The 61,971-nt window shown below is 40.6% G+C and overlaps 3 protein-coding genes across 4 annotated transcripts; 1 reads left to right on the top strand and 2 right to left on the bottom strand.

Moving 5' to 3' along the window:
* Nucleotides 1-1,810: 1,810 nt before the first annotated feature.
* Nucleotides 1,811-8,697, bottom strand: FUZ (fuzzy planar cell polarity protein). The gene is made up of 11 exons (XM_081970060.1): nt 8,398-8,697; nt 7,421-7,542; nt 5,893-5,977; nt 5,458-5,526; nt 4,951-5,055; nt 4,310-4,507; nt 4,131-4,226; nt 3,570-3,676; nt 3,331-3,401; nt 3,086-3,187; nt 1,811-2,140 (listed from the first exon to the last, which is right to left on the bottom strand). Exons 1-11 carry the CDS (start codon nt 8,497-8,499, stop codon nt 1,935-1,937), a joined length of 1,263 nt encoding a protein of 420 aa, XP_081826186.1. The 5' UTR covers nt 8,500-8,697; the 3' UTR covers nt 1,811-1,934.
* Nucleotides 8,698-8,813: 116 nt separating this feature from the next.
* MED25 (mediator complex subunit 25) lies at nt 8,814-37,622 on the top strand. 2 transcript variants are annotated; one of them, XM_081932303.1, is made up of 20 exons: nt 8,814-8,929; nt 10,106-10,251; nt 15,439-15,484; nt 17,081-17,205; nt 18,420-18,518; nt 19,938-20,058; nt 21,634-21,790; nt 26,457-26,584; nt 26,661-26,754; nt 26,923-27,119; nt 27,242-27,364; nt 27,459-27,544; nt 29,742-29,799; nt 32,293-32,400; nt 34,329-34,502; nt 35,134-35,235; nt 35,395-35,463; nt 36,257-36,430; nt 36,638-36,845; nt 37,364-37,622. In XM_081932303.1, exons 2-20 carry the CDS (start codon nt 10,115-10,117, stop codon nt 37,471-37,473), a joined length of 2,316 nt encoding a protein of 771 aa, XP_081788429.1. In that variant the 5' UTR covers nt 8,814-8,929; nt 10,106-10,114; the 3' UTR covers nt 37,474-37,622. The 2 variants fall into 2 exon arrangements, with proteins under 2 accessions (XP_081788429.1, XP_081788428.1); XM_081932302.1 differs by lacking the exon at nt 8,814-8,929 and adding an exon at nt 8,936-8,976 and having other exon boundaries at nt 34,332-34,502.
* Nucleotides 37,623-39,848: 2,226 nt separating this feature from the next.
* Nucleotides 39,849-42,883, bottom strand: LOC309381375 (lutropin subunit beta-like). The gene is made up of 3 exons (XM_081932304.1): nt 42,698-42,883; nt 41,230-41,418; nt 39,849-40,120 (listed from the first exon to the last, which is right to left on the bottom strand). Exons 1-3 carry the CDS (start codon nt 42,710-42,712, stop codon nt 39,890-39,892), a joined length of 435 nt encoding a protein of 144 aa, XP_081788430.1. The 5' UTR covers nt 42,713-42,883; the 3' UTR covers nt 39,849-39,889.
* Between the last annotated feature and the right edge of the window lie 19,088 nt (nt 42,884-61,971).

The raw sequence follows: 61,971 nt of genomic DNA, 5'->3' as shown, positions 1-61,971 counted from the left end.
AGGTATATAGATCAAAATTGCCTTGTTCAATATACTTTTTATTATACAGTAAAAAAAAACTTGTATATGAGCGAGGCTCTTTGCATGTTCTAAAAAAAAATAACAAGCAAATGCATAGTGTATGAACAGCTGGCTATAAATAAGAAGGGTAGTAAATTTCTGTAAACATACCATATTTTTCCGCGTGTAAGACAAGGTTTTGAAGAGGCAAATTAAAAAAAAAGTAGGTAGGTAGATAGGATAGAGAGGGAGAGAAAGAGAGAAATACAGTAGGTAGATAGGGAGGGAGAGAGAGTAGTTAGATAGGTAGGTAAAAGGATAGAGAGAGAGAGAGAGAAATAGAGAAATACAATAGGTAGGTAGGGAGAGAGAGAGTGTAGGTAGGTAGGTAGAGGGATAGAGAGAGAGAAATACAGTAGACCGGTAGGGAGGGAGAGAGTAGGTAGGTAGGTAGATGTTTCCAGGTGTATTTATCCATGTGCTGGAGAAGGAAATCGCTGACAATCTGCAGCACCTGACTTTGTTTCTGCTGGCACAGCACTTGATCAATCTAATTCTCATCAATCAGTTAAAGAGCTTTCCAAAAGGGGGAGGGAAGTTTTTGTGCTCTGCAAATCTCCCCAAAACAGCCCATTTTTCACAAAAACAGGCCCGTTTTTTTAAAAAGGCATGAATGGGGGGGGAGGGGGCCTTGCAGAGTGCTCCTGGGGGGTGGGGGTGGGCAAAAACAAGCAAAAAACGTTTCTTTTACACATTCTTTGTAAAAAAAAAATTGCATGCATAGCCTTATGGAGGCTTATAGAGTCCTGCTGGGGAGGCAAAAAGCAGGCTGTTTTTTGCTCTTTTCTGCCTCTACCAGGAGCTTTCTGAAAGCTTCCAAAAGAGTATGCATGCCATTTTGGTGAAGGGGTGGGGCTTCAGGAGGCAAAAATGCTGGATTTGATGTATAAGACACACCCAGATTTTCAGCCTCCTTTTTGAGGAAAAAAGGTGCGTCTTACACTCCAAAAAATATGGTAACTCTTTTCCCTCTCCTGCACTGATTCATACAGAGTTGCCTTCTATTTACAGGTGAATGCATGAGAGGTAGTTCATGTAAAATGAGAATCCAAATTGTTGGGGGCAATATGCTAACTCTGTAAACCCTTAGAGAGGGCTGTAAAGCACTATGAAGCGGTATATAAATCTAAGTGCTATTGCTACTATGCTGAAATGTATTTAAAAGGAAAAGTTAGTTCAGTGCAGCTTCCATATCTATTTATTTATATCCCACCTTTATTATTTTTATAAATAATGCAAGATGGTGAACTTATATAATATTTTCTCTTTCTCTTTTCCTCATAATAACCCTGTGAGGTGGGTTAGGCTGAGAGAGGGTAGCTGACCCAAGATCACCCAGCTGGCTTTCATGCCTAAGGCAAGACTAGAATTTGCAGTCTCCTGGTTTCTAGCCTGGTGCCTTAACCACTGGATCAAACTGGCTCTCAAGATTAATTGCTGTATTCTACATAATTACATCATGGTTAGGGCTAAGACTGGCCCAAGCACCTTTCTTAGTGTATAATATATAATAAGTTATAGGAGATAACATTATGTTAGTGCATAATGTTCATTAAATTATGGGAGACAAAATTCTTACCAATGTTAAACACCTGGAGAATAGAGACCAAAGACTAGTCATCACCTACAGCTGTATTAGCTGTAATGCCTCCTACTTACATAAGAGGGTAGAAGAATTGAATTGCATTGAATTATTCACTTTCTCCTGTTTCTGAAAGTATTTCCATAAATTCAAAATCCTTCTCTGCAGCCTAAATCATCATTTGCACAGAGAAAATTTCATTACAACATTTGAATGAAAATATGTCATTCTAACATACTGAGAGGCTCTAGCTCGCCAGTCCAAATTTCATCATCGAGTTCAACAAGATAAGTCAAAAGGCCGAATCTTCAGCTGTGAGAGCCTGTAGCGTGCAGGTTGCTAAGGATCGTAAAGCAAAGGTAGGTACATCTGACTTCAAGATTAAGAAGAGCTGGTGCTGCCTCCCATGGATAACATAGGCTTTGTGTGTAGTATAGACCATATAACAGTGCTGAGGACAATGGGTAAAACCAGCATGAAAGTCCTCCTGCAGAGGGACTGGGAGAAAAGAAATATTAATGTATTCATTTATTTATATCCACCCTATATAACTTTTACAAATAATTCAAGACAGTAAACCTATCCAACATATTTTCCTCCTATTTTCCCCACAGTACCCTGAGATCTTTTGATTATGTTCTACAGGAACCTCACAGGTTTGGTATAAATGCTCCAAAGAAATGCAACAAAAAGTTAAACTCTGGGATTTATTACTAGATACTAAAAAATGCTGCTATTTACTCTAAAAATATTTAAACTTTCAACTATTTTAGGTTTTTCCCCCAATATTTTTATTTTTTATATTCTTTATACATATCACTGGTGAGTGGTGTGGTATCTGAGTATCATACATTTCAGTACAGATAAACATAATCTTATTACTCCTAAATATTACATTTCATTTCCATTATTTCATATTATTTATACATGCCTTTTGTTATCATACTTCATTTCTAAACCTTCTTTCTGTCCTTTTGTATATCTTAACATATTAATATATTACTATCATTCCCCTCTATTTTCTATCCCTATTTTAACTTTTTTCCTCCTTCATATCGTTATAATATTCAAAGATGTGTTTTTCAACTATTTTGTTATTCATGTTTCCTTAATTAAATCAGAATTTCATCCTTCATTCTTCCATTATTCAATATCTCCGTATATAGTTTTAGTACCAATCACAATCATGTATACATTTAAAGTACTTCTATTCAGGCTCTTTCCAATTCTTCAAGCCATATAATTTTACTATTAATAAACATATTTATATTAATAAACTATTTTAGTTTTATTAAATAATATATATATAGCACAAATTGGGAAATATCTTAGTGCCTATTGATTCTTTTAGCCACTCAGGACTTCTTCCAATTTTTATGAATAGTCAGACGTTTAAAAGCTCAGTGTGCAAATATTTTTCTCAACAGAAAGATGGGAACATACCTGTGTTTTCTTCTTGCTTCTCACAAGGAAAGTATAAGGAAGTAACTAAAGCATAGAAAGAACGGAGGGCACAAAGCCGATTCTTCATGGACATTTCAGATGCTATATGAAGGAAATCAGAATGAGATTTTAATAGGCTATCCTTTTATATACCATAAATTGTCAGCTTTATGACTTTCATAATTACTAAAATAGAGGAAGTTCCTAATTTGTTCTCTCCTAGTACAAGAATGTATGAGTTATACCTTCAGTTGAAGCCCCCTCAGGTTGCACCGTAAAGAGGCTTTTCCTTTGGTCTTGATTAATTAGCAGTAACCTGTAAAAGATGAGACCATGGCTTATATCTTGGGAAATAATGGTAAAAGTACTGCCCCTGAATGCCTCAGGAGACTTTAAAAAGTGGACAGAAGGTGGTTTAACAAACACTGAGTCCATATCCTAAATGAAATTAGTTTCTTGGACAACCCAGAAATTTGAAGCTCACCCCAGGATACCAGGAGAAAGGACAATGCCAGGTGGTAGGCATCTGGCAGGGCCTCTGGCAGTTGTCTTCAGCAGATCCAGCAGTGGTTGCCAAAATTGATTAACTAGCTGTGGAAAGAAAGAAAAGTTCCAACAGACATTTGGCCCCAACTTCAAAGATCAACAGGTGTTTTACTATTTATATGCCCCTTAGGCAACCCCAGCACGCTGAAATCATACCACTGAAACAAATGACCACTATTGTTGATTTTAAAGGGTATGAGTGAGAGCAAAAGTTACCAAGAAATAAAATGCTCCCATTCCCATCCTTAAAATCCCCAAAGTCAATTGAAAAATATTATCACACCTTTCACCCAGAAATTTGGGGGCTGCATTATGGCCATTAATCTGAAGTAGCTGCACACTACTGACTTCAAGCATGCCTCCTCCATTAAACCCAGCATGCAAATCAGCAATGGCCAACAAATAAAATAGTAAATTTAATCAACAGATGGACCAACTGTACTTTAAACTGCTCTTCTAGATAAATAGTTCAGACACATTTGAAAGACAGCACACAGACCTCATCAGTCAGGCACTGTAAGGAGGGATTAGGCCCACAGAGCAATACTATTTCCATATCAGGCACAAGCTGAAAGGTCAGGAAACGGTGCGGAACCTACTGGAGCAAAGGCACAGGAAAAAATTAGAAATATGGACTTACATATCCTCATTTCCTCTTCAAATTTTTAACCTGCTCACCGTGGGACTGCCTTGGGGAAGGTAAACAGGCAGATCGCGGGAAGTATGTGGAGGAAGGGAACGTACAAGCCACACCAGCAGCATGGCTTCTGGGGCTGCAAGTTGCCACCACTGTTCAGTTGCACATAAGATAAGACTGCCCACAAGTAAGCAACCAAACCGGGATTCTGCTGCAGAGGCAAAGGCTTCTAGGCATTCCTGGAGCAGGAAAGAACAAGACAGCACTAAGATTTGTTTCTAATTCTCCAAATTACCCTTATCTTTCAATTTGTAACATTCATTGTTATGAGATGTAAAACACGATAAGATGCAACAAATAATTTTAGAGTGGGCACTATCAACACTTCCTTTACTTCCACTTAAATCTTTTTGGGATTGAATAGCTAATCCCAAATCCAGAAAAGTTGTTGCTTTGGCAAGGAAGCAACAACAGATGTAAAATGTATGTTCATGCCTGAACTAAAGCATCAGGTTTGAAATACTTGACATGTCTAAGTTAATTTAAAGTAAGTCTTTTGATGGAGAAATTGTTCATAAATCTATTTTTCCAGGTATTTTCCATCAGCTTTCAAAATCCCAGTCTGAAAACTGAATGTGTTGAGACATACTGAAGGAGGGAAGAGAAAATTAGATGGTCTCACCTGCAGAATTGTTCTGGAGGGCATCACAGCACATTCCACACACTGGGTCAGATCAGCAGAGCTATTACCTGGCTCCAGGAAGCTGTCAATCAGTTTATAACATGACTAGAGAATTGTGCAAGAAATAATAAAATGGCAAAGGATTAAAATATTCCCAAACGTTCAGTTTATTAGGCAATGAAATGAGCAGTAAGAATTACTACTAATTCACTTCTTCTATTGCTAGTATTTCTTGATAATACAGGCCTGCAGAAGACATAATTGCCTCAAGCTAAAGGCAGGTGGTTTCAAGGGCAAAGAGTAGGCTAAAATGTTCCTCTATATAAGATTAGATATAAAAGCCTCTCAACTGACCAAAGAGTCTGATATAGAAAAAAAGGAAACATTTCCTAAAAATGAATCCCAAGTAAAAATTCCTCTGCAGTCCACTTTCTTGCCTTCCATTTTCATATGATATACATCTACTCCTCTCTCCACAATTCTAGTGACAGTTGGGTCAGACATTACCTTTAGATCCTTTTTGAGACGTTCAATGTTGCGAACATTTGTTAGTTCCTCCAAGCCCAGTACTAGTACCTGTATTAAAATACATCATGCCATTCAAATGTAGAAACAAGCCCTTGGGGAATTGGGTGAGTTTAGAAGGGAGAACAAGAGCATAGAAAGAAACTTTCATACTTATCCTAAATACTACAAACTTTTCTTGTAAAAATAGACTAGCTGATCTTCTATATTACTAGAAAAAGAACCTCCAGGTACATCACCATTTAATTCCCCATGATGAGAAAAATCTGGCTTGTATAGGCTCATGATTTGTAACCATGTGCACACACAGTATATATGAACATATAAAATAATTGTTTTATTTGAAATTATTTTTTTGCCCAATGGACTAGGTTTATCTTCCAATTTCCTTTACAGAGATCATTTTTGATCACTCACCATGGCATTGAAAACATTCTCAAGAAGCCTTCCAAGACTGAAGTCACTGGCATCTTCTTCTGAGGACAAGACAATGAGGGTGATACTGGGAACAACAAACAAAAGAAAAATTGAAGATAGTGTCTGAGTGCAAACTATTTACAGCAGATAGACCGAAAAATATATTTCCCATATTTTGCAAGTTTTCAAATTATGTAGAAGAAATCCAATATTTCATCAAAGCTTACTAGAACTTGAAAATCATTAAGAATATATAAGATAGCTGCAAGAGATTGATAATTTCTATGAATACCCTCAACTCAGCTGGAATGTTCAGAGTCAGTAAAAACTGCTTTGTGAAGTACAAAAGAGAATTTTGTTAGAAATTGTCTTGTATTTCCCTCTACTCCCCGAAGTGTGTTTATAACTCTGTAAATAGGAATTTGTACCTCAAGTTGTTTTTTCTTCCTTCATTCCAACTTTTCCCATTTTTATACTGTGTATTTAAGAGCTCTGGAAATCTAGAAACATATTTAGTTGAAAAGATGAATAAAAACTATTGATGTGTCCCAATCTGCTATGTTAATCTGAAATAGTTGGAGGAATTTTTCTTCATATAAAATACATTTTGAAGATTAATAGAACTGGAGAATGAAATAAGGTTCCCAGTTTACTCTTGTTTTCAGTTCTTTTCATTTTAACCATTCTAGTTTAGAACAGAAATCTAAAAGAAAGACAGCATAAATGTATCTTGAAATGGCAAGAATAAAGAACAAATTTCTTAAACCTAGCCCTTTCTAACTCCTCCTCCTAAACTGAAATAATTGCACTTTGGTGAAACATATTGCAAAACGAACCTTCCTGAACCTAAACAATCATGAGAAATGAAAGAAAAAGCTTTCTCTAGCTTGTCTTACCATGCATTAAAAGTTATAACATCAATATATGTCAGAATGCCTGCTTCAATAAGGCTGCCCAATGTTGTATCATGAACGAATGGGATATCCAATAAAGAAAATAAAACTGAACTGTGGGTATTTGTATATCAGTGTTTTGATTTTACATTATTCAAGACAGAAGTAGTTATGTAACAGTCAATATTCCAGAAAATGAATATTGAGTACCGTTAGGATCATGTATTGTTATTCCACATAATTCAATAGGCATTAACAGCCTACTGCGCATATTTAATTCCATATCACAATTTTCTGCTTCAAGAACTTGAACTGGCATGGAGAGGTCTAGAACACTTTATACTAAGAGAAACTCAGGAATCCAGAGACAATGAAAAATAATTGATTTGTATTGGATAAGGATATCTACCATCTTGATTATCAGCAGAAGGTTTTAGATATCTGTTGCAATTACAGAAGCACTGAAGTTTTCAATATTCTAAAATTATTGATGCTAAGGACATAATTTATAAAACCTGACAGATCTTTTAATTCTTGTAAAAATTAGCCTATATGCATTAATGCCTATTGAAGAAACTGACCACCTGCTAGCAACACGGCATCTTGTGGGCATACATATTCCTGATTCTGCATACCTATTATGAAACACTTTCCACATCACGTGAGTATTCTCTGTACGGGCTGCTATCAGCTGGACATCTAAATTGGAACCAAACATATGAACCCCGTTCAGGGAGCCAATTACAGAAAAGGGTAACTGGAGGAGAGGACGAGATAAACATTAGTGTACTATTCATATAAGAACATATGAAAATACATTAGACAGCCAGACAATTGAATTATCTATTTAAACTGAAAACAGTTTTCCAAAATATTTAGCACCATTTTTCCTCACTTTTCTTAACAGATAACTTTTAGCAAAATGGATTAAGGCAGAGCACTTGCTAAACCAGACATATCATTTTTCCCACCCTCATAACCTAGATAACTAGCTTTTTAAATTTTATCATGCTAAACTTTAAAAACTTTAATTTTAAAGAATCAAAGGAAGTGTTTTAGCACTGTACTATACTGTTCCCAACTAAACTACGCAACATGTTAGATTGTTGGATTAAGGTCAATCATTATCTTCTCCCGACATGCAGCATTTTGGCAAGCATATATTTTCAATAAAAGAAAATATATGTAGCTCAGAGTTGGAACGACGGAAGTACTTGTTGCTCTTTGAGTTTAGTAGTTTGGTTGCAAATTCCATTATCCAACTAGATAAGGTCATCAGTGCTGGTGAGTGTGGGGTTTGCTACCCGTTTATATACAATAGCGTGCCCTGCCAATGTTGGTGGGGGTATATATTTTTTCTTCGATAGTTCTTTGATTAGGATATTGTTTTCTGCTTGATTGTTTGCCTGATGTTAATGCGTGCCTATCTGAGTGTTGGCTTCTGGAGAACATGGCGCAAACACCAAATTCATCACTACTGATGATACTTAGTTGGGTAACTGAAAGCAAACAATCCTGCTCAAAAGGCACCGACACTACATAGTACAAGTATTTCTTAAAACAAAGTGATTCGCTATCAATTGGAATGAAAAGCAGGATGGACGCCTCTCACCTGCTGCTTTGTAGACCCTCCTCTGCTTCTACAGTATAAGGGCACGCCACTACTGGCGGTAAGGCACAACAAGGTCACGGAATTCTCCGCCTCCTCCCACATTTTGAGCCTGGCAGCCTTTTTCCACAACTGGACTGACAGCGGGAGCAACTCTACCGAGACTCTAGCAAGACTCCGCTGTTTCTATTCCTTTTGCCTATCATTCCGCACATTTCCACTCTCGGGACTCATTGGCGCCATATTGAGTAATCCACGATATGACGGGATGTAAGCAGAGGCGATGCTATGGTAACAAGTGCGATCATGCATGATTGGTTCTTTTCTTCTTTGCCCCCTCCCACCTGTGTCTGTGATTCGTTCACTCTTTACGGGGAGGAAGGGGGTGAGTAAAAGAATTCTTAATTATCAAAATAGAATGAAAACTAAATTGATGACTGTTTCCTGTGCGCATGCGTGCCTAAGCGGACCTGAAGGGAAGCGTTTCCTGCGGCTGTAAAAGAAGAGAACCCTAGAAGCCGGATGTCTGTTTCGGGTACGGAGATGGGGAAGTGCAGATGGGAGGAGGGAGAGAATTCAAAGTGGTAGAGGCATTTATTGAAGTGTGGAGGGGAGGGTGAAAGAAATTCCGAGTGCGAGGCACAAATAACCTTCCTCCTTCTCCATCGTCTCATTTGAGCAAAGCCAAAACAACACCCTTCTCATTTCTCCTTCGTGGCTTTGGTTTTAATAAATTAAGCTTTGAGAGTAAAATCAGAGCAAGCAAAGTCTAAGCTGTAGCGGAAGCAATATTTGTTTTTAATTTTCTTAATTTACGGGACTCATAACAACTAAAGGGCGTGGCAACTAGCTAGTGGCTTTCAGAATGGCTCTTGATCGGAGTAGTAAAGGTGAAGAATAAGAAAGGGTTGCCTTCATCCTTTCTTGGAGGCTTCCTATAAGTATCTGTTAACTGCTCTGGGAATTGAATGTTGGTCTAAATCAGTGGTAGTCACCTGGTCCGTACCGCCCACTATTGGGTGTTCCAGCTTTCATGGTGGGCGGTAGGGGTTTGCTGTAACTCTGCTTTATAAATTTTATAAAGTAAAGTTACTTCCCTACTTTATAAATCACCATTACTGTGGAACCGGTGGGCGGTAGAAAAGTTTACTACTAACAGAGATACAAAAGTGGGTGGTAGGTATAAAAAGGTTGACTACCCCTAGTCTAAATCAACTTTTCCCAGAACCTCTACAGAGTGAGGGATACTGGAACTGATTTGTTGCAGTTCTGGCTGGAAATTAGATAACATTAAGTATGGAGAATGATGTTTTACAGATCTTTCTGAAGTATAATTCTCATTCATGCCTCATAATTTTCGGTTCAGAAGGCTAGTTCTTCTGGGAGTTATAGTAAAGCAACGTATAGAGATAAAGCTTTGGGTTGCAGGAATCTTTTATTTTGAACTAATGGGGGATGTACTGCCCATTGTAGTCCATTTTGTCTCTTCTGTATGCTTTCATTCCACTTTTCATTTATTAGTCTTCTACTTTTCTTGTTCTTTCACTTATCTAATGTAAATAATTTTCTTATCCAGAAATAATTCACTTACGTTGCACAGCATTTAGTCCTCTTTTAATACTGAATAAATACTAAGAAGTCATTTATTTCAACTGGCTTTTGTCTTTAATATTTTGTTTTACTACTCTTCTATGTTTTCACCTCATGTTAGCTGAAGGAGATGGTGGTACCAATGCTGGACATGCCTGCTCAACCTATCGGGATGGTTGCTGATGTTGTATTCGTTATTGAAGGCACTGCCAATCTTGGGCCTTACTTTGAATCTTTGCGCAAACATTATCTTCTTCCTGCAATTGAGTGAGTATTCGTAGTCTCCGGATACCTTTTGTTTCCCTTGATTTGTTAGTGGAGGCTGTAGGTAGAAAACAATGCTAGTAATATGTGATTGGCTGTTATTGTGTTTTGTATATACAACTTGTGTTCTGACTTTAGTAAGCCTATGTATCATGATTTGTAGAAACTCTTCTGATGTTGGAATATATTGGAATAAAGTTGGTAGTAAAACAGAGGACCTATTTTTTTTCCTAGATGAAAAAAAGAACTTCAGTCATATAAAAAGAATAAACTTCTAGATTCCAAATGCTGGAGTCTCAGGGAAGAAGAAGATACATTGAAAATAAAATGAACATTCCTGATTAAGCTAATAATCCCAAACTGATGTTAGATTCACAACATTTAAATTAAATAAAACAATATGTGCAGTGTCAAAATAACCAGTACCATAGCCAAGTGAGGAAGTCTTCTCATGTAGCAGATACTGAGCTTTCCTGCTATATGCCGTGCAAACAGTTCTAAGCCTGTAACCTAATCTGAGCCAACTATCTTGTTAACAGTGTTGAAGTTTCTCCAATCAACTCCTTCCGTAAAAATTGGGACAGTGTAATATTACCTTATATCCCTCAGATAAGAAAATATTTTCAGGTAGCACTAAAGAGTTTTTGCAATTTATTCTCAACTCTATCAAACTGGCAGATGTATTAAATAACTCAGCCAGAATACCATTTATGCACTTCAATTACTTCAATGTAACCTGAGCAAGATAATAGCAAAAAATCAGGTATTAGGTTTTATCTATAAAGCCCTGCATGATATAGAGCCGTGATGGCAAACCTAAGTGGCATGCAGAGCCATTTGTCAGGGCACGTGAGGCGTTGCCCTGTCAGCTGGGCAGCGCGCATGTATGCGCTGGGCAGCTGACTTCGGCCTTCTTTTGAGGCCATTTTTTGCCCTCCGGAGGCTTCCCTGAAGCCCCCAAAGCTCAGAAAACCGGCCCTACAGGCAAACCGGAACTTCAGGAACGGGCTTCCAGGTTCCCTGTAGTTCCATTTTTCACTCTCCGGAGGCTTCAGGGAAGCTTCTGGAGGGCATCGGGGGGGGGGGGGGGGGCGGTGGCAAGGTAGGCTGTTTTTGCCCTCTCCAGGTTCCTAAAAAGCCTTTGGAGCCTGGGGAAGGCGAAAATAACGCTGCAAAAGTGGGGTAGTGGTGTTGCTGATTGCGCACATGCACTGGGGAGGGATCATGCACCTAGCATGGGTGTGGCACGCCGGCACACGACCCCCCTGGGCTCCCCCTGCTTTTGCCACGGCAGCCAAAAAAGGTTTGCCATCACTGATATAGAGCCAGATTATTGAGGGATTGCCTAGCTCCCCAAAGATCTGCTTAGGGCGCTCTGGGTTGCTTCAATTAAGCAATGACCTCTCAAGAATCCATGAGAGTGCCTTTTATGTAGCAGTGCCTGCCCCCTGAAACAGAAATTTGGACCATCCCCTTGAGATCCAAATGGTCCCCATAACTGTTTAGAAGAGATGTGAAGACCTGGAGTTTCATTCACCCAGACCTTTGGTGAGGGAAAGTAAGACCATATACTTGTGATGTCTCCCTTGGAGGCTGGCTCCAGAGAGGATGAGCTTATTCCTGGCACATCAGGAACTGGGTTAATTAATGATTCTGACTCTGTTGGCTGAAAGATTTACGAAGCGCTTCGACTGGGGATAGTACACAGGTTAGTGAAGAGGAGGAGGAGAGCTGTCTTCTGTGTTAGATCCCCAATAGCATGCAAGACAGAGAAAAGAGCAAAGGAGATCTGCCAGATTACTCAGGAGAAGGCCTCACCCATCTTGATGGGCTGCACCAGACAGCTATTTATTACGGCAGCCAAAGGGAGACCTTGCTAGGAACAATGTGTTTTGTTTATAGCTCTGTGTGTGTTTGTGCTTCCTGCTTGACTTTATGCCTTGGAGAGACTAAACTCTTGTCAAATGAGCTCTCATGGATGTACTTTCAGGTTTTTTTGGTGGCTCTAAGTTTGTTTGGTGGACTTACTTGTCGGAGCAACTTTCTATTATTTTATGGACTATTGGCCATCGCCTTGCGGACTAATCTTGATCTGCTTGTGGCTGGAGTTATTTGGGACACTTCTGAGGCAGGGTGAAGGGGACTGCTGGGTAACATTAATAAACTCTCTAACACACGCAAGTGTGTGTGAGTATGTGGGGCAGCACAATGCCTCATTATACTTGCTTTTATCTTTATGTTTTATTGATTTTTTATTATTGTGATCTGCCCAGAGTCATTGAGAGTTGACCAGTGTACAATTAGTATAGGTCAGTGGTGGGCAACCTTTTTTTTCAACTGAGCCAAATCTCGCCAAAACCATGATTGAAATTTATTTTGAGAGCCACATTTTTAAAACCGAAAATACATAGGATGGTACACTGTTTTTAGTTTCAATAAACTCTGGCATTTGAAGCACGCGAGTCTTAAAGCTGTCAAGTTACAAGATCCTTGCATCCCTAACCCTTTAGGAAAAAAAAACCCAGGGATCTTCAAACCTGACAGCTTGAAGACTTGTGGACTTCAACTCCCAGAATTCTGAGAATTGAAGTCCACCAAGGGCATCAATCATATTAGCCCAGGGATCTGCAAAATTGGCTCTTAAGACTGGTGGACTTCAACTCCCAGAATTCTGAGAATTGAAGTCCACCAGTCTTAAAACAGCCAACTTTGCAGACCCCTGTGTTAGCCCAAAGCCTGGTGCTTGGCCTTGCTCCCCCATTGGTGGAGCCCCAAGAAGCGAGGAGGGAGAAAAAGAGACGGAGGCCAAGGAGCTTCCCCCCCCAGCAAAAATCTAACCGGGGAGCCGGGCAGTAGCAAATTAGCCAATCATGCGAGGAAAGCGAGGTCTGACCGGGTGGGCAGCGAAACTCCAGGGCTCTCTGTTCTAATTCCCCGTGAAAACTGTTGCCTCTGAAGCGTTTGCTCTACTGTTTGAACCTTTAAGCGCCCCTTTCCCTTTTTTCTTTTCGACCCACAATGATTAGGGAGGATCCTGAAGTCGGGCGGGGATGAGAAGCGAGGAGGCAGAAAAAGAAATGGAGGCTAAGGAGCTTCCCCCCCCCCGCCCCCTCCCAGCAAAAATCTAACCGGGGAGCCGGGCGGGCAGTAGCAAATTAGCTGATCATGCCGTGTGGGCAGTAGATCACACGGCGTGATCGGCTAATTTGCTACTGCCCGCCCGGCTCCCCGGTTAGATTTTTGCTGGGAGGGGGCAGGGGGGAAGCTCCTTAGCCTCTGTTTCTTTTTCTGCCTCCTCGCTTCTCGTCCCCGCCCGACTTCAGGATCCTCCCTAATCATTGTGGGTCGAAAAGAAAAAAGGGAAAGGGGCGCTTGTTTTGAAGTGCCTGAGAGGAGGGAGGGGAGTGGGCGCCCGGCACACAGAAGAGCCGCATTAAAATGTGTAAAGAGCCGCATGTGGCTCGCGAGCTGCGGCTTGCCGACCACTGGTATAGGTCAGTGATGGCAAATGTTTTGGGCTAGTCATGTCAAAAATTCAGAAAATGTCTACTTTGACTCTGCTGCAGGTTAACTCTTATATACCACCCTATAGCAGAAAGGCTTTTCTGCACCTTCTGTCCAAATTTTCTGCTCTCCTCCAGATCCTACGCTCCAGAACCTCTGAAAATTGCACAAGAGAGCTCCTGCAGGGCATGTGGAGCCATAGAAAAATCACCTGAGAATGCTTGCATGGTTTTCAATTGCCTAAGAGCCTGCCCAAAAATAAACCCCTCTTGTGTGACGCCCAGAGGCCTTGCATGTCGCCAAAAATTGCATGGTGTCTCACCAGGGACAGTCATTTTATCAGTTTGTCATTACTGCTACAGTTACATAAAAATGTGAAATCACAGCTGCCAGTTCTTTAGCTGGTATTGGCCTTCATAGACATCAGGTTCTCAAGAATCTAGATTGTAACGTATTGGCATATATATGTGCATATCCAAACAAGCTTTTTTAATTGACAGATGGAAAATCTGTCAATATGCAGATTTTCTGTGTGCTGCCCAAAATTTTTGGTAAGGCACATATTATGCCAATAACCACTGAGACAACCGCAGTCATTCTTATGCCATAATCTTTCAATTGCGATTTTCAGAACTTAGTATTTTTCATCTTCAGTTGTTTTTCTTCTACTGTTGCCTGGTGTTGCCACATTGATTACGGCAATACTTTCTTCTTTCTAATTACAGTTAAATTTTGTGTCATGAGCCAAAGTTTATCAGTATTTAGAAATAACAATTTAATCTGTTCATTTTCTACTACTTTCTTAACTCTCTGTTCCCACCAATTTCTCATTAATGGCAGATGGTAATTTTTACAAATGGTCCAGTGAATCATTTTCGCTACAGTGCCATGTTGTTTATATTCAGTTTGTGCAATCTTCTTGCATAGGTTGAGTATGATTTACCGTTTCTTCTACCTCTTCACACAATGTGCAGTTTGAATCATTTGACAAATTTTCAATTCTGGCTTTGATTGCATTAATTCATATAACTTGCTCTTAAGCAGCTAGAATCAAGCCTTCCATTTCTTTTTTTTTAATCTTCCAGTTGTAAGCCATTGCCAAGTTTATCTGTCTTCCCCTCGATCTTTTGTAGAAAGTGATCATGTAACGTTTTCCCTTGCCAACATTCTGTACTTTTTCATTACATAATTTTGATATTCATATTTTGTTTCCTGCACATTCAGTGAGTTAAATTTTAATATGTATCAATGCCTGTTCTTGGTTGTCTTTTCTAATCAGCTAATGCATGCTTTTTTTCTTCAATACTTTGTTTGACTCAAAGGAAGCCTGTGCCTCCATTTCCATAAATTTATTCCAACAATGTATTGTATCACAGGTTTAGTCCAGGTATTAATCGCTTTGATCATGTTTCCACAATTCAATTTTGTCTTTAGCAGTTTTATCACCCTGGGTATATTCTTTACTAAACTTACTTTTAAGTGCCCCATGCTTGATATTATCTAATTATAAAATGTCCAGAAATCTGATGGCTTCTGGTAATTTAGTCATTTGGTATTTCGATTCCATTACTGTTTGCAATTTTACCATAATTTATTATCATCATCATTGAATTTCTGGTGCCATATTTATTTAGGATAGCTTATTTCTCCTTTTGTTTTCTAAGGATTTCTTCTTTTCATTTTCAGGTACTTTAATGGTGGTCCTCCAGCTGAAACAGACTTTGGAGGAGATGTGAGTGTGAAAATATTTTTGAGATTCTAAATTAAATAAAAAAAGTGCTGTCTGCTAAGCAGAGAAGTGGGCTTGAAAAGCCTTTCTCAATTCTACGATACAGGAAAATGTATTCCCCAGAAAAATAAATAGGGGGAAACAATGGTCTGAGAATAGCCAGTGCCATTTTGGTATACAATAGGCCTGTGCAACCATGCATTCATTCCCCAAAAAGTATATGAGAATTGAAACATAGTAACTATATCTAACACCTTAGATGCATTTGTATTTCTGCACATTCTAATGCAGTCTTTTGAATGCAATGTAAATCATATTGTGGCACTCATAAAAAATGTCACCACCTGACAGGACCTGTTTTTATAACCATTTTTGCAGTATTTGTTAAGTGAATGCCATTGCTGAAAAGTGAATCCACAATTGTAAAGTAAAGCCATTATTCATTATCGGCCATTTTTGCAGAAAATCAGAAACAAATGCCAGGTTTTGGTAAAAATTTTTATTAAACCTGATCACATGATCACAGGACCCTGCAAACAGAAGGAAAATAATTTATTGTTTCCTGTTATTGGGAGGTGCTGAAGAGAGAGAAGAAATATTCTTTGTCTGGATATGGGAAATTCACTGCGAGTGGTCATTTTTTAAATGGTGGAGGTGATGTTGCTTTGCCTTTTTTTTTGGCAAGTTTCTGACTAAAAATAGTGTAGGATTTGGAAGTTTTCTGAGGTGCTGAGATGATTCAGATCTTGACCTAGACATATTTGTTTGCAAGAATTCTCGTATATTTTTCATATATGCCTGTTGCAGAAGGAGATAAAAGGTAGAAAGGGACTTTTTCAGTATATATTACATCTTTGAATAAAATACTGATAGTTTATGTCATAGTGAAGTCATTTTGAATACAGTAATTCCCACTTGTATAACTGAATAATAAGGACTACTAAGATCATAATTCTTAGATTATCAGAATTATAAGATTCAGAATATATTAAACTGCATCCTTACAAATTTACACCATATTCTCAAGTATTGCGGTTTGCATGTTGATGCCAGTCAATTGACAACCTAGACTGGTGCTACTGTTTATGACAGGGGTGTCCAAACTTGGCAACTTTAAGACTTGTGGACTTCAACTCCCAGAATTCCCCAGCAGAGCTGGCTGGGGAATTCTGGGAGTTGAAGTCCACAAGTCTTAAAGTTGCCAAGTTTGGACACCCCTGGTTTATGAGAAAATGGTATATTGTATAAATAGAAGGTGGTATATTCTTCTTGGTTATAGGAAGGACAGCCGTATAGGAAGATGTAGCCTTGCCATACTTGCTAATGTCATAGTTGCTTTAAATTTCTGTTTCAATCATAACAACCAACTTTCTCTTTTATGAAGGCAAAGTATCAGCACCCAATGTGGGTGAAATTTGAGTCTTGCACATTCTCAAGAGCAGCAGATTATATGTACTATTGTAAAAGAAGCCAAAATCCTTAATTAGTAATAGAGTTTAAGCTAGGAAGAGTGTTCATGTTCATGTGAATCAGATTGTTGAAAATATCTCTGCCCAGAAGCCACTCTATATCCAACTTGTTTTCCAACCTATTCTACAGTATGGTGGTACCCAATACAGTCTGGTGGTGTTCAATACAGTAGACTGCGCTCCTGAATCATATGTACAGTGCCATGCGCCAACGAGCAGTGCCTATGAATTTGTCACATGGCTGGACAGCATTCAGTGAGTATAAGACTGTGTTAATGCTGTTTCTTCTTTAGAATACATTTGTCTGAGTGTAAATTTTTAAATGTGGCATCTTACTGAGATGAGAAAAATAATCTTGGAAGGCTAGTAGAACAAACATTTAGTCAGTGCTGTGCCATAAGATTATTTTCTTCTGCTTGTGACGTGTTTTAGCCTACAATCTGTGATGGGTAATATATTTGGCTAGATAACTGAACACGGTGAATTTAGAAATTCATGTAGATTCCCAGTCTAGGAAAAACTGGAAAGGAAGATTTAAAAAAACACACACACCTAAAGTTGAATCATAGCAATTGGATCAGAAGCGAAGGCTCCTGGGTTCCCATAAAAATGTGTGTTATAAGGCAAGTGGTAAAATTTACCATTATACCATCTATGAAGACTAAAACATATTTAAACGGCCCCTGCAGTATTTTTGAAATTTAGATCTCATAATTACCAGCCATGGAAGTTCAACTCCAGCTCATTTGGGAGACTCAAGTTAAAGGATGTAACTGTTGGGTAGTTTGATGCTGGAATTCAAACATAATAAGTATTATATAAAGTTGTAAGTTTAAATTCAGACATCTCAGATTAAAATATTTTAGTTGCAGACCAAGAGTAGAAAATGGTGTCTGAAGCCTTTGCAGCTCATTGTTTTGAAATAAATTGAAGTAAGCTAGATGGCTCAAGAAAGCTAAGGCACAAGGCTAGAAATTGAGAGACCATGAATTCTAGCTCCCATTTTAGACTCAAACTAACTAGGTGCCCTTGGAGCAGCCGGTCTTGCTCATGCCTAGGTAGGAGGCAATGGCAAACCACCTCTGAAAAACCTTGTCAAGAAAACTCCAGGGACTAGTCCAGGCAGCTACTAGGACTCAAAACGTATTCAAGCAGATGCACAGACACAAAACTGGATCAACTGTTGAATCAAATATAGCAGCTTTCTTTATGCTGTCCAGAGCATAAAAATAGTTTTGTTCAGATTATTGTAATTCAGTTTACATACACAAAAGAAGAATTAAACTTGTGGACTCATGCCTGAAAAGCAAACCAGGATACAAAATCATTCATCATGGCTTTCTGATTTGGATGTAACTACACTTTTAGATAGCCTTTTGGTTTGTTTGTTTATTACACTAAGAACTGAGCTGAATTGAATAAGGCTTTGGTCTTCAGCACCAGTTTTCGTATCCTTGTTGTCTTTGCAGGTTTGTGGGTGGTGGTGGTGAGAGCTGCAGCCTCATCTCAGAAGGTCTCAGTACTGCCCTACAACTCTTTGATGACTTCAAGAAGATGAGAGAGCAAATGTAAGTGATCATGAGGGGTGGGGGTGGGGGGGTGATGGAACAAAGGGCAGAAAATGTACAGGTACATTCAGTGAATGTGCTTGCGAGCAACCATCTGTTTTTAATATTAGCACAAACGGTCATGACTCCATGTTGGGGTTGATTTTGTGGCTGTGTAATTGCATCTGGAATTGCATCTGGAATTGTTTTACACTACCAGGAATTAGATTAAATAAAATGATTTTTTTAATTGTATCTTTTAGATACATTTACTTCAGTAAATCATGCAGTGTCTAGAATGAGAGGTTATGGCATAAGAATTGTGCTTCCGCCTATGCCATGCTGGCTGGGGAATTCTGGGAATTGAAGTCCACAAGTTTTAAAGTTCTCAAGTTTGGACACCCCTGGCCTATGCTGTAATTTTCCTCATGTAAATTTGTTTTCTTTTAAAGTAATGCTACATGCTTCCCATTTCTTCAAAGGGCTTATAGTTTCAGGGGTCGATCCATGAAAATAGGAGTCTTAATATATGTAATATTTGATCTGTTTACAATTTTAGGGTGGTGAAGAAGTGAACGTAGATTGATAAAACAGTTGACACAGCTCTTGAAACAATTGCGATACAGGAAATATGTGATCCAGTATATTAGCACTTAAAAGAAAAATTAAAGCAGCTTATTCAACTACCAGTTTAATCAGAGGCATGTGGAAAGGAATATTACATTTTCCACACCACTTTATGGGTTTAAGTGCCGCCCTGATAAAACTGCTGTGAACTATGAAGCAGGAAAATCCAAATAGTGTGGAGTTTAAAACCACCCAGTATGCAGATAAATTCCATTTCATCCACAAGCACACTAAAGAAATATTATGCTTGGTTTGCTAAATCCCTCACTCAGGTGTGGTATTTCTTCAGACAAGATAGTGCCATCCAGAAACATTAAAATAAAGGGCAAATTCGTAACATTGTTGCCCACATAGCTTATTTTCTACAGGTAATCCTAGATTTACAACCATTTGTTTGAGAGTTACAGTGACCATTGACAAAAGTGACTATTAACTGGTTCTCACACTTATGTCTGTTATGACTCCTCATTATCAAAATTGGCGACCAGCATGTAATTATGACAGTTGCAGATTCCTAGTCATGTGATCTCCATTTGCAATCTTTACAGCTGGCTTCTGATGAGCGAAGTTAACAGGGGAAGCCAAAGTTATTTAATGATTTCATGATTCACTTAACAATTACAGTGATTTGTTTAGCAATCATGTCAAATATCAGACATGACTCACTTAATAACTGCCTTGCTTAGCAAAGAAAATTCTGTTCCCGATTGTGTTTGTAAGTGACGGAGTACTTATAATATTGCACTGTGTACTGAATGTGTAATTCCCCAATTTTCATTCATTGTGTCCTTTTTTGTGCTCTCTCCCAAACAGAGGCCCCACACATAAAGTCTGCATCCTCATATGCAACTCGCCTCCCTACCTGCTTCCAGCTGTGGAGAGTACCACATATTCAGGCTATACAACAGAAAATCTGGTTCAAAAGATTGGTGAGGTGAGTAAAAAATGTTCAGTAGCCATTGCTCATTTTATCTGGGTAAGATATGTTAATGCTGCCAACCATTCCTCCATCTTAGTGGTCCCCAAACCTTTGTGCACCAGGGACCGGTTCCATGCACAGAGGCTTTTCCATGGACCGGAAGGTGAGTTTGTTTTTGTGTGCTGCCTGCATCCCACAGATGGGGCCTTCCTTGTTTGTGCGGACCAGTTTCTGGAATGTTCTGCTCTATCCAAATCATCTCAAATATTGACGCATTGTGGCCTAGAGGAAAACGGAGATTTCAGCCAGATATATGAAGAGCTTTTTTTATGCTGAAGGAGTATTATGCTGGAATGCCATGTGGTTGGTAGCAAAGCATGGCCAAAGCCTAATGCAACCAGAGATATCAATCCTCTGACACACCCTTTTCTCTTTCGAGCCTCATGGTGTGAGAACATGACATATATTCTCTTAGCAGATGTCTGAATTTATCTCCTACAAGGGGTTGTCTATCTCTGGTGGCCTCAGTAGCTCTCCTTTTGTCTCTTAATAAGGAATCTAGTATTCCCAGGGAGGAAAGTAAATGAATTTGCTAAAATAATATATCCTCAATTGAGAGCGTACTTTTAATAATGATGCAGATCAACTCAATCTGTGCAGCTTCTAGCTTTTCTTTAATCTCTTCTTTTATTATGAAAATTTTTTATTTATAAATTTGATTCTTGCATTTCCCCTTGTGAACATTTCCTTAAACAAGAAATATTTTATGGCCTTCACCATATTTATACTTCGTTGTTAAAGCCAAGTCTAGTTCTTCTCCTATAGACCCAAGTTAAATATTATCACATCAGATGACAATAAATCTTCTATAACTAATGCAGCCTCCAACATTGTTAGAAAGATGCTTAAAATTTACTTTGCAATTAAAAATGGCAAGCACCCAAGTGAGAAGACATTTGAAATAACATAATTATTTTTGAAATAGCTAAGACTAAGGAGGAAGACTAAAGGAAGAAAATGGGAAGGAGTAGACCATTAGATGTTTTTCTTCAGTTTGCCTAAACTGGGAACACTCCAGATTGCGGGTTTCACTTTCTATAGTTGCCATCCATGACCTTGGTGGTTGATTGTGAGAGACTGTGAGGATATGGCACAGGAGGACAAGGAGTTCAGCAAGTGGGAGAAACAGCACAATGCAGAGTGGGGGCCATTGAAAAGAAACATTCTCCCTTAACTGGTTTGCTACAGTTATTGGAAACTTATTTCTTAGAATATTATGTTGATTACTCTGACTAAATGGCTATCCAAAATTTGTGCTTCTTGAGTTTGCCAGCCTTATGGCATTAGGGAGTTTTGAAATTTACTTCAAAAATCTGGAGGCTATTCAGGTTGGGGAAACAGCAGATTTTTGTACTAGACATGTAGCTTGTCTTTCTACCAATGTTGCTTTCAACATTGAGCAGATCACTACTAGCTTAGCTTTAACAAAGACGGTACAACAGTGTCTTTACACATCATCTGCAGTTGTGAGGTAAGAAATGTATTGTATGGTTCTTCTCTCTGTTTATCTACTCTGTTTTTCTTCCCCAGCGGGGAATTCATTTTTCTATTATCTCCCCACGGAAACTGCCAGCTTTGCGCATTCTCTTTGAGAAATCTGTGACAGGGAACATGTTGGAGACTCAGTTGAAAGACTACAGTCAGGACCCCCGACACATGATCCTTATCCGTGGTATGGTACTTCCAGGTAAGAGCTGATCTTGGAAATGTGGATGAGACTAAAATAGATCATACTGGATTGTTACAAGTTTAACCTAGAGAAGAATGAAAAAAGCAATACAAGGTGTTTAGTATCCCACAAAGGGCAAGGAAGAGAGGAGAGACAGTAGTGAGATTTGATATTGGTCCTTGGACCTGCCTGACTCTTTCCCCATTACAACTTGAAATTAATGACATGATCATTAGGTTCATATTGTAATCATCTGATTAGATTTCCAGGGAGATTCTCAGTCATCCAGGCCATGGTTGTCCCAAAGATAACTTTTTCAAAAGGCAACTGGACTTTGTTTTTCCTTGAAGCTGTTTCACTACTCATTCAAGAAGCTTCTTGGATGAGAAGCAAAATGTCTTCAAGGAAAAACAAAAACAAAGTTGCCTTTTGAAAAGCTAGCATTGGGACATCTGATTAGATTAAGACTTGTTGTGTTTAGATTGGGTTTATTAAAATTAATGGGACAAATCACAGTTAATGTAACTCCAATGTATTTAATTGTACCTGCTCCTCTTTCTCCTCCTTGAAATTGGGGTGGGAGGGAGATATGGGGAGTACTCTTTGTCATCATTCACCCACACTACTTTTTTCCACAGCAAGCATTTCAATTTGTCTCCATGGTAGCCCAAATTTGTTTTCCAAAGGGATCTTGTCTTCAAAGTCAAGAATTGGGCTTGTTTTGGGGTTTTTCTTTTGGGTGTGTGTGTGTTATAATCATGAAGTAATTCAAGAGGGAAAAGAATCATGACAATCGTTTTATATTTCAGTGCTCCAGGAATCTTCGGTTTTCCCTTTTATCAGAAGTCCAGATTACCAGCTTTTATGCACCCTGTTTTACTGTGCAAAATGCCAAGCAAGAAGTCCTGGAAAATAGAGGAATAGCTATTTTTAGAAATAGGATTTCAATGCATTTTTGTTTCTGATTTTTCTTTACTAGGATAAGCAGAAGCAAATTTAAATAGGAGACTGATCAGGCTACAAAAATATGCTTGAACTTACACAAGCCATCAAATCCAGATATCATAGTAAAAGTATCCATGGCCCTCCAACTAGAAGAAGTAGGAGTTACATCTAACACTTTCATTTGATTCATTCACATACCTATTTTTCTAATTAAAAAAATTGGAATTCAGCATTTTAGAAATAATGCATTAAATTGTAAAAGCATTACAAGTAATACTGACCAAGGCCGGCTTCGGTTTCTTCATTTTAATTCATTTTTAAATTTAGTACGCTAGTATGTTTCTCTTGGCTACAAGGATTGCATCGGAATGGGTAACTTGTTGGTGCCAAGAGTGAGCCATAGCATTTTTGGTGGTGGGGAGTGATTTCAGGACATATTGCAGTACAGCTAGGACTTGCTTATTTTATTTCATTTATACAAATATTGTTATAGCTAACTCATTTGAGTGAGTGATTTTATCACAACAGTGAGAGCCAAAATATGAAAATAGTTCCCAAGTTTCAATGTATCACCAAGTCATGTAAAAACAATGATCTACAGAGGACCTCTGGGTAAAAGCATAATATATATAAAAAAAATTAAATGGATGTTAAGAATTGATTAAAAGAGGGGGGAGGGGCTTTTATGGCACCAGCCAGCCTCTTGGCTCCACACTTATATGTGCATATGTGCACCCCAAGCAAGGGTGCAAAGCTACATTTTTACATCTTTATGGAAGACCAAGAGAAGGCAGCTCACCTCATCTCAGTGTTCCACAGGGCAGGGACAACAGTAGAGAAGGCTCTTCTCCTGGATCCCACCAATTGGAATTTTTTGGCTGCCACATACCTTCCTTGCCTGACTGGGTGGGGCAAGCCGATGTAATGGGATGAAGACTGTTCCCATATGCCAAACGTTTAATGGAATGAAATAATAAAGGATGCATGCTGTGGGTCCCATCAGCCCAATTATTCCAGCTCGTGGGGTCCAGGAGGAAGGCCTTCTCTACTGTTGCTTCTGCCCTCTGGAACATCTTGTCCCCCTGATGTGAGTCGGCCCCAACCCTCCTATTTTTTCGTAAGGGCCTAAAGATATGGTTGTGCCTGTCGGCTTGGGGTCCCAGTGGCTGATCAGCCCAATGGAGGTCGTTGGTTGAGTAATAATAGATCTCATCTTTCCCCCACTTCACTCCCGCCCTCCTGATGGGTCTTTGGTTTCAATGTTCAATTTTAACTTTTCACGTTTAACTTAGATGTAACTGTAAGCCACCCAGAGTTACCCTATGGTAAGATGGGCCACCAATAAGTTTTACAAATGAATGAATGAATAACAGCATAACAAAGTTGGAAGGGACCTTGGAGGTCTTCTAGTTCAACATCTGCTCAAGATTAAACAGTCAAGAGGGGAGGGTGGGGCTGATGTCGCTACGACACGACATTCAATCTTGGAGCTCCAGGATTGCTGTCGATATCTCTGCTGCTGGACAGTCCATTTGGACCTAAACCTTCCCGTAGAGATGGTGATAGAGAAGGGCACATCCTGCTGATCTCAGGGACATTGCAAAGTCCCTGATTGATCCAGGAGAAGCTCTTTTTTCCGGCAACAATGAGAAGCAGCTATTGAAACTGCAGAAGGCGGGACAGCCATGGAAGAAAAGCAGGAGAGAGAGTGTATTGAAATGGTGAGATAAATTTTACTATTAGAGAAGAGAACACTCAAAAAGACTTAGAGTAAAATTAAAATTGAAGATAGAAGAGAGTAAGCGGCGAATTGATTCTGTATTAAACTTGGTGTGTTACCTTTTTTAAATTTTGCTTTTTTTTCTTATGGATGGAATTTTTACAAATGCCTCTTACTTTTTAAATTGGACTGGTTTCTTTTTTCCCTCTTCTTCTATTTTTCCTCTTTTTTCATATTTTTGGATTATGATTTTCTTTCTTCTTTTTTTACAACGCTCAGCTGGATTGTTAGTTTTTAAGCACTTAATTTTCTTAAGCCTGGAATTTAAAGAGGGGGTAGAGGCAGAGGAAAAAGAAGCAACACTGCCATCTAGAGGCTGGAGGCTTGGAAACATTGCGTTTTTTTTATTTCTTTTGAACATTCGATTCATATATAATACTTCAAGGCTCCTGATAGGGGAAGAGTACGAATTGTTTATACAGGTGCTCTTCTGGAGTACTATCAATAGCTGGATTGGAGTGAAGAGAAAACCTTGACTTGAAAGATTATAGTGAACTTGTTTGAAACTTAACAAAAAAGCTTTGGATGTGTTAGTGGCAGTGTTTATAACCTGGAAGAATGGTGCAACATGAAGAAGAAAAAGAATTAACATTGCAAATGATTGAAATTCAAAAAGTACAAATAAGTACAAAAAACATTGAAAAGAGGATGGAGAACATAAACAAAAAACAGAAAAAATAGAGGGAAGAGTTGAGAATATTTATAAAATGATGATGAAATTTGAAGATAAGAGTTCAAAATATTGAAGAAAAATATGAACAAAGTGATAAGAAAATTGCTGATATTGAAAGTAAATCAAGCGTGGTTGGAAATGACAGGAGTGGAATGTTGAAAGGAGAGATTAACGAACTGGAACCCTATCTCAAATCTCAAAACATGGAAGAAGAGAAGGGAAAAAATTTGGCAGAAACAATGAAAGAAATTTTGGCAGAAGCACCAGTGATAACTAAAGGCAAGCAGATGGAAGGAGCAGATGGAGGGTTTCGAGTCTTTATAAGATGCGCAAGGAACAACAAGGTGCCAAGAGAAGTCCACACAAGACTTATTATACAAATGCCACAAATGGCAAGAGATATAGGACTGCACTACTACTGGAAGGATACAGGATGAAGAAATGAAATGTTAGAATAAAAATTACGTTAAACTTAGTTAAAATTAGAGGATTATGTATAAAATAAAGTAATAATAGTTATAGCTAAATAAATGATCAATAATGATAAATATAAATATATATATATTATCAATCTAGTGTGTATATATATATTTATATATATACACACTAGATTGATAATATGAAATTTTATATAAATTCTAAGTGAGGACTATGGAGAGGATGTTTAAAAATTCTGTTATAAATGATAAATAATTCTATATAGAATAGAATATAAATATGTAATACTATTGGATGATTTCAGGATGATGTAAATGCCATCATATAAATTTATCTTAAATTTAGAATACTTTACATAAAAAGGATGTAATAATAGCTATAGTCAAATGAATGCTCAATAACCATAACAATTGTATACATACATATTAGAATGATGATAGGAGTTTTCCTGTAAATTGCAAGTGAAGACTATTGTGAGAAAGCAAAAAAGTTTTGTAACCAATTGACGCACTGTAAGTAATTGGAGAAGGATTTTTATTTTGTGTGTTTTATGTTTGTATGTTTTATGTTTGTCTAAAAAAAAAACTTTTAAAAAAACATTAAGCAGTCAATAAGTTTCCTTCTTGAACCATAGGGGATGGAATGTTCCATAATGCAGGGGAGCATGATAGAAATAAGGTTTGTGGAGTTTCATCCCCTTCACATGTTTGTATTTGTGTATGTGTATGAACAAGATGTAATTGGCAGTAGGGGATGTGTGCCCTTTTGATGATGAATAATATCTCTTGCAAATCCTGTATATTACTTATTGTGTATACTTAATGTCAACCTCTCTTCTCTGCATGCAGTAGGAGGAGGAGGAGCAACCAATAACAACCTGCAGCCCAAACAACCTGTATCCCAGCCTCCCCCAGTTCCTCCTCCACTCCCTCCGGCACAACCACAGGTTCTGCCACAAGTTTCTCAGCCATATCAGGTACATCCTTTGCCCTCAGGTAACAAATGGGTTGGGACCTTTCCTTTCCTTTCCTGATTGTTTCTTTCTGGTTTAGGTTACACAACCCACTACTCTTACTGCGGCCCAGGCAGCTGCTCAGTCTGCGGTGGAAGCTGCCAAGAACCAAAAGACTGGTCTAGGAACCCGCTGTGAGTCCCTATGTGTGTCCCAGGATTTGGGGCTGAAAGCAGTGCTTTCAAAGTTTAGGCTTGGAGTTGGGAAGGATATTAGAACAGAGGACAAAAAAGTATCAGAAGTGGTGATGATTATGGGTAGTGAGTTACACATCCACGTTTTTCTTTCTTTCTTCTGAACAGTCTCTTCATTGAATACCATGCAACCAGCTTTCAGTCAACCTCCTACGCAGAACCTTCCAACAGGCTCCGTTCCTGCTCTGACTCAAAAGCTCCCTGCCTCGTCTCAGTCTAGTCTGGTCTCCACAGTAACCACAGGCTCTGGCATGCTGGTTCAGCCACCTGTGCAAGCCTCCCCACAACCTGGCGCATCAGCCATGGTACATATGGGTCCTGATAGTTTCGGCAGTGGGAGGCAGACACATAAATCTTACAATTTTTTCCTTCAGGATGTGACTGGCTTGCCAACTGACTTTTGTGTGTCTCTTCTTCCTCTACCCAGACTAGTGGTGTGCCTCCCAACAGTATGAATGTGACTCAGCCAACACAGGCACAAATTGGAGCACCCCAGCAATCTATCCCAAACAAAGTAATGGCATGGAGTGGGGTGCTGGAATGGCAGGAGGTGAGAGCTGAATTGTGGAAGAGTAAGAAGAAAGATTCATAGGAGCTCCTTACCCTGATGCATTTTGACCATGTATCCCACCCTCTTTTCCTAGAAGCCGAAGCCAACTTCTGTGGATTCCAATACTAAGCTCACGCGTTCCCTGCCTTGCCAGGTGTATGTCAATCAAGGAGAGAACTTGTGAGTGCCTCTGGATCATTTAACAGAAAAAAGACACATTGTTTCTTATTTGAGAGCAGGGAGATGGAATCAAAACTGATGTCCTGATACTGATAGAAACAAGCTGAATTTTGGAGGATTTATGATGGAAGAACACAGAAAAATATATCAGAGTGCAATGAGTAGGAAGTAGTCAATCCTAATACATCGCCATCCTTGTCTATTTGGATAGTTTTCTTCCAGCCACAGGCTATCTTTTTAATTTATAAGTTCTTTTGTGAATACAGGGTCTGAATGGAACTAACAAAGGGAGTGAAACTAACTTTCAAAAGTTAGGAATTCCGGAGCAAGTTCTGTTCCCCCTCCCTCTTGAGAAAAAAAACCTAGAAATCTTACAACTAATCTGGAGTAGAACTTTTGTGGTGATTATATCTGTGAACCCTCCTCCTCTAAAGAACCTTCCAACTATATCTCAGATTAAACCATGGCGAGATGCTGATTTCCCACCCAGGAATCTTTAGGCCAGTGTTTTAAACTAGGCTTTGGTTGGGGGATTTTGAAAACTGACATTGACTCATCTTGAAGTTGCTATTACATGGTGAATACATAGTGTAAATGCTCCTTGCTATTGTATTTCCTACTTTGGTTTTTAATTGCTTCCAAATTTGTGAAAATTATTACTTTTAGTTGTACATAGTTTTGAATGTTTTAATAGGCGGTGATTAAAATAGATGAAACAAGTTAGATGTGTAACAAAATGTTGCAGTATTCAGTGTCATCAGTGTTTCAGTCAGTCATGTCCTTCTCCGTGATACTCTGTCCAATTTCCTCATTTACCCGAGTCGCTTCTCACTAAGACACAATCATCATTCCTCAGCAGTGATGTGCGGTGAGGTTTATGACTGGTGAGGCACTGACACAGTGCTGAGTTTCAAATATTTTTAGACTTGTGGACTTCAACTCCCAGAATTCCACAGCCAGGCATGCTCAGTTCCAATTTAAAGCGACAGCATTTGTTTTTCTTCTTTGCTCCTTCTTTCTTTTTCTTTTTCTTCTCCTTCCCCTCCTTCCTCCCTCTCTCCCCCTCTCTCAAACACACACACACACACACACACACACACACACACACACAGAAGTTGGATTGGACTATCTCTCCTACCCCTTCCCTCTCTCACTCACTCTCAAACAAACCCCCACACACACAAAAGTTGGATTGAATATCTTTTCCAGTGGCTTGAAAGCAGCTCCTCTGCCATCCCCCCCCCCCCCATTCCCCTGCTGCCTTTCCCAAACACCTCCACCATTGCAAATGCAGCCTGCTGTCTGGGTGGGAAATGCCTGGAACACAATAAAGCCCACCCACCACCTCCTGCTGGCAGGCTGGGGTGAGAGGAGAGGCAGAGAAGCTGGAGGGGAGCCGATCCGAGCCTTCCAAAAGAAAGAGGCTGGGGGAAGTGTGTGTACTACATCATGGCTCTTTGCCTGGCTTCCTGCCTCCTCCTGTGGTCTCCTCAGTGCTCGGTTGTGCTCTCCCTCCCCAAGTGTAGTTTGATTGCAGGTGGAGCCACGTTGCCTTTTCAAACTTGTAATGAGTGAAGCTGGGCTAGATTTTTATATAGTTTTATCCAGCTGTGTGTGTGAGAGAGAGAGAAATGAATGGGGGCCTGGGGAGGAAGTCACTACTCTTGGGGAGGGAGAGCACCAGTGAGGTTAAGCAGAGTCATCCACGGTGAGGCAGCAACTAGCTCAGCTTTTTCCTTTTGTTTTTGTTTTTTCATGATGAGAGTGGTGAGGCTCTGCCTCACTTGCCTCACCTGACTGCATGTCACTGTTCCTCAGCTCTTAAGCACATCTGAGCTACCTGTCCGCTATAAGGAACAAATAATTTTTTTGTTCCTCTGCAGACTAAGACACTTTTTATATGATACTATTTTGGAAATATTATTTCTGACCCTGGTTATATTCTCCCCAGGCAATCCTGTGTAGTCCTTAGAATTTTTTTTTAATCTTATCTTTCATAAATATTTGTTGATAAACTAACCAATAAAAGTGAAGCATGTAACAACTGTTAAAAGCAATATGTGAATACAATATCTAGAGTACATTAACGTTTTGAAAATTGTATTTTCAATTGTTTATATTTGTTAGATAATAACAATATCATCAGAGGTGGGATGAGAAATGCACAGCTGACTCTCCTCTCCTTGCTCTCTTGCAGGAAAGCTGAGCAGTGGCCCCAGAAGCTCATTATGCAGTTAATTCCCCAACAGCTCTTGGTAAGTGAAATGTATGGGATTTCTGAAGGCAAAGTGTGAACTAACACTTCACAAGCATGTGCAACATTTTGCAGAATGAGTGGCACCCTGATATTGCCAAAATGGTTTAAGAGCTACCTAATAAATATAGTGGCACTGGTTAGAACTTTGATCTGTACACACTCATCTACAGGGATCAGTGTGGAGACAAGTGTAAATCGATGTTCCTCAACCTTAGCAACTTTAAAATATGCAGACTTCAACTCCCATAATTTCCTAGTCAGCTACGATAATGGGAATTCTGGGAGTTGAAACCTGCATATCCTAAAGTTGTCAAGGTTGATAAACGCTGGTCTAAATTCACCCTCTTTCGGTCTCACTTAATCTTCCCTGTCCAGTTTGCTGGATGAAGTTAAAATCTTACTCTCATCCCACGAGTCTTTATTCTAGTGCCTTTCCTTTCATTATTAAGAACAGCAAAGAAACATTGATATTAAACTTAGCTTTGTAGATGACCTGAGGGGCATTTGAATAAAGAGGCTAGTTCTTAAGATTTATGGTAATATTGAGGCTGGTTCTGACAAATCTGATTTATGCCCTTTATTGGGCATGCTATTCTTGTTGTTATAGTGATCTTAGTTGTAACTATGGGTATGGGAACAGCCTTGCCATGCTGAACAATTTTTATAAGGATTAAACAGTGAAAGATGGTCTGCTTCTATGGGCATGACAGACGGCACACTCGAGTGGGCAGGCTTTTCTTCTGTAAGTCTTATGTATAAAGAAAAAAGGGGTATATTGTTAAGTTGGTGGAGGTGTCTGAAACTTCTAGCCTGTCTCTTGTATTATTATATATACCATATTTTTCAGAGTATAAGATGCTCCAAAGTATAAGACACACCTAGATTTTGGGGAGGAAAACAAGGGAAAATTATCTGCCTCTGCCTCACAGCAATTTGCCTCCTTGCAATAAACAGTACAGACAATATACACTGTTTGTAGTGTTATATTTCAGACTATACTTGTATAGACGCTGTTAAAATGTGCTTTCTGGAAGTATAGTTATTCTCTGCTATTTAAAAGAATAGCACTTTTAAAAACAATAGCACTGGGCCTCTTCAGATCAAGCATTTATTTTAAAAAGTCTTTTGTGTTAAGTTGTCTAGAATAATAATAAAGCCGTCTTTAAAAAATAAGTACAGTCTTTAAAAAATAATTTGAACATTCTATAGGCATTTATAGTTGTTGACTTACCTCATGATGGCGAACCTATGGCACGCGTGCCACAGGTGGCCCGCGGAGCCATTTGTCAGGGCAGCCGAGGCACTGGCCAGCTGAGTTCACCGTTTTTAAAAGCCATTTTTTCACCCTCCCCAGGCTCCAGAGGCTTTATGGGAGCCTGGGGAGGGCGAAAAGAGCCTCTCCCGCCCCTCTGGAGGCTTCAGGGACCGTCTGGAGGCTTCCCTAAAGCCTTCGGAACACTTAAAATGACCCTCCGAGCAAACCGGAAATGACTTCTGGTTTGCTCGGAGGGTTGTTTTAAGTGTTCCGAAGGTGTCAGGGAAGCCTCCGGAGGGTCCCTGAAGCCTTCGGAGCGCTTAAAATGACCCTCCGAGCAAACCGGAAGTGACTTCCGGTTTTCTCGGCGGGTCGTTTTAAACGCTCCGAAGGCGTCAGGGAAGCCTCCAGACCATCCCTGAAGCCTTCGGAACGCTTAAAATGACCCTCCGAGCAAACCGGAGGTTTGCTCGGAGGGTCATTTTAAGCATTCCGAAGGCTCCAGAGGACTTCTGGGGGGGCGGGGGAGGCTCTTTTCGCCCTCCCCAGGCTCCTATAAAGCCTCTGGAGCCTGGGGAGGGTGAAAAAAGCATGTAAAAATGGGGGGTGGTCGTGCCTGTTGTGCGTGCATGCGCACTGGGGGGGGTGTCATGCATTGCATTATGGGTGCGGCACGCCCGCACACGACCCCCCTTCGCTCCTCCCACTTGTGGCACGTGAGCCAAAAAAGGTTCGCCATTGCTGACTTACCTCCTTGCAGCAAACAGCCTGATTAGCACAAGAAAAAAAATTTGCTTCCCACCAATTTGCCATGTGGAGCAAACAGCTAGTTTCACTTTCAATTTCTCCCGATCATCAGCTGTGAGGCTGCAGGAATTGCTATAGCTTATTGAAGCCTTCTCAAGCCCCTTTTGCTGCAAAGAGGTAAATTGCTGAGAGGCAGAGGCCAAAGGGTGGGTGGGACTACATTCGGTGTATAAGACACACCCAAATTTTCACCCTCTTTTAGGGGGGAAAAGGTGTGTCTTATACTCCGAAAAATATGGTAAGTTCTTATATTTTTACAGTAAGTCTATAGAAGTTGTATTATAGGATAGTTTTTGTCCTTCAGCTTTATTTTTTAGCATCGCTGGATTTCCCAAAAATTTGTCTTAATTGAAATTATTGACAAATTAGCATGGCTTGGAATATACAAAGATTTTGTTCCACCTGAATTAATCCATTCCTTCTTCACAGACAACTCTGGGTCACCTGTTCCGCAATTCTCGCATGGTGCAATTCCATTTCACCAATAAGGACTTGGAATCCCTCAAGGGACTGTATCGCATCATGGGCAATGGATTTGTAAGATTCTACAATTGCTGGGATGTGGACATGGTTAAAAGATATTCAACTAAGTTGAAGAATTAGAGGCTTCCAGTTGAGGCTTAGTCATGATGGACAATTTAAGGCACCCTGTTTTCTTTCCAGTTTGGAAAGCTGCCTGATGAGTAAACTGATACAATAGTCAAAGGATACATATAACTGTGTATACTGGTACTCCAGTACATAAAATTTCTAATACTGTGTTTCCCCAAAAATAAGACAGGGTCTTATTTTCTTTTGACCCACCCAAAGTTTGCTTGGGCCTTATTATTGGGGGGGGGGTCTTATTGGTTTGGGGTTGCTGGGTGGCTGCTCTCTTGCGAGCGGGCACCCGAAGAGCCGGGCACAGCTTCAGGGGCAAACGGCTGTGTTGCGCTGTCGCAGCAGTGCAACAAAGCCGCCATGAGGTGACCATGTTCATGAGCAGCTGCCCGGCAACCCCCCTTTCCAGCCGGGCAGAGTGCCACTCACCGACCCAATAATATCCCAAAGGCGTTAAGCCGCATGGCGCTCTGCCTCGCTGGAAAGAGGTTGTGCGAGCACTTGTTCTGCCTCCAGCACGCGTGCCTCCCAGCCTCACCATGCCCAGCTCTCCCTGTAGAGCTGGGCCAGGCCACTGCCGCCGCCCTGCTGCCACTGCCACCATGCTCCGAGCATAACCGGCTTCCAAACTCCGGAGATCCGCTGCCGAGTCTTTCGGCAGCGGCCGCTCTGGGACTACTCTATGGTTGTGGGCTGGCTGCGGGAAGATTCTGTCCACCAGAGTCTTCCAGCAGCCAACTCACAACCATAGAGCATAATCCCAGAGCAGCCGCTGCCGGAAGAATCGGCAGCGGATCTCCGGAGTTTGGAAGTCGGTTATGCTCGGAGCATGGCGGCGGTGGCAGAGGGGGCAGCAGCGTCACCCTGGCCCAGCTCTACAGGGAGAGCTGGGCATGGTGAGGCTGGGAGGCACGCGAGCTGGAGCTAAAACAAGTGATAGCGCAACCTCTCTTTCCAGCCGGGCAGATCACCACGTGGCTTAGCGCCTTTGGGATATTAGTGGGTCGGTGAGTGGCGCTGTGCCCGGCTGGAAAGGAGCATTGCTGGGCCGCTGCTCGTGAGAGCAGCTGCCCAGCAACCCCCTGATCCAGCTGGGCACAGCGCCACCCACCAACCTAGCGGTATCCCAAAGGCATCAAGCAATGTGAGCGCCTTTGCCCCCCCTCCCCCTGGCTCCTGTAGCTTTGCGCCTTAGGGATATCACTAGGTTGGTGAGTGGTGCTCTGCCTGGCTGGAGGGGGGGGGGTTGTCCAGGATGCTTATTGGGGGAGGGCGTTAATTTTTGGGAAACATGGTATTACTGACACTTTTTAGAAAGTGATTTTAATGGAGAATGTCTTAGCATGTTGATGAAGTTACTTGCCTGCCATGTTATAAATTCCAGAATTGAATTCACTTGATCAGGATAGTATAAATCCTGGAATTATAACTAGTAAATCATGATCTTACTGACATATCAGTGGGGCTTCTTATTCTGTCAAGATTGCTAAAAGAGATCCTTTAATGGTAGTATTGAAGAAGTGGAGTGATTAGTGAGGATGTTCTCAGTTTAGGTGACATTATTATAGAGGTCCCTGATTTTGAGGATTCATTAGTAGTTCAGTTTTATAACTTGCATTAATATACCTACTCATCTGTGTTTTTTTGTTTTTCCTGATGTATTTAGTTTGGGCCAATGTAGTTTTTTTTTTAATTTTCTTCTTCACTTTTATATTTTTTTCTGATATTAAATGACTTTGTGATCCCTGAGAGAAGAGCAATACAGCATACCAATGTAAATAACAAAGCGCAAAAGATTTCATCTTGGAAGGACATTTCTCAGAAACCGCCACCCTTTAGCCGTTGTACTTTTTTTGTCACATGAGCAGGCAGGCTGTGTCCATTTCCCTCACACAACGCCTTGTGAGGTGCGAGTGCTGATGCTGCTCTACTCCTCCAAGAAGAAAATCTTCATGGGGCTCATTCCGTATGACCAGAGTGGTTTTGTCAACGGGATCCGCCAAGTCATCACTAATCATAAACAAGTTCAGCAGCAAAAGGTCAGTAGCTGATTCTCTTGGTCTTATTCCCCCCCCCCCCCTCAGCTGTATGTTCAAGCTTTTCAGCAGACCGAATCTGTTGAATTCTAGAGCTACCTCAGGTGTGTTCCCTAAGAGAAATACCAGTTTTGTCTCCAAAATTATAGGCTTCTCTGTACTTCTAGTTAGTATATTTTGGGTACATAATTTGTTAATAAACTGGAAGATAAGATCTATTGATATTCAGCTATTCTATATCAAATTTCTGCCTTGGAATACTATGTAATGAAAAAAAAACAGAAGGGAAATTTTATAACTGAAAATTACTTCTGGGTGTGTTGAAAAATTTACCACATTTCACAAGTTTCATTTAATACATTTCTTACAGTATTTTTTGCTTGGTAATAAAATAAAGCTGTGCCATTTCTAAGCATATAGCACCTTTAGTTTTAATTCCTTTAATTAGTTTTACTTTTAATTCCTTTAATTCTTTTAATTCATTTTGTATTTGTACAAAATGTTTTATTTGTGCTTCTCTATGGGAGTACATTCCAAATATTTTGGACTACGGAACATTTAACACTGGCATTGTGTAATGCTAGAGTTAACTCCAGAAGGCTGTAATTTATTTCTTCTTCATCTCTCTTTATAGCAGATGGGGGGTTCTCAACCCATGGGGTCCACACCCAACACACAACCCTTCCTGACAAAGCAGCCTGGCACTTTGCCAGTAACTCCAGGAGTCCAGCAGCAGGTAAGGCATTAAGCAGAGTAGATTTTGCCCTGACTGCCTTTGGGCAGCAGTCACACAAGGCAGAAGAGAGCTACATGATCTTGGCATCATGTCCCAGCTTAGAACTGCATTAACTGTCTCCTTGCCTCACCGGTCACTCCTCCTTTTATCTTTTTACAGATGGGTGGGCAACAGGTGAGCCCCGGTATGCCTCAGGTGGGAATCATGGAAGAACGGCAACAAGGTTTGGTGAGTCCCTTGTGGAAGTGGAAGCTGCTGTATTTTTTCCAAGTGGATTCATCCCATCTTTGAATCATTATTTTCTTGCAGCTCCACTTCTTTGATCCTATAAAATGGTGCTCTGGATGGAAAGAGCATGGAGGCTAAGAAAATTTATCTCTGGGTTAATTCAATAGTCTCATTTCATAAATGAGTGGTACACAAGCTAAGACCTCGGGACCTTGCACATAGACTCCCATACCCTGCCAAATGTTGCCAACAAACTAAATTTAAGATGATAAGTGGGAAGGATGTTGTTTAAAAAAGAATGTCATTTAACTATTAAACAAATTTAATGTATTTTTCACTACACTGTAATTAGAAAGATGGCCTTCAAGCATAACATATACCACATCACCCTAAAGGAAAACAACATTTTGGTTGGAGTTGCCTAATGCTTGCCTGGCTTTTCATATTCTTTTTTTCAGTCTATTGATGAAGAACACAAATATGTTCCTATTGTGGTTCATTTTTCTCCCAAATATTATTTTGGCTTGAAATGACTTTCCCTTATTTAACAGGCCTTCAGGCAAGATTTCTTTGTGTCTTTAAATTATTTGGTCACTGCAGAAGTCTTTCAGCTGCACGCCATATAGTGAGATCAGCAAATCCCTGTCAAAAAGTCACATTCTTTTTAGCACTAACCCCATATTTTTGGGGGGTTACCTACAATACCTTTGCATTGGTCTCCAGATTTATGGGAAATAATCAATTGCTTTGTAGATTCTTGCAAGCAATGAAATATTTCTTCTCCTTTTCATAGTTGCAGCTCCGAGTGCAGCAACCTCAGCCAGCTGCCCCACCTACCAATCAACCTCCACAAGTACAGGGTCCCCCCCAGGCTGGGCCACAGGCGACCCAAGGAGGGGCCATGCTTAGGCCCCAAAACCCAGGAGCCAACCCTCAGCTCCGAAGTCTTCTTCTAAGCCAACAACCGGTGAGTGCTATCTTTTGCTCTCCGCGAGCCCCCCCCCCATTCTTTTCCACTTTTTAAAACTGAAGAAGTTTGCTGAAATAGTAGAGCACCGCAACTCCTTTGTTTCTAAGAGCAAAGAGAAGTAGCTGCATTGCTTTGCTTAGCTTAACTGGCACTTGTAATAGTCCAAAAAGAATGCTATGCTTCCCCCTCTTCTTTTATACACAGCCCCAAGCTGGAGTCCCTCAATCCCAGCAGCCCCTTCACCACCTACAACAAGGGTCTTCAGGAATGTTACCACACCAGCCCATGGGGCAGACTCTTGGGCATCAGCCTCCTGGGCAGCAACAGCTCCAGCTTCCAGGACAGCCTCTCATGCACCAAGCTCCTGGGCAGCAGTGGCCAGCCCAGATGGCACCACGGCCACAATTGCAAGGTATGGGCAAGCTTGGTCTGAATTGACCAAAAACAAAAACTGCTACTCCCATCCCAGAAACAGCTGCAAGCTGCTGAGAGTTGGGATAGGATTTTTGCTTTTGGTGAAAGGAGCTATTTCTTTCATCAAGGCACATTAATTTGCAGAGGTGGGGGAGATAGGCTTGACAGGAGCATATGTCACTATCTAGTTGAGCAGGTTATTATCTATAGAACATGGGCAATAGATGTGAAATATAGTAATGTATAATAAGGTAAGAGCTGTGATGATGCTATTTCCTGATGATCTGGCTATCTTAAGAGGGATTCATTGACTAAGGGGAACAATACATTAGCTATTTCTGGGGATGGAAGAGAAACAAAGGCACCAATCTTTTATTAGGCTTCCCTTTTGGGTAAAGCATTTGTTCAGAATGCCCCAGTGGATATAAAACTAAGCAGAGCACTATAGCTAATCCTGTAACCAAAGTTTCTTCACTGCTGTTCTAAAGCCCCTTGGTGTTGTCCTTTCTCTCCCAGGTCAAATGTTAATGAACCCTGGTCCCCGGGGGCCTGTTTCTCAACCAGGCCTGCAGCAAGTTCCTGCCCCCAGCATCATGGAGGATGACATCCTCAGAGACCTCATCTGAGGACGCAGGAGGATACTCCTCCAATGTCACCCAGTGCTGAAATCATCTCTGTAAACTGGGAAGATGCTTCCTTTCCAGAGAATATTCTTTTTTTCTCATTTGTAATTTTTTTTGTTCCTCTGTTAAGAAATATTACACACTTTCATTGATGTTGGTCTTTCCTGAGATTCATTCTGTTTCTCACTCCATCTGCTGCAATTTTGGAATGTCACCCAGTTCTGCTGTGTTGTAGAGCACACTAAGAGTTCAGTCCAGCTTCCCAAGTTCCTTGGTGGTTTTCAATTAATTTTGGTATGGAAAGATAATTGAATGAAAGGAGAGAGAAAGTAAAAGTGATCCTATTGTGAGGTATGTTGTGAGATATTGGAGAGATCCAATATCACTCAAAGAGCATATATCTAATGATCTAAAGCAGTGGTGGGCAACCTTTTTTTTCAACTGAGCCAAATCTCGCCAAAACCACGATTGAAATTTACTTTGAGAGCCACATTTTTAAAACCGAAAATACATAGGATGGTACACTGTTTTTAGTTTCAATAAGTTTTTATTGAGAATATTCTGCATGCAAGTATCCACATAGGTCGGGAGGATACAAATAACACAACTAATAAAACAAAAACTTTAGAACGATATTATTTATCGATAACGTTAAATTCCATAAAATTTGCCTTACAATGTAGAGAAAATTACATCCTGACATTGACTGACAAAGTCACAACCACTAATGTGAACATTGGCCTTGCATTTCCTTGGATAGTTTGAGTAAGTCAGGTTTGTATGTTGTTGTTTTTAATTTCATCTCTCTCTCCCACTTTCTTTCTTTTTTTCTTTTTCTTTCTCTCTCTCTCTGGCTCTTTGTCTCTCTCTCCCTCCCTCCCCCATCTCTGTCACTCTGTGTGTGTGTGTGTCTGTCTGTCTCTCACTCACTCTGTGTGTGTGTGTGTCTGTCTCTGTCTCTCCCTCTGTGTCTCTCCCCTCCCTTCCTCTCTCTCTGTCACTCTGTGTATGTGGGTGTGTCTGTCTCTCACTCATTCACTTAATCACTCACTCTGTGTGTGTCTCTCTGTCTGTCTATCTGTCTCTCCCACCCTCCCCCTCTCTGTCTCTGTGTGTGTGTGTGTGTGTCTGTCTGTCTGTCAGTCTCTCTCTGATTCCCTCCCTCACTCCCTCTCTCTGTTCCTCTCTCTGTCTGTCTTTCTCACTCTCTCTCACACACACACACACACACACACACACTGTGGTCACCTTGTTGAGTGTTCCAATCACATTTGAAACACTCAACAACTGGCCTGCATTTATGGTATTTTGCAGCATTCTGCAGTCATAGGACCAAAATTGGTTGTCACTCGCCCGGGCTTTTGCAGAAGCTTCCCTCCGAAGCCCGAGAGGAGGGAGGGGAGCGAGCACCCGGCACACAGAAGAGCCACATTAAAAGGTGTAAAGAGCCGCATGTGGCTCCCGAGCCGCGGGTTGCCCACCACTGATCTAAAGCATAGGTGTCAAACTGGTGACCCACAGGCCAGAACCGTCATGTACAGGCCACACCCATCCCAGCTCAGCCAAGGGAAAAAATGTCATGATACACCATGTGATGGCAACATGATGTGGCAAGTTTGACACTCGTCTTTCAAAGGAGGAGTTATTTTAATAGGTATATCAGAGGAAAAAAGGCATGAGGGGTTTCTTTTCCTCAATCTCTCTCATTTGAAATGTGCACTTTCCGCACCTTCCATTCTCCTCAGAAGGCAAGAGTTCAAACCCTGATTTGAACCCTAATTCAAATATCACTTCTTTCCTTATAAATCCCTACAGCAACCCTTCTTTTGATTTACAACTGTCCAAATTATAGCAGCCCATATACATTGTATTCCAATTCAGGACTGGTGTGGTGGCCTAGAAGTGTCGCCTCATAATCAGGAGGCTGAGAGTTCAATCCTAGGTAGAGGCAGATATTTCTCTCTCTGGGCACACTGAGAATATATCTGTTGAACAAAACTCTGCATTGTGACAGGAAGGGCATCTCGCTATTAAAACACTAGCTCTTCAGCTACCCAGACTCCACCCTGCAAGGGATTATGGGGTCATTAAAAGATGATACATTGTATTCAAATTAGCTTTCCAAATGCATAATGGTTTGGATTGCTTTCTACAACAGAGGCTTTCATAGGGAAGAAGTAAAAATTTAAGTCCAGGATGCTACATTTCATTTTAGAGTTTATCCTCAGAAGCAGAGATAATATAAGATTATAATCAGAGTGAGTTCTTTTAATATATGATCCTGTTAGAAGATGGGAAAATAGATGGAGTGAACATGCAAGGACTGGAATGAAGTATGTCAGTTACATTCAATAAAGCACTTCTACAAGCATATGCACTATTGTTGGCCTAGCAGGCATTTATTAGTCACCCTTCTTTATCAGGCAAGGCGATTTTGGTTGCTACAGGAGTCAGGCCCAATGCCCTGAACAGTACAGTCACTGGAATCCATATTACATAGGTGACAATGACAACTGAGAGCTACAGGGTAGATGAAAGACGGATCAACATCTGGAGGACAGCCTTGCAGAAGTACAGTCTCATATTGTACTTCTTTGTAAATGCAGACCTTTTGGTTGAAGGAGGAGAAGAGAGGCTTCAACAGCATTTCCTGTAAAAGACAGAGAGATTGGCTAGACATGACAGGCTTTTTCATGGGGCAGCACCCAAAAATGTCACAGGTGCCACCCTTCTGCCTAGTGTTGGCCTAATTTCTCTTACCTGCCTATTTGCGTATATATGGCTTGCTACTACCACAAACATGCTGTTACCAGCAACCTCCAGAGGTCCCTTCTCAAAGCTATCAAAACTGGGAAATTGGTTAGGCCATTCACTGCCTTTGTGGTGAATAGTAGGAAGATGTAATGGCAAACTGGGCAGCAAAGTGGTCAGATAAAAGCAAATAATGAAGAACTAAGGCTCTCCAATGACATTTTCTGTCTGGGAAACTAAGGCTGCACAAAGCCTCTTGATAGGAAGAAGTTGCCTGCTGTTCTAGGATGAACTGCAAAGCCTGGTAGGCTGTAATATGTAACAGGAAATCTACTGTTCAGGGGTGTCTGTATCCCCTCTCCCAGTAGTAGCCAAGCAAGTGAAGAGCAGTTATCTCCTTGAGTCAAGTAACACCCTATTTTATGAAGGTTACAATGCCCTTAACGTTAAGGCGCAAATGGTTAGGAGACTGAGGAGTGGGTAGCTGCAAAGCAAGCTCCTTCAACCCCCTTTCTGGGCTAATGTTTAAGTACCCCCATGCAGGATTCATGTGCCCATCAACTGAAGTCAACTCTCAGAGTATCTCCAAAAAGGCATTTTGTCAAATTAACCAAAGTAACAGTTTCAATAAACATAAACTACATCTACAAGATTTTAGAATTCTCTCCAAAAGTCACCAAGGGGGGAAAACTATTGGCTGTAAACCAAGGCCAAAGTCCCTTTCCTGGCAACTTTATCTTATCTGTCCATTATGTCTGGCTGCAGGAAACAAACAGTAGCAGCCTCTAGGGAAATGTGTAGCTATGACTGCAGGTTTTTTTCAAGTCATTATGTTGGCTTGAGTCTTAAAAGGGTGCTGGGATAGAGGATAGCTTTCTCATCTTAGGGGTCTTCTAGGCACATAAACTCACCAGGCATTATGGTCATCTGTGCTACCTTGGGACAAGGAATGTTGTCCTAACACTTCTCAAGGGTGTTTGGTTGGTGATTCCTCCCTCATATACCCACCTTGGTCTTACAGTAACCACTACAGATGGAAGTGGTGATGGCCATGCAGACAGGGCAGTCATCCTTCTCAGCTGCAATGGTAGCATTGACAGGGCGGCAGGCTTGATTGCTGCTAGCCATGCCACTTTGGAGAATGGAACAGTGAGTGGCAGCCAGGAACAAGAATGTTGCTAGCAACTGATTCTTTGCCTGGATGTAAAAGAGGGAAGAAATGAGAAAGATTTCATAGCTTTGGCATCTGTTTCAGAACATAGTTTAGAACATCTAAGGGATGTTATGCAAATGGGATTGATATTGTTGGGCAGCATGCACATTTAATAAATTATTATAGCTTCAATAGGTAGTCTTCTGGTCTGCTGGATCTGCCTTTTATTACTATTGTTTATGAGTCACAGCCATAAGAGACAAATAAGACAGAATATCTCTGAGCCCAGGATTTTTTGGCAGCACAAATATTGAACTGCATAGATTACAAGGTTTTCACACAAAAGTTCATTCACTGTTCTTCCTAAATTTAGCATCTAATTTAAATATGCAAATATTTGTGCTGATTTCTCTTTAACTATTTATAGTAACCATTTCCAGGTTTCTGATCACTGCCAATTGCCCAAATCTCTGCCCACAGATCGTGACCTGTTTTACTAATCACTGATATACCTGAAAAACACTTGGATGCTAAATTGATTTTTTAAAATACTACCAAAATTATTTAATAAATGGACAAAGGTGCCAGAATTGTATTTCTATACTTATTCCAAGGAGAGAGCATCAGGGAGGGGGAGGAAAGGGGGAGGGTGTAGGTAGCTGCAGCCTATTTATGAGGGGGTTGGGTGCTCCTCCTCAACTAGGCCTTCCTTAATCATTTAATTTTCATACCACATAATTGAATTAATATATATGAATCTAAACACTTAACATAAAATATACTTTTTATCTGGAAAGATATGGAAACCTTTGAAAAAGATCTGTTTTGTCAATAGTCTCAAGCAGGTATTTCCTCAAGAGTCCATATACCCAGTCCATGCTTGCTAAGTAGTGCCTAGTGAAGCACCACAGAATTCTTTTCACCCAAACATGTAAAGCAAACTTTCCCCAATGTTGATTGTGTTTATCACAACTTTAGAATTCCTAACCTGTACTTTAAATGTGTTCATCTCATCCTGAAGGCACTCAGAGAAAGCAAACATAAACTTGTTGGATGTGAGAGTTGGAAAGAATTGTTCAACCTGTTAGTAAAGACTTGTATTTACGGTATACTTAACAATGCCTAGACTGATTAAAGTGAATCCACCAACTCTTCACGTAGGTAGTCCCTAACCACTGAGAAGCCAATATTAGCCAACAATTAACTTCTTTGCAATGTCCTATTATGCCAAAGCAACATACCATGATCTGAAACCTCAGTAGATTATGTTAATGTGCAAGAAATATCATTGACCCAGCTACCTGCCGCCTCATTTGTACATACCTGCATTAACTTCATAGCGTCTCTAGGGCTGTCCTCCAATTGTGGTGTATCTGCCTCTCTCTTGCATTTTTATAGGGCTTTCCCCCCTCCCATCATACAGCTTCAAGGGCAAAAATCTAATAACCAGGATGCAAAAACAACAAAGGATTTAAACAGCATAATCACAGTTCTCGCTGGAAATATTGGTTAACTATTGGCTCCTAGATTAAGGAAGCAACACTTAACTATTTCATTTCAAGTCTGGATATTGATGTATCTTCATTTAATCAGAAAGTTGCCCAGCCTGCTGGATTTTCTCACTCCACCCTACTTACTTCTCCATTTTTGTAACAATATTGTGAAGTGGATATAATTGAAAGAGACTGAGCCAAGCTCACATTTGTAATTGCAGATGGAGAAAACTAAGCTTCCCAATCTGCTATGGGCAGCAACCTGGATACTATATTACGGTAGGGTTACCAGATTTGACCTGCAAAATTCCAGATGATCACCAATTAGGGGAAAGGGCTTTTCTGTGCTTTTTTGCTGCTATCTAGTGATGATTGATAGTCAGATCACAATGGCTTTTCTAACTAGGATTTATATCTGGCAAGTTTCTTCATTTGATACAGTGAAGATTACACAGAGCCCAAGTTTTATGAGCAGTAATTAGGATCAAGGATGGTTAGAACATGAAGATCAGAATATATGTTGTAATAATAAAAGTCAATGAGTTTCAAGCATAAGGTAGGTCTTCTTAGAGCGAGAAATGCACTGAATCCTTTGCTAGTGGAAAGATAAAATGTAAAAATAACAATAATGATAATATCAACCCGTATCAACCAATAGCATGAGTCAATGGTATCTGTATGCATTTTTGAATGTTCAATAACTGAGTTTCATGTTTAATGAACAAAATATATAATAATGATATGGCAAAGACAAGCAATGGTAGTACCAATAATAATTGGCACCTTGAGAGCAATCCCAAAACAACTGGAGCACCACTTGAACACCATAGGCATTGACAAATTTGCCATCAGTCAATTGCAGAAGGCAGCTTTACTTGGAACAGCTTCCATTCTGTGACAACATCTGCAACACTGTCAAACATTCACATTTGCCTATACCAGGTGCTTCATAAGTACTCGATACATAGACAAAAATGCCAAACCCAGTCTGAACATCTGACTGGCTGTGCGATGATCAATAATGATAATAAATTATGATAATGATAACAACAGTAGTTGTAGTAGTAATAGTATTAATAGTATTTCCTAGTTGGAAATTTTGCATTCTGCAAAATTGTTTGAATGACCATTCTAGGTGAAGGAATAAGAGTACACTGCTCATGCTGGTGTGGGAAAGGTGTTTGACACTAGTTCTTGACTCCATCTGCTCTTAATGTAGTAAATGCTTAGATTGGTGAGTGCATGTTCTAGGACAGAAATGAGAAAATTAGACACAGCAGACCGTTTTTACTAAATTTGGTGAATTAAAGCACTATGACTTTTAATTCCTTCTGCTTATAGATTTACTTTGATCCCTGCTTTGAGTCCATGATCAGTGATCTGATGTCACTGAAAGGAACAAAGCAAATAGTTTTTCTGAGTCTGGCAATTAAAGCATCATTTTGCCCTTTAAATTTCTTCCCAATGAAAAGAAAAAGAGAAATTCATCTCTGCCCACAATACATAGGAAGAGGGCTCTGAGCCACAAATTGGTTTCTAAAGAACTTGATGGGGCCCATAGTTTGCTGCTCCCACTCGCATGGTAGTTGCCTTCTCCTAAGCCCTGTTTGGCAATAGCTTCAGAACCATGCAATATTTTCCATCAACCATGGCTGTTTGCGTCTTCTCCAAGGCCGCTACTCGGGACTATACCAGGTGTTGCTAGGTAAGAAATCTCTTTCTGCCTTAGTTGCTTTCCACTTGGATTGCTGAAATATGGTGTCCTTGATGCCAAAGTGAGCTTCAAGGACCCAGTGGGATTGGAGTCAAGGCTAGCGGAAAGCTGCAGGAGAACTGAGGGACGCCAGATTCTGAAAGGCTGCCTTAAAGCATTGTGGGAAATTCTGTTCCCAGTCCCCCAATAGATTATCTATCAAATTTCCACATACACACTGGACTCATACATTTCATACAGTATTTTTATCATTACCTCCACATAACTTTTATTTAGTAAAAGAGGTGAAGGAGTCCCTGCAGATTTTACTCTGCTAGTTATTGCTGATGATAGAGGGCAGTGCTCATCTCCATTTCAAGGCCATTGGGCCAGCATTGTCCAAAGACATTTCTGTGGTCATGTGCCAACACCACATCACAGAGCGCTGTTACCTTCCCACTGAAGTGGTACCTATTTATCTACTTGCATTTGCATGCTTTCAAACTGCTAGCTGGCAGGAATTAGGGCGTGGATGGGAGCTCACCCACTCACAAGGAGCTTGGATTTTGAACCTGGGCTGACAGCTTTCCAGCCACAAGCTCAGCATCTTAACCTCTGAGCCATCACACCCCTCCACTGTATATAAGTTTCCCTTTTGATCAGGAGTGTCAAACTGGCAGCCCAAGGGCCAGATGCATGACTCAGGCCACGCCTACCCAAGCTCTGCAAAGGAAAAAAAGTCATGATACATTGCAATATGTAATGTGACGGGATCAAATTTGACATCCATGCCTTGGATTCATTGAGAAAAACAATAGTAATAGAAGGAGCTTTTTCTTTTTAACTGACAACCATTCTTCAGTGTGAGAATTGGCTCAAATTCAGTTTCCCAGCTGAGAGCCTGGCAAACACTTGTAGAGGATGTAAAATGTCAATTTTGCTTCCATAAATGACGGAGCTGGTCAGTTAATTGTAGGACCTAGGGAAGAAAGGACCTGACTACCAAATCCACTGTAACTGATATTTTTGATCTCCAGAGTTCTTGGCAGGGCTCACTCTCAAGGCCTATTCTGGTCCTCATTATGATTAATTACTTAAGTATTTCTGAGCAATGTGACAACTAAGCTATGGATACAATTCCTCCCATTTTCCTAAACATAGTTTTGCCAGCTATAGTATTGATTCCTCTGTGGGCACTGTAACAGTTTTAAAAGTCTGCCATTACAACTAAGCCAAGCCAGCAAGGTTTATGAACTGAGGTAAGTTGGCCTTGGCTACTTGGTGATTTCTCCCAAGAAAAACCAATACTCCTGTGAAGGTTTGCGGAAAGGTTGCTAGCAGTAATATCCTACCTACGAGCGGTGGTGGAGGCATTGTTTACGTCAGATGAGTGGGGTAATGGATTTTAAGACTACAGGACAAGCTCCAGCTGGTTCCAAGTCCTTCATCTGCCTAGAGATATCTGCCTTGGGGATTATTGTGCAGCCTTGGATGAGTCCTTCTTCCTATGTAATGCACCTCACAGGGTTATTGTGAGGTTAACATGAGCTGTTTTCTTTGCTGCTCTAAGGTCTCTGGCAAAAGGTGGAAATGCAAAGATGAAGAACAAAATCATGGTGATTATCAGTAGTCCCTCCTTGCAGACGTCCTGAAAGATAACCTGTGGATCAATAAGATCAGTTGGAGCTGGACCTATCAGTATTACCAAAACCTCTACACATACTCAAGACAGGGACGTGCGGTCAGGGGAGGCAGGGGAGGCAGAGCCTCACTGCTCTCATCATGAAAATTTTAAAAAAAGGAAAAAGGGAAAAGGCGCCGAGGAGCCTTCTGCACACATGGTCCGGGAATGGGACCACGTGTGCAGGAGGCTCCTCTAGCCTCAGCCTTCCTCCTGCACACGTGGTCCCATTCCCCGCCTTCCTGAGTCAACATGAAGGGGACCGCAGAGTGTGAGCCGCGGTCCTGTGGAGCGTGCTCCGTGGTCCCCTTCATGTTGACTCAGGAGTCAGGAAGGAGGGGAATGGGACCACGTGCGCAGGAGGCTGAGGCAGCTGGTTCCAAGTCCTTCATCTGTCTAGAGATATCTGCCTTGGGGATTATTGTGCAGCCTTGGATGAGTCCTTCTTCCTATGTAATGCACCTCACAGGGTTATTGTGAGGTTAACATGAGCTGTTTTCTTTGCTGCTCTAAGGTCTCTGGCAAAAGGTGGAAATGCAAAGATGAAGAACAAAATCATGGTGATTATCAGTAGTCCCTCCTTGCAGACGTCCTGAAAGATAACCTGTGGATCAATAAGATCAGTTGGAGCTGGACCTATCAGTATTACCAAAACCTCTACACATACTCAAGACAGGGACGTGCGGTCAGGGGAGGCAGGGGAGGCAGAGCCTCACTGCTCTCATCATGAAAATTTTAAAAAAAGGAAAAAGGGAAAAGGCGCCGAGGAGCCTTCTGCACACATGGTCCGGGAATGGGACCACGTGTGCAGGAGGCTCCTCTAGCCTCAGCCTTCCTCCTGCACACGTGGTCCCATTCCCCGCCTTCCTGAGTCAACATGAAGGGGACCGCAGAGTGTGAGCCGCGGTCCTGTGGAGCGTGCTCCGTGGTCCCCTTCATGTTGACTCAGGAGTCAGGAAGGAGGGGAATGGGACCACGTGCGCAGGAGGCTGAGGCAGCTGGTTCCAAGTCCTTCATCTGTCTAGAGATATCTGCCTTGGGGATTATTGTGCAGCCTTGGATGAGTCCTTCTTCCTATGTAATGCACCTCACAGGGTTATTGTGAGGTTAACATGAGCTGTTTTCTTTGCTGCTCTAAAGTCTCTGGCAAAAGGTGGAAATGCAAAGATGAAGAACAAAATCATGGTGATTATCAGTAGTCCCTCCTTGCAGACGTCCTGAAAGATAACCTGTGGATCAATAAGATCAGTTGGAGCTGGACCTATCAGTATTACCAGAACCTCTACACATACTCAAGACAGGGACGTGCGGTCAGGGGAGGCAGAGCCTCACTGCTCTCATCATGAAAATTTTAAAAATTTTCCCATCCGGGAATGGGACCACGTGTGCAGGAGGCTCCTCTAGCCTCAGCCTCCCTCCTGCACACGTGGTCCTATTCCCCGCCTTCCTGAGTCAACATGAAGGGGACCGCGGAGTGTGAGCCGTGGTCCCGTGGAGCGCGCTCCGTGGTCCCCTTCATGTTGACTCAGGAGTCAGGAAGGAGGGGAATGGGACCACGTGCGCAGGAGGCTGAGGCAGCTTCAGCCTCCTGCACACGTGGTCCCATTCCCCACCTTCCTGAGTCAACATGAAGGGGACCGTGGCTCGCGCTGATGACGTCACCAGCCTCACCAGCCATAAACCTCACCGCATGTCACTGACTCAAGATCCATAATTCTCAAGGCTTCTCTTTGGCCTACTAGGGAGAAAATTCTGCAACTATAGTTCTCACACTTACTAAAAAAAAAAAGCAATACATTTATGTCACAAAAATCATTGTCTATTTGAGGCAGACAAATCATTCTAATTAATGCCAGGGCCAAATTAAGTCCATAATACTGTTACTTTTATCAGTGTTTCTCAGCCATAGCAAATTAAGAGGTGTGGAAAAGCCAGCATTCATCCTCAAATAGTATAAAATGGGAAGCTTCATGCAGCCCCAATTAATTTCTTGTTACTTACTGTTAAAATATTTAAATTTAATAGCTGGAACAGTGGGGTTGCACAATGAGCCAGAACACCCGATTATAGTTGATTGATCAGAGAGTGCTGGGTCCTGCATGAGGCAAACTGCACTGTGATTGGTTGCTGGGCATGTGGAGAGGGAGTTTTCTCCCTCTCACCGCCTTTTTCTTCTGCATGCTCTGCATGCACTGTGATTTACCTCATGCTGCTCCTGTTTGCCTATCTTGCTTGCTGTAAATATAGATGTATAATATATTTATAGTAAATTTCTCTGAGGTAAAAGTTTCTTCATAATACTGAGGGAGGTCGAAGTTGATTGTCTTATAAAGACAACATGATGCTATCTGTTACAGAAATGGGAGGAGGATTTCATTCGGCTTGACTTAATGAGAAAAATTATCTCAAATGGAGGCCAAACATGGAGATGTTTCTGTGGAGGAAGGATTTGTGTACCATTCTGCTGGGAATCCATCTGGGCCTGGTGTTTTATTATTTTTCTGTTTCTGAATCGCCTGATTCAATTCTAGTTTCGTTATTTTTTTGGACAACATTTCTTTCATGTTTTCTGTTATTGACGGGGTTTCTTCTCCATTTAGATATTCTTTTATTTGTTTTCCATCTACTTGATCCCCTTTATACAGATTCTCAAAGTACTTGTATGCAATCTTTTTCTTCCCTTCCATTGTTGTAGTTCACCAGTTTCCTCTTGAAGTTGATATATTAATCTTTTTTCTCTTTCTTTTCTCAGTCTGTATGACAACTAGCTCCCCGGTTTATTTGCTTGCTCAAAGAAGTTTTGTTTTGTTAGTTTTAGGCTCTTTACCATTTCTTCCTGGTCTAATATATTTAATTTATGTTTTGCTAACATCCAGTCCTTTCTAATTTTGTAACTTTGTGGCTTATTTTGTAATTCTATTTCTAAATTTTTAATTTCCTCCTCTAATATCTTCTGTTGTGCCCATTTCTCTTTGTTTCTTTTTGCTGAATACGCTATAATAATTCCACAGGAATAAGCTTTCATGATGTCCCATAAATTTTGTATAGATGTCTGTTCTTTTGTGTTTTCCTTAAGGAATAACTCCAATTCGTTTCTTCATTTTTGAATAAATTCTTTTTCTTTTAATATTTGTAAATTTAACATCCATCTTCATCTAGTTTTTTTTCCCTTTCCAAATTATTTAATGGAGTTATGATCCGCCCACGTATTTGGTAATATTTCAATTGTATGTATTTCTCCCCCAATTTCCCCATTCATCCATGCCATATCAATCCGTGACCAGGATTGGTGTGGATTGGAATAAAAAGTAAATTGTTTTTTTTTCTGGTTCCATTTTTCTCCAAATATCAATTAAGTTTAGCTCCTCCATCAACTCAAAACAGGTTGTTGGTAATACTTTTTTATTTTTAGTTTTTTTGTCACTTACATAATCTTTTTTAATGTCTACTATGGCATTATAATCTCCTATTATACAGATATTCCTCACTCCAATTTCTCTAATTTTTTCATGTAATGTTTTATAAAAATCCTTCTGATTTTTGTTTGGAGCATATATTGCTACCAGTAGTACTGATTTTTGATTTACCCATATCTCTATCATTAATATTCTTCCCTTTGGATAAATTAAATTTGTCTTTATCTCTGCTTTAACATATATCGCTATCCCTTTTCTCTTTTCTTCTGCTGATGCTGCACATAATTTTCCTAATTTCGGACATTCCAGGTATTTTATATCTTGTTTTTTAATGTGTGTTTCCTGTAAGCATATTATATCTACCTTTTGTTTTATTAATTTTGCCCAGATACACTTTCTTTTTGTTAGCAAATTTAAACCATTAATATTTACTGACAATAATTGAATTTCTTCTTCCATCCTCCTAATTCTCTACCTGTCTTTGTTTTTCATTAACTCTAGTTTCTTTTTCGGCTCCTTGTTTTTGGTCTCACTTCCTCCTCTCTCTGCTGCTCTTCCTCCTCCCTACTACTTTCACCATGTTCTCCTTCCATTATTCTCTGTTGTCCTTCTTCATGGCTTCTATATTCCATCTCTTCTTTACTGCACTGTTCCTCTTCCGAGTCTACTAGTTGCTCATATAAATCTGTGCCTTCTCCAGATTGTCAACTTTAATCCTTTTCTCCTGCTAGGTTACCAGCATCCCTCTTCAGGTACCAACCACCTAAATAGTATATCTCGTTTAATCAGTTGTGTCACCAGGAATCAATATTCTCTCCTTTGCTCCCTCACTCTTTGCGGGATTTGTTTCAAGGTTTGTATCTCTTTCCCTTTGTACATCATCGGCTCATCTCTTGTTATTCTATAAATTATATATCTTACTTTTTTCCTCATGAATCTGATGTGTACTTCTCTAGGCAATTTGTGTCTTCTGGCATAATTGCTGCTTACCCTGTATATATCGTCCAACTCATTTAGAATCTCATGCTTGTCTCTTTTTAACATCTCTGCTATTAATCCCGACATTATCATTGGTAAATCTTCCTCTTTTGTCTCTGTTACATTTTGGAATCAAAGGTAAAATGCTGCATGATCCATTTCCAGGTGGATGAGAGAGTCTTCTAAGTTTTTGCTTGATGTTTTCATCTGCTGTTCAACTAAGTCTAATTTCTTCTCTGTTTGTTCTGTTCTTTTTTCTACCGCTTTTATTGACTGTTCATTTTTTTCAAGTGTATAATTCCCATTTTGTCATCTAATTTCTGTATGTCGTTTTTAACTTCATTTTTCATTTCACTCATCTCTATTTTCATTTCATTCATATCCGTTTTCAATTCACTGTGGTTTTTAGCTACTGCCTCTTGAAGCTTAATCATAGTTTCTTGGATAGTTAGCAGTGCTGTCTGCACATTTTCAATATTCAATCCAGAATTTGGTTTTTCCATTGTAGTCATTTCTTCTGTTGACCTTTGGGATGCTGGAGAAGCAATCAATACCTTTGTCGCTGGATTTGTCGCTGGGTTTACAATTGTCTTTCCTGGTTCTCAGTGCTATTGTGATATTCGCCATCTCTTTTAAAAATTTATCTTGTTCTTTTAGTATCTTACATATGTTGTCCCAAAGTAGCATCCAATATCTTTCCCCCTTTTTCCCCTTTTTAAATAATTCCTTAACTTAGCTTATTCTAACTATATTAATCCACAAACGGTAGTCTTAAAGCATCCAATATCTTTCCCCTTTTTAAATAATTCCTTAACTTAGCTTGTTCCATCTATATTAATCCACAAACAATAGTCTTAAAGCAATATAAGCAACTTAAATAATGTCTATATATATCTCTAAATTATTCAATAATAACCGCTAATAGTAAAAAAGGAGAAAACAAACAGAGAGAGGGAAGGATAGAGAGAGAAAGCCTCAGTGTCATTCATATCAACACTACTATTTCTTAAAGTTGCGATTATTTCATTATATCCTTAGTGTGATTACTGAAACTTAACTCAGATAGGCATTTATAACATAGACATATATATAAGGATATCCACAAGCTTTCCACTCTTACTTGTTTATAAATATAAATATTGATTTAAGTACTTGTTTAGGTATTATAAATATTATATATAGATATTGTATATAATTGTAACTTATTTCACTAAACTATTAATGCAGTCAGTTTGTTCACCACTTTTTCTTTAACTTTTTTTTTTTTAAGTTCTGGGTTGAGTTACTTTTCTTTTCAGTCTTTGCAAAATTGTCCACATTCTCCTGTTCTAAGTAGTTCTAAATAATTTCAGCACAGCTGTTGCATCAGCCTCTTCCCCTTCCGTTTCATTGTACTCTTCTTTAACTGCTGTCTGTCAACCGCCACCCTCAAGCACACCACAGTTCTCCAAGTCCTCTGTCTTTCTTGGTTTCTTTCCACTACTTGAGTCTGTATGACTTAGAGTCAGTTCATGCTCTTTCTTGTTGTGTCCCCTCCAATCGCTCACTTGCATCAATTAGTTCTTCGGGCCGGTCTTTGCCTCTAAAAAATCTGCTGCTCTCACTCCTCCAAGTGGCCTCTTGGTTATAGGGCTCTCTCACCCGCTCTCTGGAGACTCACTGCTTTGCCCGTTCTCCTCTGCGATCTTCCCTTTCTGTCCACGCTCACTGCTGTTTCCACTCGCAAGCCAGTCCACTAATCCACTCAATGACACAACAAGTTGATTAAATTTTGTGAGCAGGGCTTGGTGGCCATGTGACTGGCTGGGAGTGATTGGTATAATGTGACCAGGTGGGAGTCACCAAGTCGATGTCACTGAATTCTTTGCCATAATGAATAACCTACAAAAAGATTATATAAGAATAGCAAATTTATTATTTTGTGAACTTACTATTTAAATAAGAATAAAATAAGTACACAAAACAATAAAAGAGCTACTTGCAGAAGGAAGATAATTGTCCTTGCCTGTCTTCAACATCAATGATTACCTTGCTCCAATGAATGGCCTGCACAAAGAAGAGAGACAGAAATGAACTCTTCAATTGCATGCACTACATAAGGATGAAACCAGCATACAAAACAATAAAACAGCTACTTACAGGATGATGACTGTCCTTGCCTGTCTTCAACATCACCGACTGACCACCTTGCTCCAATGAATGGCTTGCACAAAGAAGAGACACAGAAATGAACTCTTCAATTGCATGGACTACATTAGGATGAAACAAGCACACAAAAAAATAGAGAAGGAAGATGACTGTCCTTGCCTGTCTTCAACAACACCGATTGAAAACCTTGCTCCAATGAATGGCCTGCACAACAAAGAGACACAGAAATGAACTCTTCAATTGCATGGACTACATTAGGATGAAACAAGCACACAAAACAATAGAGAAGCAAGATGCATTTGAATGCATTTGGGTCAATATTAAAGGTTGTGGGGGAAATGACATTGCCATAGGTCTATAGTACAGGCCACCCAACCAAGCAGAGGAAGTAGATAAACTTTTTGCTAGTCAGCTAACTAAGGTATGTAGGAAGCACACCACAATAGTAATGGGAGATTTTAACTACCCTGACATCAATTGGGAAACAAACCTTGCACCAAGTAGAAGATGCAACAGGTTCCTAACAAACCTAGCAGACAACTTTGTTTTCCAAAAAGTAGAGAAAGGAACAAGGGAATCAGCCATATTGGACTTAATTCTCACTAACAGAGAGGAAATGATAGAAGGTGTTGAAGCCATAGTAACCCTGGGGGCAAGTGACCATGCAATATTGGAATTCAACATTATGCAAACACAAGTAGTAGAACAAAGTCAAACTAGAGTCTTGGACTTTAAGAAAGCTAATTTCTATAAACTTAGAGAGAGCTTGGGAAAAATTCCATGAATGAGAATCCTCAAGGGGAAAACAACTCAAGAAGCTTGGGAAATTTTGAAAATTGAGATTACAAAAGCCCAGTCTAGCACAATACCAATGAAGAAGAAAAACAATAGCTCCCAAAAGAAACCAGCATGGCTGCATAAAGAACTATCTGACAAACTGAAAGACAAAAAAGGTAAGTATAAAAAAGTGGAAGGAGGGGGACATAACTAAGGCAGAATATCAGCAAATAGCCCGAGCCTGTAAAGATGAAGTGAGGAAAGCTAAGGCTCACAATGAAGAAAGGCTTGCCACAAAAGTAAAAATTAACAAAAAAAGCTTCTTCCAACATGTTAAAAACAAGAAAAAGGTTAAGGAAACAATTGATCCATTGCTAGGAGAAAGTGGCAAGAAGGTGACAAGCAACAGGGAGAAAGCAGAACTATTTAACTCATGTTTTGCATCTGTCTTTACACAAAGGGATAAAACAGTCCAACCTATCAAAAGCAGCACCACAAAAATCAGATTAGGAACACAAATTGAAATAGGGAAGAAAATGGTAAGTGAGCACCTGAACTCATCAAATTTGCAGATGACACCAAGCTGGCAGGAATAGCTAACACTCCAGAAGATAGGCTTAAGATACAGAAGGATCTTGACGAACTTGAACATTGGACACTATCTAATAAAATGAAAATCAATGGTGAAAAGAGTAAGGTTCTACATTTAGGCAACAAAAACGGAATGCACAGGTACAGTATAGATGATACCTTGCTCAGTAGTAGTAACTGTGAAAGGGATCTTGGAGTCCTAGTGGACAACCATTTAAATATGAGCCAGCAGTGTGCAGCAGCTGCCAAAAAAGCCAACACAGTTCTAGGCTGCATCAACAGAGGGATAGAATCAAGATCATGTGAAGTGTTAATACCACTTTATAATGCCTTGGTAAGGCCACACTTGGAATACTGCATTCAGTTTTGGTTGCCATGATGTAAAAAAGATGTGGAGACTCTAGAAAGAGTGCAGAGAAGAGCAACAAAGATGATTAGGGGACTGGAGACTAAAACATATGAAGAACGGTTTCATTTTCATAACATACAACCACATGTATACTATTACAAAGCCAACATCGAATTGTATTATTAAATCTTTACATCAATTCATTTTACCATGAATTATTGCCTTTTCTGCTCTCCATACACCATATTTGTACCGTATCCATCACTTTCTTCTCCCTCTCTCCTCTTCCTCCCTACCTCCTTTCTTCCCTCTGTCACCCTTTTCTTCTCTATTTCCCCTTCCTCTCTCCTTCCCCCCTCTCCCCTTTCCACGCCTCCTTTCTCTCCTCCTCTTCCTCCCCTGCCGTCTCTCCTATCCCACTTCTTCCCTTATTTCTCTCTACTTCACACTCTTCATCTCATTTACTTGGTGTATTTAAGCTTCCGAGCGAGCTCTATTTTATGTTGATGCTATTTATAATTCCTTTTCTGTATACATATTTAATGTTAACATATATCCTCCTCCTTTCTTTTAAAGAGAGAAAAAAGTATACATATGTAGTCATTGTGCTTTTAAACTCCCACCCCCACCCTCTGCCTAATTTTGGCCGAGATGTAGACTTGGTTACAATTCCCAGCTATTCTCATCATTATCTTTATATAATTATACATCTTTACACGCCCCCAGTTTGTGATTCTGTCTTTAAATCTCAATAGTTTCCCATTGTAGGCATGTTTCATGTTCCCTCTCCATTTTTCCATATCTTGGTTTAGATTACCCTTAATTGTCCATAAATGGCAATCCTTACTGTTCAATGTTCATTACAATTCCCTTAATCTACTATATAGCATAACAAGTGGTACACATCTCACTTTGTTCATCATCTTAGAAGTTCTATATATGTGCATGTTTCATATATTTTAACCCATGCTTAATTGTCCTTCTATTGTCATATTCAATCAATTAGTAACTCCGTTTAATTTTTATGTATAAAAGTGAATCACAATCTTTTGCATTACAATCTCCCCATATAAATTTCATATTTGTCCATATATCTGCTTTTTATTTCCCACCATTTCTACTCCTTCATTATCTCTCCCCATTTCTTCTTTCCCTTCTTCTTTAAATACCTGCTTCTATGAATTCAGAATTCTATTTAGGCTTGATTTTAATGATCCAGTGGTGGGATACGACTGGTATGTCCTGGTACGGGCATACCGGTGCCTGCTGGGAGCACCAGGTACCGTTCCAGTGCAGTGCTCCGGAGGGCCCACCCACCCTCCTTACCTGTATTTGAGCCGATTGGGCTTTCACACACGGATCGTACAGCAAGCAGCTGGAGCGTCGTCGGCAGTAAGTACGCATGTGTGTGCTGTGCACGTGCTGCACGCGTGCACATGGTGGATGTCAGGCCCCATTGCAGCGTACGGGTTGCAACAGGATGCAGAACCCACCACTGGTCCAGTCCCAAAGTTACAGTTAGTTATACAGTTCTTATTTCAGAGTTCTGGTCCACCTTAAATTTATCTACTTCAGCTGCTGTGAGGAAGAGCGACAGGAGCCATCTTGGTGTTTTGTTCTTCCTTAATGTCCAGTTCCAAAATTGCAGTTAGTTGTACAAATCTTATTTCGAAGTTCTGGTCCACCTCAATTTTAGTTAATTGAGTTTAGTGTTTAATGAAAACAGTTTAGTGAAAACAGAAGAGAAGCTGGAGCCATCTTGATCTTTTGCAGAGAAAAAATAATAATAATAATAATTTATTAAATTTCTAGACCGCCCCCTCTCCCCGGGGAGACTCGGGCGGTGTACAGGAATAAATTTAAAAACATACAAACAATCATATACATAATTAAAAATCATATTAAACAACCAAAAAAGAAAAAAAAAGACTTCGTATTTCTCAGTTCTTGATTTTGTTATTATTTTTTTCCTTGCTATTTTCCATCTCACGTTAGTTATAATTTCTCAAAATACATTAATTGGAACAAACCTGCCTACAGCCAAACCCGGGTATGTTTCTCTTCCCTCCTGCTTTTCCAAGTTTTGATTTATGGCAGTTGGTTAATTAAAATTTCCCATACAAGCATGATTAAGTTATCAGTTGTCAGTGAGGAGATAGTGCTTTTTTCTTGATAGTGCTTTTTTCTTGATCTTTCTCCTTTGTTGCATTCCACCTCTCGTTAATTGGAGTTGCTTAAAATATGTTAGTTAAAAGACACTCGAACGTAGCAAATCTTCACGCTCCTAGACTCCTTTAAAAACACAATCTTTTCAAGTCCAAAACCGAATTTAAAGTTAGTATTTGAGTGGGTTTGTCACTTCTGTGCTTTCTCCCTTTCTGTCTGAATTGTTTCAAACAAATAGCTTGGGGGGGGGGGGTAATGTTTCAACCCTCAATTTTCCTTTTCTTTCTTTCTTTCTTTTGCAAAAATCCCAATCTGTCCATCAATATTATTTGTGCTCTCAAGATTCTTTGCCTTTTCCAAATTTTGATTTATGACTGTAGGATAGATAAATGTTCTTACCGGTCTTTCATCTTGTCCTCACACTCCTGTTCAGTTGCTTTGGCTGGAAGCCAACTTCTTGTGCAGCCATGTTGTCATGCTGCCGCCCCTACTCTGATTCAGAGGGCAAATCTCCAATCTGCGAGGACCTATTGCCTCCCCCTGGGTCTGATGTAACACTGCCCCTTCCTCGCCCCCCCCCCAAGGGGGTTCTGATCTAAAAAGATCTCGGAATTGGTTTGTCAGACAGGGTTCATGTGATACTCTACAAAGCTCACATCCCCTACATCTGTCCAGCTGGAGAACTTCCAGTCAACTCCAGTTGGTTGATGTCTTTCAAGGAGTCATCCAGTACAACTTGGAGGCGATGGTTCAAGCAATGCCAGATTACAATGTTTGGGAACTCTTTAGCTTATTCTGATGCTGACTCCAGATTTTCTCCCAAGCACAACACTGGCACCATCGGAGCAGAATGCTATTAAATGCTTCCCAGATATTCTGTGGTAAACCGAATTTTATGTAAGCTTCCCATCATTGAAGAACATATAGTCTCATCTTGTTTGTCCAATTCCACCAGTTCAATGAAAATTGTTGGGCATTCTGAATCCTCAACTTTTACAAAAACTATCACAACTGCTTTCATTGATAGCATTGAGGCTTCATCAATGATCAAACACACTTTCAGATTCTTTGCAATAATGCTGGAAAACGTGGTTTTAATTTCGTTTGCAATGAATTCAACTATTTTCACTGCAGATCTCCATGAATGCAAGCCTTCTCCCAGATTTACTCCAATTACAGTTAGCAAATATACCTGCCCTTTGATGTCTAAGAATGGTTTACATCTTTGTGCAGATTGTAAACTGTAAAAAATATTGTGCCAGTAGTAGATAAATGTTTTCCAGTTGACTTATCTATGGATTTTGTTATAGTATCCTGCTCCTATTGTTTAATGTTCCCTCTACAAATGGTGTGTGATTTTGATTTAAAATGTTCCTTCTTTTTTTTTCTGAGAGATGCTTGTTGATTCTCCTTATTTGTCCCTGCTGCCTCAACCTGGAAATTTTTCCATTCTCTGGAAATATGAACACCTTTCTCTAATGAGAACCTGTGTTTCACACAATACTCACAACCTAACTTTTTGTTGGACACTGCCAGTCCATCATATTTCTCCTTGAAGTTTCTGTATTGCTGCAAATTCCAGCAGTCAGGAAGGTTTGGAAGACTTTCAGTGGAGGAGATGGACTTACTGCTTTCTCCGACTTCAAGTGGTGGAAGTGGTCGTGCTAGTGGTGCTGGTGCTTGTGGTGCTGGTCTACTTGCTGGTGCTGGTAGTGCTGGTCCATCTGCTGATGCTGATGCCTGTTTTGGATCAGCCGATTGCTCCTGTCTTGGTTTCTTGGTGAAGATAGTGTCATGTTCTGCTGCCTCTTCTTCATCCTGTTAAATAATACTAACTTCAAAAGAAATAAAACAATATTGTGCTTTGGATTAGATTGCGGTTGTAAGATGAGGTCTACAGGTAACAGAAGGGATCTCTGTTTTCACCCAACAACATACAGTCTTTTCAGGAAGGATGTCCCCCAACAAACAGGAAAGATATAATTTTTCATCTAAGAAGTTAGATCAAGAAGAATGAATGTCATAGGTAGATTCACAGAGCAATACAGATTTCTTTTTCTGAAATGTATTCCTCAGTTCAAAAAACAGGAATATATGAATTTGGTTCAGTACTTGGGTCAGTCCAAGTAGCTATTCAAGAGTTAGTGGTGTCATGGTTAGACATAGTTAGCCATGGTAAAGCAAGATATGGATTTAAAACCTGAAATATTATGTTGGGTGTTTCAAAGGGAATACAATACATATTTAATTTTACACATGTTAAAAGCTGCTGGAATTGTGTTTGCAGAACAGTGGAAAAACCAAGATATGAAAATGAATAAAGAATGTGCAGGAATGAATAAATTTGACAATTAAAATCAAGGAGGAGGCTTCGAATACTTTAATGAGGGATTTGTTTTATCAATGCCTAACTAACAGAAATAGAAGTTACAAATCTAAAAGTATGAAAGAAAACACCAATTATGTAAGGAAAGGTCACTAAAATTGTTCTGTCCCGTGATTCCAATGAATATGTAGACCTAGGTTTGGCTGTCTGCCATGACTAATTACATAGATAAAGCCACCCCTTGGCTGGGAGCCTAGAAAGTTTTCTTCACGAACACAAGATAAAACTTACAGAACGCTTTCGCAACGGCTCGATTATGGACTGTTGTTTCCTGCAAAGATTCCCCACCCATCACTCCACTTATAAACTCTTTGGGAGGGCCACACCATTAACCAGCTGTCCTTATTTTCTTCTATGACATCTTCTCCACAGCTGTTCCCTTCTCCTATCAATTCGACGCCTACGCACATCAGGGACAACCTCCCTCTGTTCCTCCTCATTGCTCCCTGACTCAGATGCCACCTGGTGGCCAACAGGCTTCTCTAGTTCCTGCTCTGACTCCAAACACCCTCCAGAGTCTTCCTCATCCTCCAGAGCAGTTCCATAATGGTCTGAGCTGTCAGAGTCCACCAACAGCTCAGCCGGCTGCTGCTGGGCCACAACACTATCCCTCGCCGCAGGGCCCTTCCCCAGGGTCTGACGCTCAGAGTGTGGATTAGCTGGGAATTGTTCATGAAAGCCCTGCAGCAAAGCAGGTGCATGCACGGAGGTCACATCCTCCCAGGTAACATCCTCCGGCTCTCGGCCTTTCCATTTCACCAGGTATTGGAACCGTCCTTTCAGCCATCGGAAATCCCGATTGTACTCGGCCGGTGCATCATCGGCACAGGGTTCTGGCTGGGCATGATCGGGTTGGAGAAGAGGACAAGCTGGCCATTCAGGAACAAGAAGAGATCGATGAAAGACCGGATGAATTCGCATCGAACGTGGCAAAGTCAGGCGATAAGCAACTGGATTGATGACTGCTTCTACAGGAAACGGACCAAGGTAATGGTGGTCTAACTTCTTGACCAGCCGATTTGACGGAAGGTGTCTAGTGCACAGCCACACTCGATCGCCCACAGTCAATCCCGGCGTGGCGCGCCGAGACTTGTCCGTGACTCTCTTATAGTCCTCCTTGGCTTTCTCCAGATATCGCCGCACTACTTGATGGACTGCCTGTAGTTCCGACAGTAAGTCCTCAGCTGCGGGGACCGGTGAGTCGATGGGTATGAGGGGAAAGAACCGAGCATGATACCCCACATTGGCCAAGAAGGGTATCGTGTGCGTGGATGTGTGTTGTGAGTTATTGAACACAATTGCCAGATAGTCCGCCCATTCATTTTGCTGCTGGTTTACAAAACAGCGCAGGTACTGTTCCAAGATCCCGATCACTTTCTCCATCCGTCCGTCGGTTTCGGGATGGTGTGCTGAGGACAAGCAGATCTTGACATCCAAGGCCGTCATCAGCCCTTTCCAAAACTGGGCTGTAAATTGCGTTCCTCTGTCCGACGCGACCCTGTCAGGTAGGCCTTGCAGCCTGAAAACATGTTGGATAAGCATGCGGGCAGTGACACGGGCTGTTGGTAATCTCCGACACAGGATAAAAAGCGTCATCTTCGTCAGCATGTCTACCACCACGAACACCATGGTAAATCCAGAAGATGGAGGCAAGTCTGTCAGGAAGCCCATAGAAATGCCCCCCCAGGGTCTCTCCGGGGTCGGCAATGGCTGAAGCAGCCCTGGAGGGGCTCCCGTCGCTGACTTGGCCTGCCAACACCATACACAAGACATGACATAAGATTGTACGTCATGTCACAATTGGGACCACCAGAAGGTACGGGAGACCAGGTTCAAGGTCTTGAAGAGGTCAAAGTGCTCCAACGCAGGATTATCATGGCATTGGGATAGAATAAGTCCCTGAAGGGGCCCCGCTGGCACATAAGAGTCTGTCCTGGTACCGTAAAAGTTCACCAGTGAATGTCCATGGAGAGGCAGGCCCACTTCTGCCTTCCGTTGTTCTACCCAATCGTCATGCCGCTGCGCTTCCCATATCTGGGGCTGTAAGTCAATAGGCTCGTGAACCGCGGAGAAGGACTCTATGGGCAAAACTGTCTGAAGTGGAATCGGGTCTTTGGTACATGAATACTTGGGTTTCCATGATAGGGCATCCTCCCTTTGGTTGTGCGCACTGGGGATGTACATCACACAGAAGTTGAACCGTGCAAAGAAAATAAACCACCGGATCTAGCGTTGGTTCAACTTCCACACGGTCTTCAGAAATTCCAAATTCCTATGGTCCATCTGGACTTCAATCTGATGCTTGTGCCCTCTAGATGATGCCTCCAAGCCTCATGGTATAATTGTGCTTGGAAGAGTTGAGTTTCCATGAGTAATAAGCACAAGGGAAAAGGGTATTGCCAGAGGCATGAGCAATGTTCCCTCTAATTTTTTTTCAGTGTGGGCGGAAAAGTATAGTGTTTGAGCGGCACATTTTCATGCCTGAGCACCTGAATTTTTTTCACAGATGTCACCCAAGACAACAACAAAATCAGTGTTATTTGAAACGCAAAATATATTTATTCAAGGTACCCCCTTAATTAAAGGTGTTATATAGCAGTATTATTAAATATTAAATATTAATGTTAAAATGCTTGTATATGGTAATGTACACTCTTATTCACTGAAAGTCTGTCTCATCTTACAGTTTCTCACGTCTGTCTTTCTTTAACAACCATTCCGAGTACACTTTGTCAAGATCATTCTGTGCTGCTGAAGTCTGGTAAAATCGGATTCGCATCAGCATATCCAAGTGCTCAGTTTGCAGCCGATTGCGAGCTTTGGTCTTGATGGCATTCATCAGGCTGAAACCTCACTCACAATCAGCGCTTGATGCTTGGAATGTTGCGCAGATGTCCAGCAGATGTGACAGCAATCCAA

This window comes from Natrix helvetica (assembly GCF_964273705.1).
Source record: "Natrix helvetica genome assembly, chromosome: Z".
Taxonomy (NCBI): Eukaryota; Metazoa; Chordata; class Lepidosauria; order Squamata; family Natricidae; genus Natrix; species Natrix helvetica.
This window is presented reverse-complemented; position numbering and strand designations above follow the sequence as displayed.

Excerpts from the sequence above, each read along its gene's own strand:
- LOC309381375 (XM_081932304.1), bottom strand. Across the intron at positions 40,121-41,229 it reads GTGGTTACTGTAAGACCAAG|GAAATGCTGTTGAAGCCTCT; the intron begins GTGGGTATATGA and ends TGTCTTTTACAG.
- FUZ (XM_081970060.1), bottom strand. The coding sequence starts at position 8,499 with ATGTGGGAGGAGGCGGAGAATTCCGTGACCTTGTTGTGCCTTACCGCC. Across the intron at positions 4,227-4,309 it reads TTCCCCAAGGCAGTCCCACG|GTTCCGCACCGTTTCCTGAC; the intron begins GTGAGCAGGTTA and ends TTGCTCCAGTAG. Across the intron at positions 3,677-4,130 it reads TACAGTGCCTGACTGATGAG|CTAGTTAATCAATTTTGGCA; the intron begins GTCTGTGTGCTG and ends TTCTTTCCACAG.
- MED25 (XM_081932302.1), top strand. The coding sequence starts at position 8,938 with ATGGGGAAGTGCAGATGGGAGGAGGGAGAGAATTCAAAG. Across the intron at positions 26,755-26,922 it reads GACTGGTCTAGGAACCCGCT|TCTCTTCATTGAATACCATG; the intron begins GTGAGTCCCTAT and ends TCTTCTGAACAG. Across the intron at positions 27,120-27,241 it reads AACCTGGCGCATCAGCCATG|ACTAGTGGTGTGCCTCCCAA; the intron begins GTACATATGGGT and ends TCCTCTACCCAG.